The 60,948-nt window shown below is 46.6% G+C and overlaps 2 protein-coding genes across 2 annotated transcripts; both read left to right on the top strand.

Moving 5' to 3' along the window:
- The first annotated feature begins 54,660 nt into the window (after positions 1-54,660).
- LOC130884912 (ethanolamine-phosphate phospho-lyase-like) lies at positions 54,661-56,076 on the top strand. The gene has a single exon (XM_057786221.1). The coding sequence runs from the start codon at positions 54,697-54,699 to the stop codon at positions 56,074-56,076; it is 1,380 nt and encodes a 459-aa protein (XP_057642204.1). The 5' UTR covers positions 54,661-54,696.
- A 498-nt stretch (positions 56,077-56,574) lies between these two features.
- On the top strand, positions 56,575-57,853 carry LOC130877601 (60S ribosomal protein L3-like). The gene has a single exon (XM_057775042.1). The coding sequence runs from the start codon at positions 56,590-56,592 to the stop codon at positions 57,799-57,801; it is 1,212 nt and encodes a 403-aa protein (XP_057631025.1). The 5' UTR covers positions 56,575-56,589; the 3' UTR covers positions 57,802-57,853.
- Positions 57,854-60,948: the final 3,095 nt, after the last annotated feature.

The raw sequence follows: 60,948 nt of genomic DNA on the forward strand, positions 1-60,948 counted from the left end.
CTGAACACCCTTTGGATATATACCCAAAAGTGGTATTACTGGGTCTTGAGGAAGGTTGTTTCCTAATTTTCTGAGAAATCGCTACACTGATATCCAAAGGGGTACCAACTTGCATTTTCACCAGCAATGCAGAAGTGTTCCCTTTCCCCCACAACCTCTCCAGCATAAGTTGTCATCAGTGTTTTTGATCTTGGCCATTCTTACAGGTGTAAGATGGAATCTCAGAGTTCTTTTGATTTGCATTTATCTGATGACTAAGAATGTTGAACATTTCCTTAAGTGTCTTTCAGCCATTTTAGATTCCTCTGTTGAGAGTTCTCTGGCTAGGTCTGTACTCCATTTTTTTTATTGGATTATGTGATCTTTTGGTGTCCAATTTCTTGAGTTCTTTGTATATTTTGGAGATCAGATCTCTGTCTGATGTAGGGTTAGCGAAGATCTTTTCCCATTCTGTAGGCTGTCATTTGTCTTGTTGACCATGTCCTTTGCTTTACAGAAGCTTTTCAGTTTCAGGAGGTCCTATTTATTAATTGTTTCTTTCGGTGTCTGTGCTGCTGGGGTTATATTAAGAAGTGGTTCCCTGTGTCAATGTGTTCAAGTGCACTTCCCACTTTCTCTTCTATAAGGTTCAGTATGGCTGGCTTTATGTTGAGGTGTTTGATCCATTTGGACTTGAGTTTTGTGCATGGTGATAGATATGGGTCTATTTTCATTCTTCTACATGTTGATATCCACTTGTTAAATATGCTTTCTTTTTTCCATTTGATATTTTTTTGCCTCCTTGTCAAAAATCAGGTGTTCAAAGATGTGTGGATTGATATCGGGGTCTTCTATTAGGTTCCATTGGTCCTCCTGTCTGTTCTTATGCCAATACCAGGCTGTTTTCAGTACTGTAGCTCTGTAGTAGAGTTTGAAGTCAGGGATTGTGATGCCTCCAAAAGTTCTTTTATTGCACAGGATTGTTTTGGCTATCCTGGGTTTTTTGCTTTTCTGTATGAAGTTGAGTACTGTTCTTTCAAGATCTTTGAAGAATTTTGCTGGGACTTTTATGGGCATTGCGTTGAATCTGTAGATTGCTTTTGGTAAGATTACCATTTTTACTATGTTAATTCTGCCTACCCAAGAGCATGGGAGATCTTTCCACTTTCTGGTGTCTTCTTCAATTTCTTCAAAGATTTAAAGTTCTTGTCATACAAGTCTTCCACCTGTTTGGATAGAGTTACTCTGAGATATTTTATGCTATTTGTGGCTATTGTGAAGGGTATTGATTCTCTGATTTCTTCCCCAGCCCTTTTATCATCTGTGTACAGGAGGGCTACTGATTTTTTTTAGTTAATCTTGTATCCTGCTACATTGCTGAAAGTGTTTATGAGTTGTAGAAGTTTCCTGGTAAAATTTTTGGGATCACTTTTGTAAACAATCACATCATCAGCAAAGAATGAGAGTTTGACTTCTTCTTTTCCACTTTGTATCCCCTTGATCTTCTTTTGCTGTCTTATTGCCCTAGCTAGGACCTCAGGAACTATATTGAATAGATATGGAGAGAGTCAACAATCTTGTCTTGTTCCTAACCTTGTCTTGTTCCTAATTTCAGTGGAATCGCTTGGAGTTTCTCTCCATTTAGTTTGATTTTGGCTGTTGGCTTGCTGTATATTTCCTTAATTATGTTTAAGTATGTTCCTTGTATCCCTGCTCTCTCCAAGACCTTTATCATGAATGGATGTTGTATTTTGTCAAATGCTTTTTTGGCATCTAATGAGATGATCATGTGGTTTTTATTTTTCAGCTTGTTTATATGGTGGATTACGTTGACAGATTTTCATATGTTGAACCATCCCGGCATCTGTGGGATGAAGCTGACTTGGTCATGGTGGATGATGGTTCTGATGTGTTCTTGGATTAGATTTGCTAGTATTTTATTTAGTATTTTTGCATCAACGTGTTGGACTCCAGCGTCCAAACACCGAGGAGGAGTCGCCCCCAGAGACCACTTCATACACCACAGCCGATGCAAAAGCATGAGGATTTTATTAATTCTGTCATGACAGGGTCCCCCAGCATTCGGGAAGCCGAGGGACCCTGAATAGCTGATACAGTCTACTTTTAAAGGGGTCACAGAAGCAAAGGGGGTTGTTCTTTGACTATTTTGATTGGCTTATTCGAAAGGACTATTACCAATAATTGACTGGAGAGTTGTTGCCAGATCAGATGAGGTAAGAGGTCATTTTGACCCCGTTTCCCAGGGGACTGAATCAAAACATACGTATATGGGTAATTGTTCAGGAACTGAGTACGTGCGAGTGTAGCTGTTAGGTCCTTGGTTCCCAGGGGAGGAGGGAAGCACTATGGCACAGAGGCTGAGAGGATTCAGAGTTGTCAAAATGGCTTCAGAATTGTCTTAAAGTCTTACATTCCCTCCTCTTATTTGGTCAAATATCTCAATCTTGAGATATTAGTAAATTTGGGGGACTAATTGGATCTGTACACAGAAATTAGCAAACCAGTGTTGTAGGCCCATCATAGATCAATAGAGGGCACCAGGTCCTGTCATCCTGGGACTTGGAAGAGTTAGGTTTGTCCCCAATTACAGGACGTATAAGAGCTGATAAGGTTGAAACTGCCAGATGAGGCTATTTCCTCATACTAGGGAGGTCCTGCTGACAAGCATAGCCAGCAAGATTGTGTCAAACTGGGGTCAGTACTATTTAGCAAAGAAAAGGTTCTCACTATCAGATTAAACAGTTGCTGGCCTGTATTAGAGCTTGCCAGCAGTGAAGTAGGGATTGCAGAAGGGTTCTTAGCACTAGGAGTGGGGCCCAGGGCCCTGGCAAGGGGAGCTACCTCAGCAGGGGCTAGCTGGCCCTGTCAGGTAATACCGGGTTGGGCCCTAGTACTATGGCCATTGGAGGTGTTACAGCAACTCACAGGGTGAACAGGATCCCTATGTCTTTTTTTTTCTAGATCATACAACCATAAACCCCAAATATTGCCTGTTAACCGGTTAGGTTTTTTTTTTTTGAAAGTGATTGTGATTTTAGATTTTTTTTCTGGTGTGGTACGGGTGAAAGAGACTAAGTTCTTTTTGTTAACCCTCAACCAGGAGACATTGACATCGGTTTTACATTTCCAGGCAGCACAATAAAATACTTTAGGCCCCCCCATACTGCAGAGTTTCCTCCCCCCTGACAAATATATCATTCAGAATATTTGCATACAGGGTAAAAGTTTCCAGGGGTTTGCTCAGTATCCTCCCAAGAGGCTTTTGCTAAAACATACAGGTCAAAAGTTAGCTGGGGGAACCAGGTATTTAGGGGATGAACTCCTTAAGGCTCGCCCAGTATCAAAGTTAGTCAGGGTCCAGGTTAAGTCCTGAGGTATAAACATCAGGGCAAAGATCAGCAAGCCTGGCAGAATCAGGCCTCCTTGAGAGGATTTTGGGTACGCTGAAACTTTCATTTGAAAGGTCCTGGGTCATCCTGTGGAGGTGCAGGCTTGATGTGAGACGTATGGATCCAGGCTGCAATACCGTCCACTTTGAGGGCAGTAGGTGTAGGGTCCCTTTCAGCGAGGTTCAAGGTTCTGGGACCGGTGTTTCCGAACGTACACAGAATCACCAACCTGGAACAGGTGTGAGATCTCCGGGTGCCCGGGCTGGTGTTGAGAGGTGCCAGCAAAGAAGCAGGGAGAGTAGCTTAGTCCATCGGGCAGCAGCAGGGATAGCTAGGGCCCCTTTAGGGAGGGTCTAGTCCAGCCGGCAGCAGCAGGCTCTGGTCACATAAATACCATTTCATGCCCCAAGTCCTTCCCGACACCCATGGAGACAGTCCCGCTGCTCGCCCCTGGGAGACAAATGGGGGAGATGTCACAGGTCCCTGTGCTCCACATGGAGCATTGTTTTGGGGAAGTATTTTGGACCCCCATGTATAATATCTCCTCCAGGGGAAAATCTTCTGCCAGCCTCCAGGGGCAGTTATGGGGGATATGTATCTCGGATATCCCAGGAGGCTAGCCCTGCCACTAGTTGACAGAAAGCAGGGGTGAGGGCAGGGGTATCAAAGCAAGGGCTTGAGGAGGCGTGGATTGCAGGTATGAGCGGGCAGCTGCTGTTCTGGCTGTGGGGTGCTGTAGCTTTCCTCATGTCCCTCCGGATATACCCCAGACGTCAATTCTGGAACGAATGCGAGATTTCCAGGTGTCAGGGTGGCCAGGGGTCTCTCTGCCTGGGCTCGGAGATCTGGAGAGCCTTTAACCGCGCCTGCAGATTGGGTTTGTGAGCAAATGGGTCATGAGGGGCCTTAGGAAACCAAGCGGGGAGGTCCCCTATATTGGATCTCATAGGGGGTTAGTCCAAGCCGAGATGGGGTGTTTCACACACAGAACAGGGCTAGGGGAAGGAGCTGTACCCAGTCTCTAGTGCCAGACTCCAAAGGCTAATCTGGTTTTATTTATCCTTTTTACCTGTCCTGAACTCTGGGGTCTGTATGTACAATATAATTTTCCCAGTCTTACCTATGCCCTGACTTTTCTGAGCAACAAGGCAATTTTACCATCAACCTCGATTACCTTGAGCAGGCCAGACCTCGAGAAGATTTCTTCTTTGATCTTCTTAGTCCTGGTAAGAAAAAGCTTCTCTGCCATCCGGCCAATGTCCCTTTAAGTAGGCTGCTCAGCTCATTCATCATTGCTGCCCTGTCTTCTTACCAGCGTGCGCCACCAAAACCGGCTCTGCTTGGGCATTGCTGTACCCCAAGCTTCCCACAGCTGCAGTCTGGGAGCTGGGGGCAGTTGTTCTCTGTGAGACTTGCAAGCCGCTCGGAAAGGCTGTTTGGAATTGGGCTCCGGAACCTCCTGGGCCCCTCCTCGCTTCAGTCAGTCGCTACCTGCCGGGGCAGGTGGCTGTAAGAGGAGTTCCCAGGCTTGGGCTGTGACCAAGGCAGCTGGGAGGAGGATTGAGCTGGCAGTGGCTGCAAAGCCTTCCTCAGCGAGGTGGGCATGGCGAAGGCAGAAAGCAGCCTGCTTTTCTTTACAGCCCTGAAGAACAGTAGGGGAAGTCAAAGTCTCCAACAGGTCTTTTTCTAATAAAAGCGTGGGACACTCAGGAATAATCAGTCCTTGTGTCCATGGTCAAATGCTTTAGACATAGAGAGGAGGAACTCTTTCCCTTTTCCGCCCCTGTACACCCCAGAATCGGACACCTGGGTGCACAGCATAAGCAAGGCGGGGGGGGGGGGGGGGAGTTTCCGTACTGTCACTGTGGTTGCTTCTCAGGAGGGCAGAGCGCTGCTTCAGTAGCCAGATGTGCTCGGCGCCGTTCTCCGACCCTCTTCTGCTCAGCAGCTGCTTTGGGAAGTGTCTCCAGCCCAAAGGCCTGTAGAGCCATTCCTCCTCACTGAAGTCCACATTTGGCTACTCAGGGGCTGCTCTGTCTGAGGTGCGCAGTCTCTGCAGCTGTCGTCTTCTGTTGCCTCCCTATCTGTCTAATTTTTTTCCTTTACTAAGTCCTGGAGGGAGCATCTCTGCAGTCCCTCCATTCTCTGCAACTTGTTGTCTGATGCTGACTGGCCTATAAAAGACATCATTACATCGGCTTGGCGATCTGCTGCCGTGGGATCAAAATGGGTTTACATCCTGTACCCCTCCAATAGTCTTTCTAAGAATCCTGTAGGAGTACTATCAGACCTTTGTACTATTGCTCTTGCCTTAGCTGAATTAGCAAATTAGTGGGGTGCTTTGCAACCCCCCCTTTTTTTTAGATCCGCCAATTGGACTCTGGCAATAAAGACGGAGCTGCTCCCTACCAGCTGGAGTATTGAAGTCCAATTCTCTATCTTGTCCGGTGATTGGGTTGGCCTGCTGTCAGCTCCTGGGACATTCTTTTGAGCTTCAAAGAGAACTCACTGCTTTTCCTCTGTGGTTAGGAGCACCTGTAAGAGCTGCTGGCAATCACCCAAGTGGGCTGATGGGTAACCAGAACAGATTCTATAAGCTCGGTCACAGCCTGAGGGTCCCGAGAAAAGGAAGGGTTACAAGTAAAGATTAGAGGCAGAAAAAGGCAGTATTGTAATTGGCCTGCTACTGAGCGAAGGGGAAATGCTTGGGAAGTCACTCTCATCCTTCCCCTGTCCCAGCGTAGACGCTGAGTACTGAAGTTTTCAGGGCTAGGGCCCGACCAGCGGGGCTCCTCAGGAACGAAGTGCTTCCTCCCGGGGAGGAGGAGGGAGAAGTCTGCCATGCTCGGCTGGAAATCAGGAAGAACCAGAGGTACCTGGATTCTGGGTTTCTTTCACTCCTGTACAGGAAAGAGAGAAGACAAAAGGCTCGAGGATGGGCAGCCACCACCTCCTCCAGCAGAGGGGCTGCTTTCGGAATCAGGGGAACTGATGGTGGCCAGGGGGCCAGTGCCAGGTTCTGAATTCCTGCAGGTGGATTTTAACAAAGACAAACCAACATACAAAAACAAAAATACAAAGAGACAGACATAAACTCAAAACCAGAAGCTGATGCTCTCACCACCGCTCTGGTGTAGAACTGAAAATACACAAGAGCAAAAATACAGACATAGCAGAAGCCGCACGGTAGCTGATCCAAAAATACAGATGGAGGATCACGTCTCCCCTGGCGATTAGGGCAACCTGGTCGCCCCTCCCTCCCATAAATGCCCATGAAACGTCTTTCAGGGCTGGGGCAAGGGATCTCAGGACACGTCTGCCTCCTCCCTGAGTCCCGTTTCAATACAGACCCTTCGCAAGTATAATTCTCAGATTACTGATTCACAGTTACACAGAAACAGAAACACAATACACAACAGACGGACATAAAAATGAGCTCGTTTCTTTATACCTCCAACTGGGTCTAGAGCGTGTCTGGGAGCGACTCGATTCCCGGTCAGGGAACCAAATGTTGGACTCCAGCGTCCAAACACAGAGGAGGAGTTGCCCCCAGAGACCATCTCATACACCACAGCTGATGCAAAAGCATGAGGATCTTATTAATTCTGTCATGACGGGGTCCTCCAGCATTCGGGAAGCTGAGGGACCCCAAATAGCTGGTACAGTCTACTTTTAAAGGGGCCACAGAAGCAAGGTGGGGTTGTTCTTTGACTATTTTGATTGGCTTATTCGAAAGGGCTATTACCAATAATTGACTGGAGAGCTGTTGCCAGATCAGATGAGGTAAGAGGTCATTTTGACCCCGTTTCCCAGGGGACTGAACCAAAACATACGTATATGGGTAATTGTTCAGGAACTGAGTACGTGCGAGTGTAGCTGTTAGGTCCTTGGTTCCCAGGGGAGGAGGGGAAACACTATGGCACGGAGGCTGAGAGGATTCAGAATTGTCAAAATGGCTTCAGAATTGTCTTAAAGTCTTACTGTAATTCTCTTTCTTAGTAATGTCTTTCTGTTGTTTGGGTATCAGGGTAATTGTAGCCTCAAAAAAGAGTTTGGCAATGCTCCTGTTTCTATTGTGTGGAATAATCTGAGGAGTATTGGTATTAGTTCTTCTTTGAAAGTCTTGTAGAATCCTGGGCTATAACCATCTGGTCTTGGGCTTTTTTTGGTTGGGAGACTTTTGATTACTGTTTCTATTTCTTCAGCAGTTATAGGTATGTTTAATTTGCTTATCTGGTCTTGATTTAACTTTGGTAAGTGATATTTATCCAGAAAGTTGTCCATTTTCTTTAAGTTTTCGAATTTTGTGGAGTATAGGTTTTTGAAATATGACCTGATGATTCTTTGTATTTTTTTGTGTCTGTTGTTATGTCCCCCTTTTCATTTCTGATTATGTTAATTTGGATATTCTCTCTCTGCCTTTTGGTTAGTTTGGATAAAGGTTTGTCTATTTTGTTGATTTTCTCAGAAAACCAGCTCTTTGTCTCATTGATTCTTTGTATTGTATTCCTTTTTTTTTCTTTTTTTTTTTTTTTTGGTTTTTTTTTTTTTTTTTTTTTTTTTGGTTTTTCAAGACAGGGTTTTGCTGTAGTTTTAGAGCCTGCCCTGGAACTAGCTCTTGTAGATCAGGCTGGCCTCAAACTCACAGAGATCCATCTACCTCTGCCTCCCGAGTGCTGGGATTAAAGGCGTGTGCCACCACCTCCCGGCCTGCATTGTTTGCTTTGTTTCTATTTTGTTGATTTCAGCTCTCATTTTGATTATTTCCTGCCATCTAGTTCTCTTAGGTGAGTTTGCTTCTTTTTGTTCTAAAATTTTCAAGTGTTCTGTTAATTCACTAGAGTGGGATTTTTCCAGCTTCTTTTTGTAGGCGTTTAGTGCTATGAACTTGCCTCTTAACACTGCTTTCATTGTGTCCCATAAATTTGGGTAGGTTGCATGGTCATTTCATTGAATTTTAGGAAGTTTTTAATTTCCCCCCTTTATTTCTTCCTTGAGCCATTGATGATTCAGGTGAGCATTGTTTAATTTCCATGTGCTTTGGGGTTTTCTGGATTTAGTATTGCTGTTGACTTCTAGTTTTAAAGCATGGTGATCTGATAAGGTACATTGGGTTATTCCAATATTTTTGTATTTGTTGAGGTTTGTTTTGTTACTGAGTATGTGGTCAATTTTTGAGAAGGTTCCATGAGGTGCAGAGAAGAAGGTATATTCTTTTCTGTTTGTATGGAATATTCTATAGATGTTGTATGTTGAACCAACCCTGCATCTGTGGGATGAAGCCAACTTGGTCATGGTGGATGATGGTTCTGATGTGCTCTTGGATTCGATTTGCTAGTATTTTATTTAGTATTTTTGCATCAATGTTTATGAGTGAGATTGGTCTGTAATTCTCTTTCTTAGTAATGTCTTTCTGTGTTTGGCACCCACCCTTAGAACAGGAATGAAGCAGAAAGCACCATTTCAAGCCCCCTCCCCCTGGGAGTTGCCTTGGCCCAGACTCCAACTCCGGGAAGCCCACCAAGTACTGACCCTTCCCCAGGGAAGATCAGGACCACTCCCACAGGCTACTTAGGTTGCCACCAAGAAAAAGAACATGTTTTCTTCAGGTTTTGAGTGTCCCCTCCCCCATCTCTCTCTCTCTCTCTCTCTCTCTCTCTCTCTCTCTCTCTCTCTCTCCCCTCCATCATGCTTTCACAGCTACCCAGGAACACTGCAGTAAACATGGCATTGATTCATCTTATTTGGTTTGATTGGAATTATTTGTATTGGCGGAGAGGCTCACCTTAAGATTATTCCTAACAGTAGTACCCTCTTCTGGATAAATAAATCTTTTAAAAAATAAAAACAGGCCTTTTTCCCCTTTATTTGTATCAATTCGTTCATTCGCTTTGGTTTTCTTTTTAGCAACAGGGTCTCTTGCTAGACTGGAGCGTGTTGGTTTGGCAAGGCGGCCTGGCAAATGAACTCCATGATTCACCTGTCTTTGCGCCCGCCAGTGCTGGAATTACAGACACACATTCCTGTGCCTGGCTTTTGTATGGGTTTTGAAGACCCGAACAGAGGTCCTCATGTTTGTGCGGCAAGCACCTTACTCATTGGGCCATCTCCCCAGTCTTTATGACTACTTCTTCAATAGTTCCCAGAGAGATTGAAATTTGTAATCAGATGTCACTGCATTCAAGTGCCAAGGACCCAAAAAGTAAACATATTGACGAAGAAGAATTAATTATCCTCCATAAGATTTGAGACTGGGATTTGACTTCTTACTGCTAACGTTCTTTCAGAAAGGCTAAGGGTAAAGCAGCCTGCACAAATATGGGTCTTGGTGGCTGGTAACACCTTGTAAGTAAAGACGCTGCCCCTTTGAATACATGTGACTAGAAATAGGAATATAAGTGAATATATATATGAATATAAATGAAAACCCTCCCTTTTTGCATGAGTGTGGTGATTTGAATGAAATAGTCCCTCACACTCTCAAGCATTTGAATTATTAGTCTGCAGTGGGCAACACTGTTCCGGGAGGATTTGAAGGCGCAGCCTTGCAGGAGGAAGTGTGTCACTGGGCTTTGAAGCTTCAGTCCTCCTGCCGTCCCCAGATCATGGTCTCTGCTGCCTGTGGTTTGAGATGTGAATTCTCAACTACTCCAGTCACCATGCCTGCTGCCATGCTTCCCCATTGTGATGGTGATGAGTTCTTCTCCCTCTGCAGCCAAATGCCCCAAATAAACCCTTTGTTCTAAAAGCTTCCTTGGCCATACGGTTTCATGATTGCAGTAGGATGGTGAATTAATACAACAGGGATTCTCAGTTCTGACATTGGCAACATTTGGGTCAGGTGATTCTTTGTCATTGTTGAGTGTTTTGTTTTGTGAGACAGTCTTACTGTGTAGCTCAGGCTAGCCTTGAAGTCCAAACAATCCCCCGGTCTCAGCCTTCTGAGAGTGGAGGTGTCAGGTATGTGCCTCCACACCCAGCTTTGCTGTGGGAATGTGGATTGCATGTTGCAAGATGTTCAGTAGCACATGACAGGCTGCCAGCAATGCTTCCTCCACCCCTATCCAGACATGACAAATGTCCCTGGCAGGGCAGGGGGAGGGGGTGTGCCACAACACATCATTTTTCCTGGTACCCGACCGGTGTTCAGAAAAAATGAATTCTCTCTTGAAAAGGGTTTCTTTTTTTCTTTTTTTTTTTTTTTTTTTTTTTTTTGGTTTTTCAAGACAGGGTTTCTCTGTGGCTTTGGAGCCTGTCCTGGAACTAGCTCTTGTAGACCAGGCTGGTCTTGAACTCACAGAGATCCGCCTGTCTCTGCCTCCCGAGTGGGATTAAAGGCGTGCGCCACCACTGCCCGGCATGAAAAGGGTTTCTTATACCATTAGTTTGCCATGTTAGTTCATCAAATACTTAAGCTTAGTCTACATCACTAACTCTTCAGCAAAGAACATCTAAACTGTGATTAAAACTTATTATAGTACTCTGTATCTGATAACTAAGACACACTAAGAGGAAAGGCTCTCCCTGGAGTGGAATTAGGCTATGGAAATTACCTAAGTATTTGAAAATCTGGAATACAAGTGAAAACGAGAATGCCATCATGACATTCTGACATGCTGGTTAGATATTTCCCCGAGGAAGGGAATCTAGCACCCAGCATATTTATCAGCTCTGCCTCTACGGCGCTTGCCTTAGCTTCCGAGAAACTAGGGCTGAATCCATGAGGGGTTTGAGTGGGCAAAAGGCACCCCACGGAGGAATCCATGGCCAGAATGAGGAGGATTGGCTCTAAGACATAAACAGCTGCTACATCATCAAAGCTTCCTACTCAAGAAAAAGGCTTTCATGAGAACTCAGTTCATTGTGTGAAAATTCAGATGACTGAACTATAATTAGCTCGATTAGTCAACGTTTTAATTCATAGGAGTCTGGCTTTGATGTGTTCCTTTCTCACAGAATCAAAGCTAATAATTCTGGAATTGTAACTGGGGGCTGAGTGCCAACGAAACATGGGGAGTTCCTCGCCCCTTTGCCAAACCCTGCTTCTAAGACTGTTGCTTCCTGACCATACATGCCTGTGAACCTGGCCCAGGCACCTGGGTCATGCTCTCAGTTCCTAGCTTCAGAGGATGGTTCCAGGGTGTCTTTTCTCTATGAGTCAAGTATTCAGTTTCTCTATATGTAGTGTTTGACATGAAACCTCCTGGCCTTGAGCACAGGTGCTGACTGTGTGTTTTGGATGTTGTTAAAGAGTAGAGTGCTAACAATCCTCCCCGCTTCAGGAATCACACCTAATTGAAACAACAAATTTAAGTGATTACATTTCTTCTTCTTAGACACAGGCACATGGGGTAATTCTGGTAAGAACTGAGTCTGATGTGAGTTTCAAAAACCTTTTACTTATGAAGGCAAACCTGCAGGCTGGCCAGTTGTCTCAGCAGTTAAGAGCACTAGCTGCTCTTCCAACATCCACATGGCCAATCACAACCTTCTGTAATCCAGTTCCAGGGGATCTGACGCCCTTTTCTGACCTCCACAGGCACCAGACACACACGTGGTATACATACCTACATGCAGACCAAACATTTATACACAGACAGCAGTGATTTCTGTTTAAGAGAGGTTTGTGTGGAAATCTTCCCTAGTAGGAACCACAGTGTAACATTGCTTACGAAGCATCTATCATGTGTGCTAGGTCGCTAGAAACATTGACTTAAAACATTTAATAAAAGCTGAGCATTGGTGGTGCTTGCCTTTAATCCTAGCACTCAGGAGGCAGAGGCAGATGGATCTCTGAGAGCTCGAGGCCAGCCTAGTCTGTGGAGTGAGTTCCAGGACAGCCAGAGCTACACAGAAAAACCCTGTCTCAAAAATGAAACAAAAAACAGGCCAGGCGGTGGTAGCACATGCCTTTAATCTCAGCACTCGGGAGACAGAGGCAGGTGGATCTCTGTGAGTTTGAGACCAGCCTGGTCTAAAAGAGCTAGTTCCAGGACAGGCTCTAAAGCTACAGAGAAAACCTGTCTAAAATAAATAAATAAATAAACCCAAACATTTAATAAAATGATGCTTATTGCTTGTATTTTACAGCTGGGGAAACTAAGAGCACAGATACATTTGTATAAATTCCCTAGTTGTGTGCAACACAGTTCAAATACAGTTTCATTTTTCCGTAGGCTGATGATATGCGGTGGGATCCTCTCTCCCCGGCATGGGGCAGTGATCGTGAGCTCACATATAGCGACAGGCTTGGGAGTGGCAACAGAAACTTATTCTGCAGTGCACTGTGTTGCTAAGGAAGAACAATTGTTGGTTAGATAAATTGAGTGCATTCTTACTGTGTGATATTTTCAGCTTACAGTGAGCTGCTCAGTACCTAGCCCCTCAAGTTGCTTCTGTAGTTGGTTGATGGCACGGGATAGGAGGAATGAAGAAACAGAATTTCCACTTTTGGAAACTGCCTGGATGGGTAGCAAAGGCACCATCCCCCACCAAAGTGGTCTTCAGCAGAGGTCTTGGATGCTGCTTTAGGGGGCAGGAAGAAGGGATAGAAACATCTTCAAATGTTTCCACTTTGGGGCTCCTGAGAGTGGTGCCACGGAATGTCAGATTCATAAAGTCGGAACACCAATCTGAGGTACCCTCCCAGGAGCTCCACCGTGGGACATCCCGACTCTCACTTGAGTAGCAAAGCCTCTGTAGACAAGATCCAAACCAGCTTTGCTTCCTGTGTTTGCCTGACTCTTCCTCACCTCTACGCTACCCCTGCCATTTCTCCACCAAAGACAAAGAAGCATGGTGCCCGGTAGAAATGAGGACGGATAGTGGGACAAAGCTCAGGTCCCATTCTGACCCTGGGCTGCTCAAGAGAGGATTGATCCAGGTGAAGGCACTGGAAGGTGTTGGGGACTGAGCTTTCTTTTCTAGAGCCTCTTCAGTACACCGATGGGGAAGGTGTCCATCTGGCTATTGCCTCTCCTTGTGTGCCCCTGGCTGGGGAAATTAATAAATCCCACACCATAAAAACATGCAGGTGAATGTTACCATCTGGTAATGGTGAGAGCTTGAGGAGACCGCTGGAGATCAGCTCCAGTGACTCCCCGTCATATATGCCCATCTTTTCTTCCTCTTCCACCAGTCTCCTACAATGCCCAGTCACCTAATGACTGAATTTTCTTCACATTTTCTGAGGCACTGTGAAGAATGGATAAGTGAGATAATCTCTCAGTCAGAAAAACCCACAGTAGTGAGAGAAGATCCAAGGATGGAGATTCATGACAGTCCACAGATTTTTGGTCCAGGAGATCTACAGACGCCTCAGAAGGAAGATATGTCAATGTGAAGAGGGTCCCACTTTGCCAAAGGCAGCTGAGAAGCTGGGACAGATAGGATGGAGACCAGTAGATAATGCCATATGTGGAGCATTTCAGAGACGGTGAGCCGAGATTGGTAGAGTGGCCGGGACTGACACTAATGAATCATGTTGAAGCAGTAACAGAAGGAAGCATTATCTACTGATGATTCTGGAAAGAAGGCTAACTCTGAAGGGAACCACAGAAAGGAACAGCAGAAGTGGAAGAGGGATGGACAATGAAAGGAGAATTTAAAATACTGAAGCATCCTTAGATACTGATAATATTCCCATGAAAAATAAGCCAGGGTGTAATGCAGGAGGTAGACAGTATACCCACAAAGGGAAGCCTTGGGCAGGACAGATAGGAGAGTATTATCGTTGTTTTTGTTTTATGTGTGTTTACGTGCTTTCTTACTCATTTGGTGTGGGGGGGGAGGGTCCCATATAGAGCCACTGCATGCTAGGCAATGTGTTCTACCATTGGGTTACATCCCAGTCTTTAGTGTGAGCTCCTACACAGCTGGATTGCTCTGTTCCTCCGGCATACATCTAGTTCATGTGCCCTCAAGTAGCTGTCTCGTTCAAGACAAGGCCAAGCACTCTTGGAAGGATTCTTTCCTTCCATGCTTTGAGCCTTCCTCTTCTGGACCAGGAAGCTGTGATGATCTGCTCCAGATGCACTACCTGGCTTTTCTAAGACCCCTGCTTGTGTATGGTTCATTAGCAACAGTTAATTTTAAGTCTGATCTCCCTTAATAGAGCCCTCAACACAAGCTAGGAACTGTAGATGCTGGTGTCCTTCCTCCTTAGGTTTGAGAAGACTGAGGCAAAAATGCGTTTAAGTAGCCTGTCAGAGGCCAAGTAACTGTCCAGATTCGTGCCGCACAGGTAAGCCGTTCTTCTGAATGCTGCGTAAGTGGAAGCATTGGGGTTTGGATGCAGCAATATGATGGCAGAGCCCACCTCTTTAACCTCTGCACATTCTGCTTCTTTCTTCTTTCGGATAGTCCTTGGAGGAGACCAAGATGTGTTAAACAATAGACTCTCTAGTGGCTTGTCTTGACCCAGGACACCCCAGGTTTAAGGGATAACCTCATTCTGCAGTGACTCACACACACCGTGACTGTCCTGAAGTCCTCCAAATGAGAAGTCAGCTTGGTCCGCCTGTGGCTAGTATTGGATCCACACGGAATCTACCCTCCTGCTCTCCTGACTTCCTATTTGCTCCAAGCCAGAGCTGGGCAGGAAACAGATGTACACTCCAATTGGGTAATGTGAAGAGAGCTGAATAAAGTGACCATTTACAAAGGTGTGGGCAGGATGTGGGGGAAACCACAGCTACTTGACCACCCTTGGCCCTGCAGGGGTGAGGGGAGGTGCGGTCACCAGAACCTACGGAGTGTGTTCTGCAAGTTAGGCGCCACCTCACAACAGTTATGACCACAAGCCACAGAGGCAGCCCAAGGCAGTGACACCTCAGTTCTGCTTCTGAGCTTCACCCCGCCCTCCTCTGAGCTAGGATTCCCACTGAATACACCCAATTTGAAGCCAGAGTCACTGGACTCGGAGGCCTCAATTGGAGTGGAGGAGAGAGAGGGTGGATGTGGATCTAGAAGAGAAAAGAGAAGTAGCCAACAGACTACTCACTTTGCAACTTTTATTGATTTATTTTATTTTTAATTTCTGTTTGTTTGTAGCTAGAGTCTCTTGTAGCCCAGATGACCGGGCTAGCCTCAGATTTGCAATACAGTTGAAGATGATCTTAGTTCCCCTGCCTCCGCCTTCCAAGCCTTGGGATTACGGCTATTGTGTGCCACCATGCCTGGCTACCTAGACTCTGGAGCCTATCTCTTACGTGGCATGTTCCTCTGGGAAATTAATTAACCCCTCCATGAATTTATTTCCTTGAGTGTAAAGAGGGCTAATAAAAAGATTGAGTGTGTGACCCGGTTGTAGGAGAGCTTGCCTAGCGTGCACAGGGTTCTGGGTTCAACTCCTAGCTCTGTAAAATTAATTAATTAATTAACAAATAAATGAAAGTGGGGATGATATGAACCTTGAAGTAATAGTGCTTTTCACTTATTATTTATTTTGGATGAGTGTTTGCCTCCATATATGTATGTGCGCCCCATGCATGCCTGGGCCCTTGGAGGTCAGAAGAGGGTATCGGATTCCCCTAGAACTGGAGTTAGAGATGGTTGTGAACCACCACATGGCTGCTGGGAACTGAACCTGGGTCTCTTGCAAGAGCAACTAGTGCTCTTAACTGCTGAGCTAGTTCTCCAGCCCCGAGTGGAGCTGGAATTTTTTATCTTACAGTAAAAAACACGAACCATGTGGTAAATGTTAGATCCTTTCTTTCCTTCCTTTCCTATCTCTTTCAGGCAAATGTTGGGGATAGGACCCTACTATACTTTGTACATGACCGTCTATTGCTTGGCTGGGGGCTAAAATGCCTTTGCTTTCCTTGGAGGCCTCAAAACATCTTGTAAATGATTCCTAACTTATCACTGGAGACTGGGCCTGCTTCTGTGCCTTTAAAAGTTCTTGCTGAGTGGTGGCATTGCTCATGGCTGCTAACTAGCAACAGTATGAGAGCCTTTGCCTTATGCCTTATGACTGTGTGCATTTGGCTCGTGTTATTTGTATTCACTTTTTATTAAACAATTAAAAAGCTTTTCTTTCAAACTCAGGGCTTTGCACCAGTTAAGCATACACTTTACCACAGAGTGCAAACAAAAGTCTTTCAAACGTAATTTTAATTGTAGCCATTAAAAAAGAAAGAACAAAGAACCTGGTGGTGGTGGTGCATGCTTTTAATCCCAGCACTCGGGAGGCAGAGGCAGGAGGATCTTTGTGAGTTCGAGACCAGCCTGGTTGGTCTACAAGAGCTAGTTCCAGGACAGGCTCCAAAGCCACAGAGAAACCCTTTCTCGAAAAACCAAAAGAGAGAAATAGAGAGAGAAAGAATCATGCTATCAGTAATGAGTGGACCTGTGCCCTCCCACCCCATTTACCTGGGTGTAAGACACTCCAGTGGGGTCGAGATGCTTTTCTGCACCTAGGACGTGCAGAGGCTGCACCAGACTCCTACCATTTCTTGGCAGAGTTCCATGGCTCTTGCTGACCAGCTCCAAATCACACTTTGGCCCTTGAGCAAGAAGCTTCTCCTCCCAGCCTCTCTAAACCTCCTGGGAGCTCCAGAACATCAACCGACCGGGCTCTGCAATTGTTCCCAGGACCCCAATCCCAAAGCTGCTCTTAAGCAGAGCAGAGCAAAAGAGAGGAATGCTTTTCCAGGCGTGTGCCCACAGTCCGCCCTTCTATTTATGCTCCTCTCAATCTTTCTTTCATTCTATGCATAAGAAAAGGAGCCACAAAACGGCCCGTGTCTATGAATTCCTTTAGGCTCCAAGTTCCTCGGGGGCAAGAGAGCTGGGATTAAAGGTGTGTGCCACCACTGCCCGACTCCACCTCATTTTTTTAAACTTTTGATTTTGCGACAAAGTCTTGCTGAGTTGACCAGCCCAGTTTTGAGCTCCTCTTGTTATCCAGATAAGCCTTGATTTTGTGGTTGGACTTTAGCCTCTAACATAGGTTGCTGGCTGGCACCCCATACCCAGCATCTGAAGAATTTTTTTTTATTTTGCTTCTTGAACCGTCACAGGTGAACTCTCGGCTCCTTTGTCTCCCGCACACCAGTTGACACTGAAAGAGCAAGAGTCTTCTCTGCTTTTGCTATCTTTTCACTTTCGTTATGGCCACGCGAGACTGGAGGATGAGCCAGTGAGCTAGACCAGTTAGCTACTGTGGCTCACCTAGTCTCTGGCAGAGCTGACTAGTTGTAACAAGGAAGAGTCAGTGAGTGCTGGTGTTTGGATGAGAAGCTCCGCTGTAGGAAACGGATGGTTGGAGGCTCCTGGGTGCAGCATGTGAGGTAGGGGCCTCCCAGCCCCTAAACTCCAGGCTGTGTCTCCGGCAAGCAAGCCCCAGCTAGACGAAATTGGCTCGTTTTCTTTTCCCTACGAGCTCCAAAGTCCAGACGCTTTCTTGCTGAATGCTATATAAGTAAAGGGGGAAATGAAGCAAAAAGTTTTCCTTCTCTTCAGTTAAGGCCACTCACATTCTGGCCGCAAAATGAAAGTGACCCCAAGTGCTCGCAGCACCGACCCATACAGTTTTTCCATCTCCTAAAAATGAGATTCCAAGTGTTTGCAAATAAATACGCCCCGCAGCAAAATTTCTTTGTCAAAAAGGACACCAAACTTGTCCCGATGCCCATGAGAAGGGCCTTTGGCCAAACGAATGGGAAATCATTGGCCCGATTAACATCCTGTGATCTTAGATCTAAAAATGACCCGGAACCGGGTAAACAAGGTGACGTCAGTGAGCTGGGCAGGCAGTGGCTCTCTACTGCCACCTGGACGTCAGTGTAAGCAACGTCGCATGAACTTCGCTAGAAAACATTTAGGCAAAAATGTGTAGGGACAGGGTCTTTATGGTTGGGCAACCATGATAAAATAAATAAACGAATGAATAAATACAAATTAAAAATTCTGGGACTCTACAGGCAGTAGCAGCGGTCTGGCTTGTCTAATGACAAAGGCAACCCGATTTTTGGTGCAGCTTCTGGCTTCCCTGGGACTTCGGTGGGGGGAAGGAGTATCATGGTCCTAATTTACTTTCCTGTCAGGCGAATGTGAGAGAGAGGCTGCCCAGCTTTCTGCATTACACAGCTGGCATGCTGGGAGATGCCCCGGAAAAATGCTGGCGTGGGGGAAGGTCAGAGGCCCATTACTGTTTACCCGAGGAGACTCACCCGCGAAAAGAGGACGAAGGGTGCATTTGAACTTAACAAAACAAAAGCAAGACCTGCTTTACTTTCAAACTAATTCATTTGCTTGGAGTGTTACAAACCATCTCAAAAATCTCAGTAGCTGAGGACAGCAAATATCTGTGCTTTTCTTGCTAGTGGGCATGAAAGTCAGACCTCACCTGAGCAGCTAGGCAGGACTCCAGGCTCAAGGTCCTTCATGGTCTGACTTCAAGTTCTTCCATTCCTGCAAAGGAACCAGAAAGGAAGTCCGGCCCATCTCAGAGGCCCTTCTCCCTCCCTCCCTCCCTCCCTCCCTCCCTCCCTCCCTCCCTCCCTCCCTCCCTCCCTTCTTTCCTTCCTTCTTGTTTTAAGAGTTTTACTCTGTTGCTCAAGCTAATCTGGAACACACTATGCAGCCCAACTTGGCCTTAAACACTTACCCCAACCTCCTCTTCTAAGAAGGGGGGGAGGGGCTCCAGTCACTACACTCTGCTTTTTTCTTTTCTCTTTTTTCTTTCGTTTTTCAAAGAAAAACCTTAAGCCAGATATGACAGTACATGCCTTTAATTCCCAGCCATTTAGGCTAGCCTGAGCAACTTGGTAAGCTCTTCCAGAGCGAGATAAACAGAGCTGGAAATGTAAGTTAGTGGTAGGCTATGTGTGCAGTGTGTGCAAGTGCTCTCTCCAGCACCCCAAATAAGCAACTTTAATCCCTCGGTGTACAGTGTTTTCCTTCCAGGCTTGAATGGATCACATGATTATATAGTTACATCATTGTTTCATAGGACACACAAATATGCATTTATCAGGATCTAAATTACATTCCCTAGTCTCAGTGGCTGATCACAACAGTGGATAATTTGTATCCAAACCAAAGTCCAATATGCGTCACCATCAAGGGACTAACAGGACCAGAGTTAACCAAAGGAACCACCATCTTCTAACTGTTCCACCAGGAGCTCACATGTGCCACCAGAGTCCGGTGGTGTGGCTATAACAACCCAGAAGAGGGCCTGTGTCCTTTCTCATAGGCCCTCTTTCTGAGCTGGGAGATACAGGGAGACTAGAAGGAAGCACTAAGGGGCTTCTTATGTCAAATTCATATTACTAGAAAGGCATGGACCGTTGGCAGTCCATCTAACAGGGTGTGGGGGTGCACACCTGTTATCCCAGAACGCAGGAGGTTTATGAGGTGGAGGCTAGCCTGGGCTAAAAGAAAGTCTCTAAGGCAAACAAATAAAAGAAGATAATTGGCAATTTTTAGTGTATTTGCCAGTTTTTATGTTTTGGAGGTCCCCCCCCATTTCCTTCTGTGAAGGTCATATATAAAGATTGGAGGATCTGATAGCCAAATGCAGGTCATGGGGAAATTCGACTCGCAAAGCACAAGAATTCTAAAATGAAGCAAGTTTTTTTATTTTTATGTTTTTTTCGGAGACAAGGTTTCTCTGTGGCTTTGGAGACTGTCCTGGAAATAGCTCTTGTAGACCAGACTGACCTCGAACTCACAGAGATCCTCCTGCCTCTGCCTCCTGAGTGCTGAAATTAAAGGCGTGTGCCACCGCCACCCGGCGCAATTTCTTATTTTAAAAATGTACTTTTCCCTCCTTGAAACTCTTCAGTGACTTTTCATGGTCCTCAAAACAGTTTATCTTCTCTAAGAGGCTCTTCATTCCCTTCCTCAAAGCCCTACACCTCTTCCTCAGATAAATCCGGAATAAATTTAGATAGAATCCTTTTCCTTTGTTCACCGTTTGGCTACTGAACAGATATCTGTGTGCCAAGCCCTGCCGGTGCCAGGTGTGGAACACACCATGGAGAGCAAAGCCACCTCCACCTCCTGAAGCAGTGTTTGATGGAGGAGAATTCAGGTAGGAGGAGAGATGCCAATGAAAAAGTCCGAATTGGGGTAGAAAGGAGCCTCGAGTGTAATAGTGTTCATTTGCTCCTCCAGCACCCACAATCAGGCAGAAACTCTGATGCACACAAACTAACGCAAGCAAATAGATATGCACATAAGTGAAAATGAATCTTTAAAAAACCAAACAGACACACATAAAGACCTCTGAACAGGGCTGTGTCTGGAGCTCAGTGGGTGTAGTGCTGGCCCAGCATGCTTGACGTTCTGGGTTTGACTCATAAGCTAGGTGCGGTGGTGAGCATGTGCAATCCCCACACTTGAGAGATGGAGGCTGAGACTCAGAAATGTAAAGTCATCCTCAGCTACAAAGCGAGTTTGAGGACAGCCTGAACCACATGAGAACAGGTACATATTTAAAAGAACAGGAAACGGACCCAGCTATCTTGCTCACTGGTTTACCTCTGCATATCTGCAATTAATCTAGTGTCTAGCATATAAGATTGAAAGGTTCTGACACTCACCTTTGAACCAGAAATAGCCAGGGCCGGAGTGATCTCAGGAATCATCCCGTGTCCCTGGCAAGGGGATGTATCGCTCCTTACAGAAGGCTAAACTGGAGGTGACAGCTCAGACAGGAGCTGAACTGATGAGTCACCAGCTCCTCAGTACAGTCACCTGCTTCTTACAAGAGAGAAGCAAAGTGAAGACAGCGTAAGCCATGGCTACGTGGTATTGGTGCCTAATAAACACCATCGTTTTTTCTGTATTCCCTGGCTCAAGCTATGACCTCCAACATCGTGCGCCCAAGAACACAAGATCCTGATCCAGGTCTGATTTAACTGATGACATTCTGTGTCCTTGGGGTCACAGCCTGTGCTCCAACAAGTCAAGTTCAGTCACCCACCCTCCACAAGTCAGTTAAAATAGCCAAACTACTAGGAAAAAAGAGATTATTCTATTTGTCCATGTTGGAAAGTGGAACAAGGGGTCTAGTGAGCTCTCTCAAGTCATTCTTGGGGTCCTGGAGTGAGGTTAAGGTTTAAGTAGACGGTGCAGTTACAGGTATCTAACTAGTCCTAGTCACGGGGTGATTTCCCACTGTTGGCTCGCCATCTTCTTTTCTAAAATGCTGTAAATCCCTTTGTGTGGAAATGTCTTCTCCTGACGAGTGCAAGCCTCAGGTTTTCCTTCTCCCATCACGAGACTTCTGGGGGAATTCCAGTCTCTGGGGGTCTTTTGTTTCAACTGGCTGATTGTCAAACTGAGGCATGCAAATACCTCTAAAACCTCTTCCTCTATGCCAGGTCAGTTACACCCTAAGGTGGTTTATTCACACGCATGTGCCGGAGAGGTGGGAATTGGTTCTGCAGGCCCCATGTGTAGGCTGAAAACTCCTGTGCTGAGGCAGTAGGATGCATGAAGAAGACTCTGGGTTTGAGAACTAAGGACGCCCGCCTCCTGCCCCTGCCAGTGATTGAGTTTGGAACCTTTAGCATAGACTAGCTGCCAAACGCCTTTAGAGCCTTGTCGAGTGAGTGTCTTGGACTTTATCCTGTGTGCTGGGGCATGGCAGGGTCAGCCTGGGGTTTTTGGCAGCAGTGTGAGGGTGGATTGAAGGCAAAGACTTGGATTGGAAGTAAGAAGATGTATTAGGATTTGGTCCAGGTGAAAGGGGATAGGGGCAGAGGCCCTGGAGACGGTGGGAGGACAAATAAAGGACTTTGGACGCATAACTGACAGGAAGGCTCCAGAAGGAACTAAATAGGGGTAGGGGGAGAGAGGAGAAAGGGAGAGAGACAGGTACGTGGAGGCCCAGAGAGCCTCAAACAACTAGAGGAGTGTCCGTGTGGAAGGCGGGCGTAATAAAACAGCTCCTTCCAGGCCTGACAGGAAACACATACAAAATAGATTCTATCAGGATTTCCTAAATTTAGCTCATTGTATACTGAACAAGTGTCATTTGTAATTTTTTTTTCTTGATTGCTTCAGGGTTCAAACTCAAGACATAGTGAGGATGGCTTTGAACTCCTGATCTTCCTGCCTCCACCTCCCAAGTGTTGGGGTGGCAGGCAGGTTACTGCCATGTCCTGCAGGTCTTAATATTGTTTTGTGGGTTTTTTGTTTTGTTTTTTTATTTGTGGGTGGCACAGCATGCACTGGAGGTCAGAAGACAACTTCCAGGAGTCTGTTCTCTCCTACCTTCAGACTTGGCCGCAAGGGCCTTATCTGCTCAGCCATCTTGTTGGCCCCCTCAATACTATTTTTAAATGAAGTTGCTTTTTAAACCTAAATACTTTCGGCAGGTTTTCCCTCAAACAAAATGCTCTTTTCTGTGAAATGATGGCCTCGATGTGCCAGGTGTTGCGTGGCTAAACACTGAAACAGAGGCGAAGACTCCTAAGATGACCGCTCCAATGTTTTCAGTTGTGTGTAGGAACATTTGGGGAGCCCCGACCTGAGTGATCTCTAAGGCCATTAGAATTCTATTTATCTGACTTTCCTCTTGGTTTCCATTCAGATTCCATTAATATCCAGACCTGAAGGAAGGCCAGGTCTCTGCATCCATTGGAAACAAATTTTGCCCTGCAGATAATGACTTTTTGCAGAGGTGGCCTGGGGGTTGTTGTCCAAGCACAGCTCCTGGGAGCTCCTGAGCAGGCAGGCCTGGGACTGCCCTCTTTCTCGAGTTTCCCTCCCCAGTCTGAGGCTTACTCGGGTACTGGCAGGGAGGTCTGAGATCTCCTCTCTCCTGTTCACATCTGACATGCAAGGGTGACGGGGGCACATTACTGAACACTTCTGCACATAACTGTTCCCTCCTGTGATGGCACAGTGACTCCAGCTGGGCATGTCACTTTGCAGTAGAATGCTCACCTAGCTTCCATCCTCAGGACTGCCAGGAGAAAAGAAATTCTATATAAAGGAGAGAGGTGGAGATTCACATTTATTCTGTCAAATGGGTACCCCACTTAATGAGTGCGCTATCATTTCCATATAGATTTGAACTACATCCATCTTTATGAAAAAAAGTAAATTATGATTTTGATACTTGTAGTGTATTTGAGGGGGCACAGTGAAGAAACTGCCAACATGACCATTCCATTATTAGGGGGAAGGTTTTTATTGTGAATGAGAGAGCATCCAGATTGTAATGGTCTGTCCTGTCCCTTTAAGAGACAAGCACCACTGGCTCACTCCACCCCACCGTGAGGCAGAGACAGGCAGGTCTTCCTTCTCTCTGAGGGAGATTCTGCCTCTCTCCCTTCTCCCCACTTCTCCCTTTCCCCCCCTCTGTTTCTCTTTCTCTCTTTCTCTCTGTCTCTGTCTCTCTCTGTCTGTCTCTCTCTCCTCTGTTCTTCCCTTTCCCTTTCCCCTCCATAACCCCCTAAATAAATACCCACTTTCTTTACATGGCGGGCCTCCGCATGCGTGGCTCCCTGCCTGTAACCAGCTGCCTTCTGGGACCTGCGGCGTGGTCTCAAGACCCACTACCCGCTGCCCGCTGTAGCTACTCAGAGACCAGTACTGTATATCTTGGTCTCTCACCCACTCACCACCCGGCTCCCTGCCTGGGACCTTGCGCCTTGTGGCCCACCATGGGACCACTGCCCGCTGCAGCTACTCTGGTACCTGCGGCATTTTACTTTTACCATTATATGGATGGTTCTGGAAGGGCCCAGAGCAGAGAGGAAAGAGAGCAGACTTGGTATGGCCAAAGCCATCTGTGAGTAAAGGAAGAATACACAGGGTGGGGTGGGGAATGAAGGACAGATGAACTGGCAGAAAGAACCTTTAGAAAGAGAACCCATAGGTATCAGGAAGGAGGGAGCCTGGGGATGTGAGAAGGGCCAGGGTGCTAGGGTAGGGACTTTGAAATGTCTAAGAAGCACTGGTGAGTAGGGACCGAGGGAGCCTGGAGGCCTGCGTGGGCTTTGATATGCACCCATAGGTAGCCACGTGTCCCTTCAGCCCGAGGCGAGGGAAATGCCCTCCTTCTGGAAGATGGAAACTAGTTTCCCAAGTTTCTGAGCATGCTGGCTTTTATCTTCCAGAAATCCTCCCATAATCCAGATTGAGTTCATTTCTAGGTATCTGGACTGCCTGCGAGACCTAACGTATAGTAGTAAAAACTATTGACAATTGTCATTATATATATATATATATATATATATATATATATATATATATATATATATCGTGTGTGTGTGTGTGTGTGTGTGTGTGTGTGTGTGTTTAAGACAGGGCTTCCCTGTGTAGCCCTGGCTGTCCAAGAACTCGCTTTGCAGTCCAGGCTCTCCTTGAACTCACAGAGACCCACCTGCCCACCTCTGTCTCCCAGGTGCTGGGATTAAAGATGTGCACCACCATCTCCTGGCTTCTTATGGCGTATTTCAACTATCATCAAACATTCATTTCTGTAGATTCATTTTTTAAGACGATAACACACATTTGCTCCCAATTTCACTCCCACCGTTTTCAGGGTGACCGCAAAGACTGCCGTGTATGGATCTGGAAAGAAGCAACTTCTCTCCCCTGTCATGATAATTACTAGGGCTGACAAGGAAAATCTGAGTCACAACCGTTAAGAACTTGGCTTCTGGGATTTTTGAAGCAAGTGGAACTAGGACCTGTGGGACTCTCCTCCCTCCCTGAGAGAGGTGTCCTTGAGCAGAACTGGACCTCTAGAGACTTGTCTCCCTGGGATGCCCAGGCCTTGCTCCAAATGCCTGCTGCTCTGGCCTTCTCCCCACCTCCTTGCCTCTTAGAATCTCCCCCCAGCTCTCCACTCACACTGAGGTGTTGATGACTGGAGACCAGCCGGCATAGCCATTTTCATTAGAGTGCGGACTATGTGGAAATTAACTCGTTACTAATAATAACTGCCCAAGTTTGAAAGAATTGAGGCAGTCTGTGCTACTCGCTGCTTCTCTTGAAATTCGTTCACCCAGCCTTCCTTTCCAAGCTTCTTTTATTTAAAAGGTACATTTTCTTCCCTCCCTCTCTCCCTCCCCCCTTCCTCCCTCCCCCCTCCCCCCATCTCTCTTTCTTTCCTCAGGTGTGTGTGTGTGTGTGTGTGTGTGTGTGAGGTGTGCATGCCAGGACACACATGTGGAGGGCAGAGGGACAACTTTCACAGGAGTTGGTTCTCACCTTTTACCATGTGGGTCCCTGGGACCAAATTCAGGTGTGAGGTCACCTCACCTGCCTATTTCTTTTACAGGAGGAATCAAGTGCATGCTGGTAATTGTCCATAGGTCATAGGTCATGCCACTTTAAGTGGTAGCCTACATGGGTACTAAAGCATGGGTACCGTTAAAGCCAAGGCCATCTTGGATTGCCACAGACATGAGATCTTCCGATTGCTTTCATTTTCTCCTTCCTTCTGCTTTCTCCTCTTCATCCTCCTCCTTCTTCCTCCAGATGGGGTCTTACAATGTAGCCCTGGCTAGCCTAGACCTTGCTATGTAGGCCAGGTTGGCCTCCACTTCACAGAGCTCTGCCTGCCTCTGCCTCCTGAGTGCTGGGATTATAGGTGTGTGTCACCATACTCAGCCTTATTTTCTTTTAAATGTTGCCTAAAGAAAAAAATGTAGTGAAAATCTATATTGCAACTGAAGTAAAGTGATGATGGAAACATACTTTGATAAAACAACAAAAACTCTGATTAACTCATAATTTCTAGAGAATATACAAGTGTTCTCTGCACAAAAATATTTAAAGTAATGGATATGTTAGTTTGCTTAATTATCCCACACTGTATTTGTAAATTTAAATTTACCTTGTACCCTGTAAATACATATAATGAAAACTTGGCAAATTAAAGTAAAATATAAAAATGAACAACTAAGAATTATTTAATGAAATATAGTGATAACAAATGAAATGTACACTAATATTATTTACATTGAGCACTCAATAAATATTGAATGAATGAGTACATGAACATTTAAAACTTATAAATTCTGTATTTATGAAACTAATGAAATCAGGCTTGTGCTTTTCTGAATGGATCATTCTTATGTACTAATATACAGCTACTATAAAAGTAATGAAACCAGGTTTAAGATTTTCTGAGTCGTTTATTCATTCTTATGTACTCTTTGCTGTATAACAGCCATTTGAAAAATATCTTTGAAATAAGAGTCCCAAAATGGTATCAATGGAAATTCCTGGAAAGAGGCTTTTACAGTGAATGATTGACTGACAGAAGGACAGGGAGGTGGGAAGGTTGGAATGTTGCTGGTCCAGAGGCTAAGGACCTGACCCTGGGCTAGCTTTGGCCCTCTGAACAGCCATTCCTTCTCCCTCTGTGTGGCCAGCTAGCATTCTATGACTAAGATAAAAACCTTTGGAATCTACCTTAGCAGACTCACAGGCATCCACCAACCCCAAAGCTAAGAATGTCCTCAGATAGCATCTTATGCCCCCATCTTTCTGTGATTGCCTCTCTGCTGTACTCACCAATGTATTGTAAACTTGCTTTGATTTATAACTTCCTTTGTTCTGCAAAACTATAGAACTTCATGATACCGCTCTCAGGATAGAACATGGAATTTGGGGTAAATCCTAAACCTGTGTTCCCTGGCCGTGGGCACTCAACTGTGGCTCCAGTATAAACTCTCTTATTCCCTTTAGGATAAGCTGTGCTTTCTATAACACTGCTCTCAGACTTGCAATAGCCATGCATGACCTTGAACTTCTGACCATCCTGCTTCCTCCAAAGTACTGAGATTCCAAGCACTTACCACCAGCCAATTTTATATAGGTACAAGAGGGTTAAGGAAAGGGTTCTGTGCATGCCAGGGAAACACTTTACTGAGCTATATCCCTAACCTCTGATTTTCTGCCTAAATAAAATTCAATATCCCTTAAAAATGTATCTGTATCATAAATTATTATTAAGAGTAGAGCAAAGACAATCTCTAAGTGACAGAACGGGCTGTAGGAAAGCCCTGGAAGGACCAACAATGTTTTCACCAGGCCTCTCCAAAGTTTGCATCAAATTGCAGGCTTCAGAAATTTTGTCAGGTGAAATTACCTTTCATAGCGCTGCTGCCTTCTTTCGTTGGCCCTACCCCTGAAGTTATTGGTGAAGCAAGACAAAACGGGGTCCTCTGGTAAGAGCCAGTCATTCCTATGATCCAAATTGAGAAAAGCAAAGTTGGGATTTAAGACTGCAAATTGCAGTGGGGTATGGTTGGGGCACCCCTTCAACCCCAGTGCTCTGAAGGCAGAGGTGGGTTTGAAGTTAGCCTGTTTTACACAGTGAGTTCCAGACCAGGGCTATATAGTTGAGACACTGTCTCAAAACACTGGTGGGGGGGCAGGGGAAGAAACTTCAAATTGTTATTGTTAATACTTATCTACGCGCGCGCGCGCACACACACACACACCACTCTTCACTTTAAATAGACACCAAGACTCAGTCGACAAGACAGCTGTGGAACTTCTGAAGCCTTGTGAGCAGCACCCTCCGCCCCGGCCTTTGTCCAGTTGGGTTGTCTAACTGCCTGTCTCCTCTGTTTTTCGGGCCTGCCTGTCACTGCAGGTTGCTGGAAGAACAGAGTTGAATCCACAGTTGGGAACCACAGATATCTTGCTTTTCCTGGTTGAACAGGGACTATGTGTAGTAAGTCCCTCCCGAGTCTGCCTGCTCAGGACATCTCCCCCTTTACCCAAGAAGAAAATAATCAAGGTCTCCCTGGTGACAGAAGATGTCAAAGATTCACTTTAGGGTCCTCTCCAGGGGACTCTTGACTTAGGATTTCAGCTGTTACTCACCAAGGACAGCTTTTCTAGTAACAAGATTTTCAGTCCCCTTAAATGAATTTAAGGGGGCATACACCAAGTAAAGCAGTCAGGGCATCAGTCATGTGAGGCACAAAACAAAGCAGCGATTGCATGGTGCGGGTGTAGGGTTGCAGTGACTTCATGTTGGCTAAATATAGGGAACACTTGGTGTGCTGTTTGTGCCAGGGAGAATCATGATGCAACTTTGTCCATTCATGGCAGGGGAAGGACTAGGGGCAGATGGTGAGGATCGGATTGCTTAATAAATGGTCACTCATACTGGTCCCCAAGTCCACTCCAACCTAGAATTTGTGAGCATGTAGTTGTTGGGGGAGGAATAGCTAACACTAAGGATGTTTGGCTATAAATATATATTTATATTAATACATGAATATAAATATTTATATGCATATAGTTATATGATCATATGAATGTATACTAATATAATAGAACTTAATTGGAATTACTCTACATTGAGGATTATACCTCTCCCAGAAGCCATAGGTTGTCAAATAAAAAGTTCCTTATCAAGTGTGGGAAGTGTGGGATACCACTCACCCCTTGTGTTGTGAGTTAGAGTTATCTTGAAGACCCCCAAAACAAGGCAGGGTATTGCCATGGCTCTTGGTTGCCCACCAAAACTTTAGGGTAACTTTAGAGCCCCACCTCTATGAGGAGCTATGGACAGCTGATGGCTTCTGGAGAAGAGAGGGTCAATTTTCTTTAAGCATGTGACCCCCTGGTAGGTCAACGATGCTCTAATGGATGACCCCACATCCATGAGTACATGAGCAGAGCAAATTGAACTAGATGTGGTTTTCATTCTCTCTCTCTTTTCTTTTCTTTCTTATTTCTTTTTTTTTGTTGTTGTTGTTGTTCTTTTCTCAAGACCCAGTGCTGACGGCACCATACAAGCTTGTCACGGGACATAGAGAAAAGATGTTAGTACTCTCTCTGCCTCCAGCCCTGCCTATCCCTCTACTATCCTACTGGCAGTTCAGCTTTTTATTGGACCAATCAGGTGCCTTAGGCAGGCAAAGCAACACATCTTTACACTGTTAAACAAATGCAGCCTAAACAAATGTAACACACCTTGCCTAGTTAAAGTAATATTTCACAACAGGGAGTTATGGTTTCTTTGTGTATGATGTGTGTGTGTCTGTGTGTGGTGTGTGAGTCTGTGTACATGTGGTGTGTGTGTCTCTGTGTGTTTATATGTCTGTCTGTATGTCTGTGTGTGTACAGATCTGTATGTGTGTCTATGTATTTGTGTGTGTATGTATTTATGTGTGTGTATATCTGTGTGTGTATGTGTCTGTATGTGTGTGTATGTCTGTGTGTGTGTCTGTATGTGTGTCTCTGTATGTTTGTGTGTATACATATCTGTATGTGTGTATGTGTGTGTCTGTATGTGTGTGTATGTCTATATGTGTGTCTGTATATGTCTGTCTGTCTGTGTGTACATGGCAAAGAGTGCATGGAGGTCACAGAACAGTCTCGGTATCCGTCCTTACCTTCTTAAGGATGGTTCTCCCTTGTTTGCTTCTATGCTACCTGATCCAGGCTTCCTAACCTCTGAGCTTCTGGTTAATTCTGTCTCCACCTCCCATCTCACCATAAGAGTTCTGGGATTGTAGACAAATACTGCCTATTCTGGCCTTCAAAAAAAAAAAAAAGATTCTGGGGATTGAACTCGGGTCATCAATTGGTGCAGTGTTACCTGCTGAGCCATCCTGCTGGCCCACTACTGAGACTTTTTACCTTCTTCTTCTCATACCAAGTCTAAAAGTCCTACTGTGGGGCCTGAGGAGACGTCTCAGTCAGTACAGTGCTTGCCACACAAGCATGAGGACCTCAATTCAATTCCCAGTGCCAATGTAAACAGCTGGGGTGATGGACTGGAGAGAAGGCTAAGCAGTTAAGAGCACTGACTGCTCTTACAGAGGACCTGAGTTCAATCCCAGCAATCACATGGCAGGTTACAACTGTCTAACTCCAGTTCCAGAGAATCCAACACACGGACACACTTGAAGGTAAAACACCAATGCACATGCAATAAAAATAAATAAAATCTTTTAAAATGCTGGGATGACAAGCACTTGTTATCTCAACACTGGGGAAGAGGAGGAAAAGGGTCCCTGGGACTCACTACAGCCAGTCCAGTCTAATTGACGAGGCTGTTTTTGGTCTTATGAGATCCTGTCTCAGAAAATAAAAAAGAAATCTATGAAAATCTTTAAGTCCAGTGAAATGTTGTGTTAGAACACATTGTCTTGATCATTTGAGAAAGGGTCTTGCTGTATAGCTCAAGTTGGCCTTGAGCTCACTATGTAGCCCAGGCTAGACCTGTGTTAGTGCCCAACACCCAACACTGTGTCTGTCAGTCTCTGATTTTACAAGCAGACAAACTACTGCAGTATCAGAGGAAGATTCCCAGCAAAATAACTAAGTCAAATGCTGGTTTTGAGAAAATTCTGGGACAGTGGCTTGGTATCCCCCAGGTATAAAATGACCTGTCTTGTCATATTGTGTCCTCTGCCAAGCTTGGTACCTTTTTCTCTGAGCTCTGTTCTGCATGGGACATTATTCTCTGCATTCATGTCTAAGAGAAAGGACACAGCTCTTTCTCTCAAGGCCCCATTTCTATCTTGGCCCAGGCAAAGTGACAATCTAAACTTCCTAATTAAAAGTAATTAGGTCCCATCTGGCTTTGAAAAATTGGCAGGGCGAGGGGGTGGGAAGTTGATGACCCAGATTCAGCTGAAAATGCAAATTTCTCAGTCTTCCAAACAGTCCCTGGAAGATCTGTTTTCAGCTTGAGAGGGCTGGTCTCCCCATTTTGTCCCAGTGGGTCAGAGCCCCATGGCATGTGTGAGGGGTCCTTGCTGTTCACCCCGTCTTCCCACTGCAACGTCTCCTCCTGCTTATCTGGAGATGACCCTCACTGTACCCTTCAGCTCCCCTGCTGCTGCGCTGCGGCTGAAGTAAAGCAAGTTCTGTTCCCTGGGTCAGGGTCATCTGAAAGCCCGTACCCTGAAAGCTCCGCCCCTTCCTCCTAACTTGATTGTACCTCTGTAGGCACTGGTTCTGCAGACCTTCCAAGGTCAGGTTGCAACTTCCAACTGTTTCCCAACTTGCACTCCTACATATGATCCTATTATTATGCCCAGATCACGGGGACCCACTCCCCAAAACCCACCACGGGGACACTGAATCCTCACGCAGAAGCAAAGAGCCTTTGTTTCAAGGTCGAGCTCGGACCCTCCCTTTGTCCACGTGGTGGTGGAGAGCAGAGCATGCCCAGCTCAGGTGGATTTTCACGGTTCAAGAGGCTGACTGGCTGACATTTGCCTAGGGTTGCCAGGTGAAAGGGGGAAAGGTCAATGCAGAGCTCAAGGACACCTCTAATCTTTCTAATGGTTGGGGTGTTTGGAATGTCAGGTACTTTCCCTTAGATGTTGACCCTCCCTGGGTGGTACCAGTTTATGGCTTTCCCTGGAAGTCATTGCTGCCTGTCAGTAAAACTGAAACTCAGGCCTACGTTTTAGCTGGATTTTATTAAATGTCATGGCAGCAGTGTGGCCAAGTTGTTCTGGGCCCTACACTTATATCCCTTCCCTGGTGGCCCTCCTATAGACACTGCAGTGTACCTTCTAGATCCCCAGGAATGCTGGGTGTTGATGGTGTAATGGCCTGCTCTGTCCCTTTAAGAGACAAGCCACATTCCCCCCCCACACACACAGAGGGAAGCTGATCTTTAGCTTCTAGTCTGAGTCCTTTTCTTCTCCTTCTCCCTCTCCCTCTCAAAGAGGCAACTTCTGCCTCTTCCTTCTCCCCTCCCCGTTTCTCTCTCTCTCTCTCTCTCTCTCTCTCTCTCTCTCTCTCTCTCTCTTCCTCCTCTCTGCTCTTCTCCCTTTTCCTTTCCATAACCTACTAAATAAGTATCCAACCTCACTCTGCATGGTGTGCCTATCCATCTGTCTCTCACCTGCTGCAGGCTCCCTGCCCAGGACCAGCCACCTTCAGAAACCTGCAACATGGTCTCAATGGCGTGTCCATCCATCTCTCTCTCCTCGTGGGACTTACTGCCCTGTGGAGGTCTCTTACCCACCATGCAGCTCCCTGCCTGTGATTTGCTGCCCATTGTGGTCTACTGCAGTCACTTGGGGAATTGCACCATCTCTGCCTGGGACTGGCTGCTCTCAGGACCCACAATCTGCTGCCTGACGCCACTTTGGGGACCTGCAGCTTGGTCTCATGGCCCACTACTACCACTCGGGGATCGGCAGCATTTTGCTTAAACCATAACAGATGGCCCACAGCTTAGTTTTGTATTAGGTATAGCTGGTGGTCAAAGGGAAGTTACTAGGTCTGAAATTGTGGGGGTTTATTCAATAAGCAGTCAAAGGAGGGGTTCAAGGGTCCTGTGGTCTTACAAAAGAACTGAGAAAAACAGCACAGCTTCATAACTCCCTTTATTATGACAGGGACACAGCTCAAAACTTCCCCTCCCAGTTCCAGCTCTTTCTTTAAAAATGGTGTTGGTGACAGTGATCCCCAATAAACTAGGGTAGCTTCTGGATTCCATGCTGTAGGGTAGCTGGTGAGGCTTAGAAGGATTGATCCACGGGTATATTTCTCTGATGGAGCCACGTGTATGCACACACGCTCATTTGCAGAGGTCAGAAATTTACATTTAGGTGATGTCCTCCTCAATCACTTTTTTAAGTTTAAATTCCTGGCTAATGGAAATCCACCACCACTGATGTAAAAAGCCAATCAAACAGAATTAATAAATCCAGGTTTATTCTGAGCACAGCATTCATAGGTGGGCCCAGGGGAAGTTGAGGAAATCACAAGGGGAGACCACAAGGTGGGGGCTTCTAATACCCTTTGGGTAGAGTCATCTCTGGTGGGCTTTTTGATGAGCGGAGTAACGCCCCCTGGAGGTGGAGCCGCCGGGCTTTTTCAGAGGTGGAACGCCCACCCAAACATTCCAGATTCTTTGGTATCTGGATGCCATGGGCTGGAGTGAAGCCTTCACCCAAACAACTTTCTAGTTTATCTAGTTATTCTTTATCAATAAAAACTGAGGAGTCAGATATAGCAGTACGAACCTAAATGATAGCCAGGCGGTGGTGCATGCCTTTAATCCCAGCACTCAGAAAGCAGAGACAGGCAGATCTCTGTGAGTTCAAGGCCAGCCTGATCTACCAAAGCTACACAGAGAAAACCTGTCTCAAAAAAAAAAAAAACAAAAACAAACAAACAAAGAACCTGAATGATCAGAGCTGTGGCAGAGAAATGACCAATGACCTTCGATCTCTTCCATTCCTCATTTCTCCCTCTCTGTCCTCAGTGTAGTGATCTGTCATATCCCTTTAAGAGACAAACCCCGCCCACTCCCTCTTTATCTGGTCTGCCTAGGCAAGGATCTTCCTTCTGCTTCCAGCCTGAGCTCCTTTCTTTCCTGTCTCTCTCCAGAAGAGGTAGCTTTTCCTCTCCTCTCCCTCCCTCCTCTCTCTCAGTTTTTTCTCTCTCTCTTTCTGCCTCTCTCTGCTCTTCCCTCCCCTCCCCCTTTCCCCTCTATAACCCACTAAGTAAATATCCAACCTCCCTCTGCATGGCGTGCCTATCTGTCTCTGTATCTTACTTGGAACCCACTGCCCCTCATGGCCTGTGAGCCTCTAGGGGAATGGGTGCCGTTTTGTTTTTACCATTACATTCAGTCCTCCAAAACCTCTATGGTTAATATTGGCCAGCTAGTAGCTAGCTCCACCCTCTGATTCAAAGAAAACTTTATTGTCAGAGTGTGACTAAACTATCACACAACCACTTTCCACCTCAGTTTTTGAGACAGGGTCTGTTACTGATCCTGGAGATTGCAGATCAGGCGACAGCGGTTGACTAACTGCTTCCAAGGATCCCGCCTCCACAGTGCCCAGATTACAGATACACACTGCGGCACCCAGCTTTTATGTGGGTGCTAAGGATCCAAACATAAGTCCTCGTGCTTGTACAGCTTGTACTGAACCGTCCCCTGGAGCCTCAATACACTCCAGCACAGGTCAGTGGCATGTGCCGCCAAGCTCCTCCCATCATCCAAAATGGACAGTTGGCCTACGTGCCCCCTCTCCTTCATACCATCCTAGGTCTAGCAGGTGACAGAGGTCTGGTCCCTCAGCAGCCAGCCTAACATGCCAGTCTAGTGCAGGGTGTTCCACTTTCTGCTCTTCCCTCTTTCTGGTGGCGACTCTAGCTGGCAGTAAAGCCCTGCCATCGAAGCCAGCCAACCCCTAGGGTGTTGGTGAGTGCGTGACTGTCTCGAAAAAGATTCGAGCTCCTCTCTTCTTCAGGTCCTGCCAGGCTCGGGCTGGGGCGCCGCAAACTAGTTTCTTTTTTGTCAGCGGGCTTCCTATTAGAGTTTGCAGTGGGGAGCTCAGGGGGAGACAGGAGGAGGAAGACAGTGCTTCCTGTCTGCTTGTTGTTCTACACGAGGAGTCCTCCCGATGGGAGGCGGTGCTTTCCGCACCGCTGGGGGCAGCCTCTCGGTCCCCTTCAGCGCTCCAGTCCCAGCCTCCTGGTGCTCGCTGAGATGCCAGATGCTTTGGCTGCAGCGTGCCTCCTCGGAACTCGGCAGGAGCCCTTTGTTGAGCTCCAAGTTCAAGGAGCAAGAACACGTTCCTTTGTTTCTATAGTTGGTGGGGGGGGGGTAGTTGCCACCTACCGACTTACCTGGGTTACTTCAGTATTCTTTTGTTCCCTCTGTCCTTCCGAGCCCCGGGGAACAGTTCCCCGTGTGAGTTCTTCATGAAAGGATACATACAGTGTGCTATCTGTACTCCGCACAACTGGACTCCTGGATGAGAGTGAAGACAAACTTTTGCAACTTAGAAAAGTCTTTCTCCAACATGACCCCAAGGCTGTTCCCAGCTGTGTGCTAAAAACAAACCAAAAAAGAAAGGAAAAGAAAAAAGAAAAACGACAAAGCTCACGAAAGGTAGTTTGATGTTTTATCAGTTCTATGGCTGGCCCTGACTAGTTAGAGCGAATACTGTAGGAAATTCAGAAGTGACATGCATTTTCATGCACCCAGCATTCCTATCACTCTTGCTGGGGAATTACCGCATACAAGCTGGGCTCGGTCTGTGACAGCAGTGATGTGAACAGGATAAATAGAGAGGAAGGCACCCTCGGGAGCGGGAAGTCAACGCCACAGAGATGATGACTGAACAGAGAGGAGCAGATCTACCCAGAGCATCAGAGAGGCCAGTCATGGTCGGTTGAGAAAGGATAGTCCACATGCAGGAAGTCCAGGCTTCCTCTGCTAAGACTGTAGAGTCTGGGTGCTGGGAGGTTGGACCACTTAGCTGTGAGAAGTCCTTTGGCTTTTGTCCTTTGGGGAGGCTCCCGGTTCTTGCTAAGCACACACCCCATCAGGGAGCTCCACACCCAGTTTTATAGTTTTCACTTTAAAAATGAGGACCTGAGGGTCCTGGAGAGATGGCTCAGCGGTTAAGAGCACTGACTGCTCTTCCAGAGGTCCTGAGTTCAATTTTCAGCAGAGTAGAGTGGAGTACCCGGGCCTGCGGTGTACATGCAGGCAGAACATTGTATACATAATAAATAAATAAATCTAAGTATAAAAAAATAAGGACTTGAAGGAGGATGGCGCCAGACTCAATGGTTTTTCTCTGCATTCTCACGAGGCATTCATAAGTATTTATAATTATGTTTTATTTTACTTTATTTGAACTTTTGAAACAGTCTTTCTCTATAGACCAGGCTATCCTTGAACTTGTGGTCTTCATATCTCAGCTTCAGCCTCTGGAGTGTGGAAATTACAGCAGGTACCACTGTGCCCACCTGTGAAATACTGGTACTCCTTTCCTAGAACCTTTTAGATCTATTGCTGATCAATATGGAGTAGCAGGAAGCATTCTCTGTCTGTTTCTGTCTCTTTCTCTCTCTCTCGCTCTCTCTTGTGTGTGTGTGTGTGTGTGTGTGTGTGTGTGTGTGTGTGTGAGAGAGAGAGAGAGAGAGAGAGAGAGAGAGAGAGAGAGAGAGAGAGAGAGAATAGTTTTCAAGACACTGGCTATCACATAAACTAGAACAATGATTTTGTTTTTGTTTTTCCAAGACAGGGTTTCTCTGTGTAACCCTGGCTGTGCTGGAACTAGCTTGTAGACCAGGCTGGCCTTGAACTCACAGAGATCCAACTGCTTCTGCCTCTGGGATTAAAGGTGTGCACCACTACCGTCTGGCTAGAACAACGATTCTTGAGAGATAAAAACTCAAAGGCAGTTGGTCCCAGCTAATGGTTAGAAGACAGGAAGATGGTGGCTCACGCCTTTAAGCTCAGCATTCTGGAGTCAAGGCAAGTGGATATTTGTGAGTTCGAGACCAGTCCAGCATGGTCTATAGAGTGAGTTCCAGGACGGCCGGGGCTGTTACGCAGAGAAACCCTGTCTCAAAGAACCAAAAGGAAAAAAAAAAGATAAGAAACAGAAGAAGGGATTGGGCAAAGACAGCTTCACAGTCGTTGTATTCAGAATACGACATTTATAAAATTGTTTGACTGAGACTCCTGTAGTGTCATCAATTGTCTATTGTGAATACCCTCCTCCTAAGGTACCCCGGAAGCCTGAACAGGTAGTTAGCACTGTATTTAATTATGCTAACCCACGTCTGTCTCTGTTATCCACGTGGGAAGCACTCAACTTCTAGAAGAAAACAAGAGAAGGAAAACCCTTCCCCCAATGTCAGTTGCTCTCTGGGTTAGCAAGAAAGACTCTGTAGAGCAGTGGTTCCTAATGCGGGGACCCTTTAATACAGTTCCTCATGTTATGGTGACCCCCCCAGCCATAAAATTATTTTTGTTGCTACTTCCTAACTAGAATTTTGCTATGGTTATGAACCATAATGCAAATATCTGCTGTGTGCTTCCTGTGATGAGGTCATTCAGCTCCCAAGGAGGTCACGACCCACAGTTTGAGAACCCCAGCTCTAGAGACAACTGTTTTCACTGTGTCTCTCAACCCCATGCAGGTTCAATAGCCAGGTAGGTGGGAGCTCCTCCTCCCACGCAACAAGAGTAAGTTGCAGAAGGACCAAAACTTAATTTAAAATAAAATGCATAATTGAACCTGAGGTGTTTTCTGGCAGCCCTCTCCCCTGCCATGTATGTGGCCTCACTACAACTTTGGCTCTGAACACACAGCCTGCATATGCCACTGGCCCATACTATCATGCAATACTAGTAAACACTGTCTGAATCAAGTATACTCATGTGTTATGCGCTGCAGTGCCTCTACTGCGTGTACAATGTTCGCTATTATACAAGCACAATGGTTTAATTACAGAAAACACAGACTCACTATGTTTCTGCTTGTCATTCCTCAGCATGTAAATATCAAGTTGGTTTAACTTTGAAGTACAATGTGTTAGAATGTTTTATTTTTTTTTAAAGGTTTTTGTTTTGTTTATAGACAGGATCTCACTATATAGATCTGTCTGTCCCAGAACTTACTACACAAAAGAGGCTGGTCTCTGCCTGCTTCTGCATTCCTAGTGCTGGAATTAAAGGGGTGTGCCACCATGCCCAGCAGAATGTTTGCTTGGGGAGTGAATTGTTGTTTGGGTGAGGAAGGAAAAGATGGTTCAGAAGTTAGGGGCACTTGTTCTTGCAGGGACCTGGGGTTGGTTCCCAGCATCCACATGGTGGCTCACAGCCATCCCTAACTCAAGTTCCAGGGGACCTCTCTTCTGAATTCCCCGGCACCAGATATGGAGATGGTATGTACATACATTCATGCAGGCAAAACTCTCGTACATATAAAATAGACCTAAATACTATGTATCAAAATTAAATGAAGAAAAATGACTGTATGAGTTGTTGGCCTGAGTTTCGTAAGAAATTGTTACAGGAATTTTGGCTTGGTGTTAGCATAAGATTTCCAAAAACTTCCTAAAATGGCTTTAAACACCCTCCTGCCACTTTATACTACACGTATTTATGTGAAGTGGCATTCTCAGCACTGACAGTTATAAAATAAAAAATACTGATCGATCCTGAAAAACACTGAAGATACTCTATGTCCTGCAGGTTCAGATATTCAGCCAAGATTTATTTTTGTAAAGACAAATAAGCACACCCAATTCACTAATACAGTTTGCTTTTGTCTTTGACAAATGGTGAAATTATGTGTAAGGAACTCTTTTAAAATGAATTTCTCTCCAAAACCACAGAGAAACCCTGTCTCGAAAAACCAAAAAAAAAAAAAAAAAAGAATTTCTTCATGAATTAGTATCAGGAATGTTCGATGCATATACTATTTTATATACTTAAATAACTGAGGTCACTTGAGAGTTTCTTAGACACAAAGAGGCTGTGAGAGGAAAAGGCTTGAGAGATCCTGCTTAGGAGGACCAGAGCCAACAGAATGCATGTGGAACTCTACGAGGAGCTTGATAGGTCGGCTTATGCAATCTAGAACTGGATAGTCTCGCGTGGCTGTCCCTAGGCCACCAGAGAAACCAGTAGCCTCTGGAATTGGTTACCCAAGAGGCTGGAAGCTTTAGATCAGGAGAGACCAGTGATGCAGGCCAGGAGCAAGGCTGGAGGGTTGCTGGCACGAGTTCACAGTCAAGGACTGAAGAAGCTGGGGTTTGATGGCCACAGGGACTACTGCAGCAAACACATCTGTTTAGGAAGTGGAGCTGCATGCCCAGAAGGCCTTGCTCTTTTTTCTCAATCCCACCCAGGCCTATTAGATGGTACCAGCCACACTTAGGATGTACCCACATGCCATTCATCTCCACCAACACTGGTGCAAAAACTCAATACAGTTGACCAATCGAGTTGCTAACCACGATCTACCATCACACTGGTTTCTGTTGGGTCTTTGAGACTCTCTGTGGCTTGAGAGCTGTCGCCACGTTTTCTTAGCCCTTCTTCTCTGTGTGAGGGAACAGGTGTGTGCAGCAAGATTTGTGGATAATCAACTGAAACATCCAACCTAGAGTTTGTCACTGAACCCGGTGACACCATATCCCTCTTGAGGGGATAATTTCTCAGTGTTGACCCCACCCACCCCTGACCCCTTCTCTGTGTTGGACCTTTGCTTTGTCCACTTGTTGGCAGCAGAACAGAGAGGCAGTGGGTGTCGGCATTGAACTTCTGAACACACATCTCCAAACTCACTTCTCTGTTGAAAAAAAAAAAAAAACAACAATTACCGCGTCATAAACGTCGTTATGTGTCTGCCTTCCCCCAAGAGAGTGTGAAAACCGGACGAGACACTAGCCCATGAGAAGGCGCTCAACAATTTAAAATGTAAGGTCAATGTGAACAAGTATGTTAATGAAAGAGGTTTTCCTCAGGTAGGAGGGAGACTGCTAGGAGAAATAATAGGAGCTTGAATGGGTCCCCTCCCCCCCCAGCGGTGAAGAGGCAGGAAAAAGCCAAGTAGGGTCTGTCTTTCTCCTGGCTCTGTGCTGCTCGGCCATTTCCTGTATGACAGCCCCTCTCTAGCTTAGAGCCAGATCTGATGCAACGCCCCAGGCAACAGAGCTTGTTTCTGTTTTCAAATTTCCTTTTATAATCTTTGCCCCAGGAGGTCACACAAAATTCAAGCTAAGCCTACACATCAAAGGGCTGCCTAGTGATGAGAAACACCGGCCAATTCTTCTGCGCTTTGTTCCACAATCAAACTTTCCACGAGAGAACAATATTGATTTCTCATCCCCTCCAGGTCAACATGCCTTTATGAATCTGGATGAGAGGCCTTCTCTTTCTTCGTTCCTTTTATCAGACTCAACCTAGTCACATCTATGCGGTATGCACTCCAAATCCCCTCTCCATCCCGGTCACCACAGCAACCTCCTCCGTGGTGGCGTCACATGACAACCTGGGGGCTGAGTCATACTGTGATGTCAACATTCACAACAACAAAATACATAATAAAGTGCCTGTCTCACCTCTTAATGTTTTGTCCTGATCTCATATAGCTTCACAATTATAGATCAAATTCTTTATGTCTCTAAATAAAAGACTGGTCCCTCCCCACTACCCCTGTTTGTAGGTCAGGCTGGCCTCAAATTCAGAGATCCACCTGCCTCTGCCTCCAGTGCTGGGTTTAGAGGACTGTGCCACTACCTCTGGTACAATCGTGAGCTTCTAATATTGTGATCAGCCTCATGAAATCTTCAGTAGAGGCATCGCTCCCCCTGAACCTTACAGCAGTCTACCACTGAATTAAAAAAGAAAAAAGAATTCAATTTAGACCACTCCATAAACAAAACAAAATAAAACAATTCATGAAAGAGATTGGAGAGCTAGCTCAAAAAATAAAGTGCTTGGTTTACAAGCATGAGACCTGAGTTTGGGTGTCCAGAACCCACAGAAAAAGCTGGCTGTGGCTGCCCACACCTGTTGTAATAAGAGGCGGCAGGGCTGGGTCCCCGGCGCCCAGCCGCCCGCATGGCTAGCTTATGCCCCGAAATAATTACACGGAAACTGTATTCTTTTGAACACTGCCTAGCCCATTAGTTCCAGCCTCTTATTAGCTAGCTCTTACATAGTGATCTAACCCATTTCTAATATTCTGTGTAGCACCATGAGCTAGCTTACCAGGAAAGATCTTAACCTGCGTCTGTCTGGAGAGGGAGAATCATGGCGACTCCTGACTCGGCTTCTTTCTCCCAGCACTCTGTTCTGTTTACTCCACCCACCTAAGGGTTGGCCTATCAAATGGGCCTAGGCAGTTTCTTTATTAATTAACCAATGAAAGCAACAGATTAGTACAAGACCCACCTCCATCACACGCCTGAACCCCAGCGGTGAGATGGAAAAGGAGGAAGAGCAGCTCCCCTGAGCTTGCTACTTACTTGACAACATTTCAGGACCCTGAGAGATCCTGCCTCCAACAAAAGGTGGAAGTTGTCTGAAAAATGACACCCAAAGAGGCCATGCATACGTGAGTCATGCACAAATGCAGGCATATATACATGCTCATGTTCACGATACCCCGCAAAGAAAACAAAACAAAGGCTTAAGCATCTAATAAATAAATATTAGTTAAATATCAGGACTGGAGGGATGGCTCAGTGGTTAAGAGTGCTCACTGCTCTTCTAGGGACCTGAATTGGGTTCCCAGCACCCACATGGCAGCTCACAACTGAGTTTAACACCAGTTCCAGGTAATCTGATGCCCTCTTCTGACCTTCAAGGGCTCTGGCATGCACGTGTTGCACACGCACACACATGCGCACACATGCACACACACGAGCACACACACAGTATATATTTGGTTTTTTGAGACAGGATTTCTTTCTCTTTTTTTTCCTTTTTCCTTTTTTTTTTTTTTCCGAGACAGGGTTTTACTGTGTAGTTCTGGCTGTCCTAGAACTCACTCTGTAAACCAAGCTGGCCTCAAAGTCACAGAGATCTGCCTGCCTCTGCCTACCTGAGTGCTGGGATTAAAGGTGTGCACCACCACCACCTGGCTGACAGGGTTTCTTTGTGCAACAGCTCTGGCTGTCCTGGAACTTATTCTGTAGATCAGGCTGACCTCAAACTTACAGAGATCCACTTGCCTCTGCCTCCCAAGTACTAGGATCAAGGGATAAATAAATATTTTTAAAAAATACTAACTAAGGGGCTGAAGAGATGGCTCAGCAGTTAAGAGCACCGGCTGCTCTTCAGAGGACCTGGGCTGGATTCCCGGTACCCACTGGCAGCTCACAACCATCTGTGACTCCAGTTAACACCCTCTCTGGTCTCCTCAGGCATCAGGCACACACATACATACAAAAAAATAAAATTGAAAACTAAAAAAATTAGTTAAATAAACTGCAATGTGTCCATTCAGTGGGATATTTTGTATTCATATAGGAAATAAGAGATATCTGAGATTAGTAAGTGAAAAGAAGTAGTGAAAAGTAACTTATAGATACATATGAAGGTGTGATAGACAGAAACAACCAAGGGAAATTGCACAGCAACACATTCGGTGTTGGCTATTTCTAGGTTGTACCCTCACGGATGATTTTATTTTCTCTTCTAATTTGCACACAATGAACAATCAAGATGCAATCATGAAAGGCCTGTCTGGGTAAGCCCTCTGGAGGATTTGAAAGCAAGTGGCCTGACCCCGAGGCTTCACCACACCCTCCCTGCTTCGAGCATCACCTGAAAGGCCCAGAGGGGATCTGCAGCAGGCGCTGAAACTGCGCCAGGTCACAGGTGACTGATTGGTAGCTGGAGCGACAGCGAACGCTATCATCTGGGACTGTTTTTGGGTTACGGACTTAGCTGACATGGCCGATTTCCTCCATTTTGCTTGAGCATCCACAATCAGTGCTGTCCTGAGAGTGGGGTTAGCAGCTGTCTCCAGACAAGATGATCCGATCACTTTGTGACTTGAATTTGAACCCCCCCCCCCAACTCAAGTGTTATAGTTTTAATACCTAATACAGCCTTGTCCAAAGCCTTTGGGGGTAACCTCATAAATGGATTAATCCATCTGCAAATGGATGTCTAATGGGGCTTGGGGCAAGTTGTTAAAATGCAAGCTCGCTCCCCGGCTTTCAGGAGGTGAGCAACTGTACTCCCGCCCTCTTGATGTTCTACCTCACCATGGGTCCTGAATTATGGGCTCATGTGACTGTGTGCTGAAACCTCTGAGGTTGTGAGCCTATCTGTTTCTTCCTTTAAATAGATTTCCCCAGGCATTCGTTCTGTCAGAGAATAAGGGAGCGTGGAAAAGTCAACTCTGATAGCCTATCCCTGTTTCTCTCCTTCCTAGCTGGGTCTCCACCATGCAGGGGTGAGTCTGGGCTGGAAGCCCATCACCTCCCTTTCTCCCACTAGCTTCTCATTGCCTGCATTCGCCTCCTGCCCAAGAGTCCAGCTGACATTCCTCGTGTAAATTATTTATATTCAAAGGCGCAGGACAGGCCTGGAAAAGTGAATCAGTGAACTCAAGTTCAGTTCCCAGCAGCAGAGTCAGACAGCTCAGGACCTGTAACTCCAGCTCCAGGGACTCCGGCACCATCTGCTGGACTCGTCGGATGCTTGCATACACGCACAAATGCACACGCGCACACACACACACACACAGGATTAAAAACAAATCTTAACAGCTGGGCATAGTGGCATATACCCTTAATCCAGCACTTGGGAAGTAAAGTCAGGAGAATCTCTGTGAGTTCAAGGACAGAACCTGGTCTACATAGCAAATTTTAGGACAGCCTGATATACATAGTGAGACCCTGTCTCAAAATAACAAAAGAAAAAATCAAAATAAAATCAAAACAAAATCCAAAACCCTTAAAACTTAAAAAAAAAAAAAAACGTTAGGACAAAAGTCCCCTGTCTTATCCCGATTTCTCTGGATCTCACTTGTCACTCCTAGATGGCTCCCTAGCTCTGGGGTCTTCCTACGTGTGGGACTGGAGTTTGGAGAAGTGGTGAATGAATGAAGGGTGTCTGTCCTGGGAGGACCAGAATTTCAGACCGTTTAGCAAGATCAGGGTTTCTCCCTCTGGCCAGGGTCTCAGTAGCCAAGCTGAGAAGCTCCCTTGAAGAGGACAGGGGAGTTCTTTTCCACACCATTTCTTCCTACCCTTGCACACGTGTATAGACATGCAGTCTCACAAAGACATTCACACCTATCATGTATTGATACTTCCCACACGTATTAAACCACACAGCCTATGAACATGCGTAAGTCTGACAGCTGATAGGTCATCTGTCCCCAGCAGAGACTAATGCCACCCACGCTGATGCCACCAGCACGGCTTTGTTCTTCAGGAAGTTTTTGTAGAAAGTTGCCTGTGCCTTTGACAATGAGCGCATCCTCTTTTACTTCCTGCGCCCCAGACGGCTTTCTTCTTCCTGTCCCCTCCGCGCCCCATTCTTTCATCTGTGGCTGCGCCTGCCCAGGGAGAATGCTAATCGCCATGACAGGAGCTGTTTCCACCTGTTTACGTCCAGGCTCGCCTCCCCCTAATGCCATTTCAGACTCTGCCAAGCAGCAGCGGAGGCCTGCTGTGCTGGCCTTGTGAGAGAGGAAAAGGAATGAACGAGAGGACAGTTGAGGTGTGAAAAGGACCAGTCGCTAAGTGACTCCCTATTCCAACAGCCACACACAAGATGCACATAATTGCTTTTAGCACAGTGGGATGGATAGGGATACAAAAGGTCAAATCAGGGATTTGTCCCATAATATCTTTGCTAAGCAGCGGCGTCAGTCGTCGGAAAAGCATATTCATGAATTGAGCTGCCAGAGTGTGGGGCAGGCTTTTCAGAGGCGGCTGTGTGTTCCCTCTTTGAGGTGTGCCTGCCGTGGTGATTGGATTCACACGGAGCAAGTGACTTCTCAATGCTCAACAAAGCTCTGCCTGTGAATTGGACTAAATAGACTACTTGGCAGGCAGCTGAGATAACTATGCTAAGTGAATTGCAGACTTACTCCCACTCCCTGGACGTCCAAGTTTCCTGGAAAATGCCGGATAAAGGCCAAAGTCCTGAGCACGGCAGGCAAGATCCTCCACCATCTGACCCTCATCCATCTTTCCAAGTAGTGTCTACTATGAAAGTCCCCTTCCTCAATAGATTCAAACTATCCTGAGACTTACCACCTTGGAGATGGGCCCTACAGCATTTCCCATGATGCAGTGCTCTCTTTTGTCCATCACATCCTACCTGTTACTCCAGTCCTGATTCCACTGGCTGTTTTCTTGCTCTCGTTGGCTACTGCACTTAGAGCAGAGTGTGGCCTTCTTAGACGAATGGAGGCCACAGGACAGTGGAGAAAGAGACTAGAAATTTCCTGACACTGTGGATCAGGGTAACCAATAGGGGGCGATGTGAGTGAGAGTTATTGTAACTACTACATCGCTCACCTACGACCCTCCAGTCTGTGAGGAAGATGCATTGCAGTGTTAGGAAGCAGGGGGTTTGAAGTCTACCAGAAGTAGGTGGAAGAGCAGGCTCAGACCCCGATTGACAAAGCAACGGTTACCTTTCATGGAAGCAGGGTGCCTCTGGCTCCAGTCTCTACCGGTCCTCCTGTAAGTACAATGATCTCTCCCCCTCTCATCTTGGTGTGTTATCAGCACCCCATGTGGAGGCCGTCTGTGACGCCAAATGTAGACCTTCCTCCCGAGCCTGTGGACCTGCTTCTGGTGTGAAGCCACCCACGGGAGACCACGTGCCGGTGTACCCAGAGGAGAGGTCTCTTCCTATCAAATCTATGTTGTTTGTTTTGCTCACCAGGAGAGCATGGGCTGTGACTGTGTTCTTACAGGGTAACAAGGAGATTTCCTCCCCTTGCGTATCAGTGAGAATAGGCATGGGGAGGTGAAGTGGTACGAAAGAAAAGGCGGTTTTACTTTTTGTTGTTTGTGTTTTTTCTATTGTAAAATGTGGAAAATAAAGCACCTTCTCTTGCAGTTAACATTTTTTTTTGGAAATCAGGACCCCCCCAGTTTGAGTCCTATGACCTAACATGGGCTGTGACAGATACTCCCTTGCTCGACATGTTGCATAGCCTTTGAGGTAGGGCAGAGGGAGAAGCAGAAGGTGGTATGGGGCTGCTGTAGTCTTGCAGGGGAGACATGGATGATTCTGACCAGGAAGACATCAGTGGAAGTGCTGGGCAAAGGTTAGGTTCTGATACTAGATGGTATTATTTATTGTTGGGGAAGAATGCATGTCATGGTATAGATGTGGAAGTCAGAGGACACCTTCAGGAATCAGTTCTTTCCCTCCATCTGTGAGTTCCGGAGATAAAATTCTAGTCTCCAGACTTGTGCAGCAGGCATGTTTACCTGCATCTTTCTGGCCCCTGATACTCAGTTTTGAAAGTAGAATTGAAAGGACTTGATCGCTAATTGGCTATGAGGTTGGAGAGATGGACAGCGGGTAAGAACCATAGTGGCCCAGGTTTCTATCCTAACACTCACACCAACTCACAATTGCCTGTACCTCCAATTCCAAGGGATCCAACACCGTCTCTTGGCTTCCACAGGAACCGCACACATGTGCTACACATATAGAAATGCAGGTGCACACCTATAGAAATAAATAAGAATGATAGCCGGGCGGTGGTGGCACACGCCTTTAATCCCAGCACTCGGGAGGCAGAGGCAGGCGGATCTCTGTGAGTTCGAGACCAGCCTGGTCTACAGAGCTAGTTCCAGGACAGGCTCCAAAACCACAGAGAAACCCTGTTTCAAAAAACCAAAAAAAAAAAAAAAAAAAAGAATGATGATAATTTCCATAGTTAGTGTTTCTTTTCTTTTCTTTTTCTTTTTTTTGAGACAGGGTTTCTCTGTGTAGCTTTGGTGCCTGTCCTCGAACTCACAGAAATCTGCCTGCCTCTGCCTCCTGAGTGCTGGGATAAAAGGTGTGTGCCACCACCGCCCGGCATAGATTGGATTTCTATTGCTGTGAAGAGACACCATGCCCAAAGCAACTCTTGTAAAGGAAAACATTTAATTGGGGCTGGTTTACAGATTCAAAAGTTTAGTCCACCTATCGTCATGGCGAGACATGGTGCCCAGGCAGACATGGTGCTGGAGAAGGAGCTGAGAGTTCATCTTTTCATCTCCAGGCAGCAGGAGAGAGTGGGTACTGAGTGTAACTTGAGCGGACATGAGACCTCAAAATTGGTCCCAACAATGACACACTTCCTCCAACAAGGCCATACCTCTTAATAGTGCCACTCCCTATGGGCCAAGCATTCAAACACACGAGTCTATGGGGGCCATACAAACCACCATAGGGACTACCATCTTTTAAAAAGAATTTGTAGTAAACTAAAAAAAAATTAAAGATGAAAAGACCTTTGGCCTGAACATTCACTTGTATGCAGAGAACTCCAAATTGCATGGCAAATACTGAGTCTAGTTGGGGATGTATTAAAACGCTTGCCGGACATCTAAATAAAGAGGTCATGCAGAAGGACAAGGATGGGGCACAAGAAATCTAGGAAAGAGTGAGTGGCATTACAGAGGAACGCGAGCTGAGGGGAGTACAATGGGAAGGACCAGGAACCGTGCTGACCTGGGCAAGCGTGATTCCCGTGAAGCAGTGAAAGAAAATCCTGAACTGGCACGCCTCCAGGAGGAAGCACTGAAGGGCTTTTGGCTGCTGTGTTGTTTGGAGATGTGGTTTGTAGTCCAGGCTGGGTTCGGAGTCACTGAGGCAGTGCTTGAACCTCCTCTTCCCACCTCTCCAGTACTGGGATCATAGGCTGTACTCTGATGCCCACTTGGGCACTGCAGACTGAACTCAGGGTTTTCTGCCCACAGGGCTAGCCCTCTACAAACTGAGCCACACCCTCAGCCATGGAAATAGTGCACTTCTGAGGTTTTGTGACCAGGGGAAGTAGATCAATGAAGGGAATTGTAGACTCAAAGAATTCTTGTTTGTTTGGTTTTGGTTTTTTGAGACAGGGTTTTTCTGTGTAACAGTCTTGGCTGTCCCAGAACTCACTCTGTGGACCGGGCTGGCCTTGAACTCACAGAGTGCTGCCTTCAGGGTGCTGGGATTAAAGGCATGTGCCAGTCCCGCCCGGCAAAGTCTTGTTTTTAAATGCTGAGTCCAGAACACAAGATTCTGCACACACTGAATGCGCTGTCCTACCTGGGCTGAACACCTAACTCCTGGAAGGATTTCCTTTGTGAGGGGCAGGGGATGTTGTCTTCAAAACACATCTATCCACATTGACTAGTTCAACCCATTCCCCTTGCTCAACAGCAGAAAGAATGCCAGAACTGTCTGAAAATCGAGTCCACTGACGAGCTCTCATGGTCTAGCGCAGTGGTTCTCAGCCTTCCTAATGCTGCAACCCTTCAATACAATTCCTCACGTTGTGGTGACCCCAATCATACAATTATTTTCACTGTTACTTCATAACTGTAATTTTGCTGCTGGTATGAGTTGTAATGAAAATATATCTGATATGCAGGATGGTCTTAGGTGACCTCTGTGAAAGGGTCATTTGACCCTTAAGGGGTTGCAACCCATAGGTTGAGAACCAATGGTTTAGAGGCCTCTCCCGTGCAAGTGTCTCAGAAAACCAGGCCAGCTCGCCTTAATGTTAAGCCCAGCCAGCGGCCCCAACCACATTAACCCCCTCGTTGCCGATATCAAAGTCATGCTATTAGTCTTCATTCCAAACACCTTCCTAGCCTGGGAAGAAGACATCTGCTCTCAGGAGAACCACATATTCTTTACCAGGGAGCCCTGGTGCATTCTTTTCCTAGCAAGTTAAAAAGATATAACAAATACATTTTGAAAATTTACTGTTCTTCACCATAGGGGGAAATGCCTGGCATATCAACTGCAGAGATGTTAAGTGCATTTGCGGCTCGCAGAGAATACAGCGTGTTGCAGGGACATGATTTCATTAGCCTATTGAATGGCGGGAGCTATTGTGAGGGTCTGTGGTGTCTCCACTCTTCCCAAACCCCCGCCGGGGTTTAATCACACTCGTTTTCCCATCGTAAATCTTGTTAGACTAAAATTAGGCTGATGACTTAGACTTTAGGATACAGGCACTCAATATTTTCCAATCAGGGCATCGTACTGGTTAAGTTGTCTCTGAATAATGTCAAATAGAATGAAGTGTTATAGAACAGAAAAAAAGCAAGCATGCGAATTTGAGAGCTGAGGTGATTGTCCTGAAAACCTGTCTATTGCAGAACTCTCAGGGACAGGGGGCAGAGCAGTCTTCCTTCATCAGCTGGGCTGGTGGAGACGTGGCCTTTCCCACCCTGTGCGATGAGAAACTCACCGGCCCCTTTCAGAAGCCCTGCCTTCGTGAAAGGCTGGCTGGAGTTGCATGTGCTGGAACGATGCTTCTGAAAGTAGTGTAACATGCAGCCGTAGCCCACGCAGCAGCCCTCTCCAGAGAGTGTAACGTGTGAGTCAAGAGAGCATCCGTGGGCAACATCTGGACTTTTCCACTAACTACAGCACGCTTGTCACTGACGCCTTCCTCTCACGCTGTCCCATTGAAAATGGCTGAGACCACAAAGGGTGCCGGCACCAGCACCGTAGCCTGTTAAATGGGACTAGAGTGCGTCTCAGGGGTAGAGTGTTTGCCTAGCATGCATGAGGCCCTACATTTAATCCCTAGCCACACACGTGTGCCAAGTATCCTGTTCAAAAAATATCTCACGTGTGATAGCTACTGCCTTGCCGGAAACTCAGAAGCACAAAGGAAACCGCTCTGCAGCTGCGGACCTTCTTCTACGTGGCGTGCAGAAAGGTTCCCACATCCCGCACAGGACGTGACAGCATTGCGTATATACTCAGAGCGCCCACATCCTGCACGCCGACCGCTGAGGCTGAGCCACCAGCTCACAGTCCCTTAAGCACACATGCACTCACCCCCACTCCCGCCCCCATCTTTTTCTCTGCCCTCGCACAGAGCAATGGCCACTCCACGGCCAGCACTCAGCTCTCAAGGTTCCTCATAAGGACAAACTTCTGTAAGCCTTTCTCTTGTGTATCTTACCAATTTCGCTCCTTTCCCCCCAGAGGAAGAGAATCATCCTCTACCACTAGCTGGAAAGTGATTTCCCCTTTTGACCAGACTCTGGTAGGTTTGGGCCTTGTTTCCTCCTGATAATCAATATGTCTGCGACCCACGCTGTTGTCAACCTTCACTCACTAACCCTTCACTCACTAACCCACCATCACGTCATCTGCAGTGTTCTCTCTACATGCAAAATGTCCTCGGTTTCCCCTTTGTGCTGCCATGACCAAGGCTCTGGACCCCTCCCACCAACCAGCTGTCCTTCATCTTCCTTGCTGATGTCTGCTGTAAAACCCAGGTTCTGATTTGACTACACATCCGTACATGGTTTTATGGGAGCCCTCTTTCTCCCTGCATGCATGTACATATTAGAATTTCATTTGGCATAAATAGTTATTATAAATAATAAATAGGGTTATAAAGTGATCTGAAGACTTTTTTTAAAAAACAGACTGGATTTGAGCTGTTGCTGTAAAGGACATATTTTTGCTTATTTATTTTGGGGATGTGTTTGGGAGGGTTTTTTTTAAAGGTTTATTTATTATATTACAATTATTGTTGTTGTTGCTGCTGTTTTGAGACAGGGTTTCTCTATTGGCTTTGATGCCTGTCCTGTAACTTGCTCTGTAGACCAGGCTGGCCTCAAACTCAGAGCTGCCTACCTCTGCCTCCCGAGTGCTGGGATTAAAGGCGTGCGATACCACTGCCCGGCTTATTTTTATTTTATGTGTGTGGGTATATGCCTGCGTGTGTGTCTGTGCACCTCATGCATGCAGTGGCCACAGAGGCCAGAAGAGGGGGTCACGTCCCCTGAGACTGAAGTTACAGATAGTTGTTAGTGGATATGTGGATGTTGGGAACTGAACCCCGGTCCTCTACCAAGCAGGAAGTACTCTTAACTGCTGAGCCATCTCTTCAACCCCCCTGTTTTCACTTTTTATTTATTTAATTTTTTTTTTTGAGGTAGGGTCTTGTTCTGGAGTCCTGTCTGGTCTGGGACTTGCTTTGCAAACCCACCAAGAAGGCTGTCACAATCCTCCTGTCTCTACTTTCTGAATGCTGGGATTACAGGCGGGCATCACCACACCTGGCTGGGAAGTGTTTTGTTTTGAGACATGGTCTAAAATATCCCAGTATACAGACAAGGATGACTTTGAATTAGTTCTTCTGTATCTACCTCCTGAATCTCGGTGAGTGGCCTTATGCTAGTTTTTTGCAGTGTTAGGGATCAAACTCAGGGCTTCATGCATCTAGATAAGAACTTTACCAACTGAACAGTCTTGGGAAGTGTTTCAAAATGACCTTCATGGCTTTGACATACTTAATAAGGCCTACCAGAGAATTTAATTAGATCTTTATTAAGTTGTGGGATGTAGTTTCCCCATTTGGCTTCCAACATCCTCAACAGGAAAATGTGGTCTGAATGTGAGGCTCTCTGAGCTGTTCACGATTCGTCTTCTTTCTTAGGGGCACATGTATTGCCCGATACTAAAGGACAACCTCCCAGCTCCATTCCCCACAGACACATGTCTGGTGGCACAAGGCTAGGCTCTCATCCCCTGTACGCGGGTGAGGACTGGATGAGACAGTGGGGTAAAGTTTTGGGGTGGAGATAAGGGAAAATTCTCTGGGCCCTGACTACAAGGCATCAAAGATTGTAGAACCATTCTTTGTTTCCTCATCTGAGCCAAGCTAACTTGGAAATTAGAGACAGCAGGAAAAGGCCAGACAAAGGAAGGATTCTAAACCGTATTGTCTTTCCCTCACTTTATTTTTGGATATTTGTGCCAACATGAGAGACATTCCTTACGAATAGAGGACTCTTCTGCTTGTGCTGGTGTTGGAGAAAAGCTCTTCTACCTAATGGCATCACGGAAGATGAGAGAACTCTCTGGTCCTGTAAGGAAGCGGAGGGCCAGGCTGTGCCGTGGAAATGTCCTGTGGCCTCACACCCAGGAGAGCTGAGTCTGGTTTAGCCTCCTCCATTCTCCATGGTCCCTCTGCCTGCATTATGATCTAGAAAGTCCACCCTAAAGAAAATGCATTGGTTTTAGTCTGCTTTCAAAAGACCACTTCCTGCTACCATAGGCGACACAGGAAGCAGAAATTGCTTTGTTCCAACGTCCCCTCAAAAGTCCATTCCCTGAGGTGTTAATTTTTATTTTTTGCTTCAGCATTTCATCTTCTCTGTCACCTCCACAGCAACTCTGTCGCTGTCCCTTCCTTCCTTTCATCCGCTGCCTCCTCCCATCCTCAGCCACTGATCCCCGGGTCACACACCCTTAGCACAGGCGTCCTGGCTCTAATCTAATCTCTGAAGAGCGGGTCCTATTGTTGCCTTCTCTCTCAGACAAACTGGATTTATGTTGCTGGGATGACCTTTAGGCCGACAAGGGGAGGGTAGCTTTGGCAGCGCTCCGGGCCCTGTCTCCTGGGGCCTAGATCAGTCCATTGTCCCTCTCATTTGAGCTTGTTTTTCAGAAGGGGCATGGAAGGGCAGCTCACGCCATACCAACTGTGAGCATGTCTCTGTCCTAGAGGCTCTTCGTTTCCCTGTCCCTGCTATCCACATGGAAATAGCAGGGACCAGAGGCCTGTGTGCAAACCCTATGTCTACCCCATCAGTTAAAGAATATTCCTAGGGAAAAAAAAAAAAGAATATTCCTAGAGACCCTGAATGTGCTGACAAAAGGCCAAAACATTCCATGGCGTATATTCCATAGCATATCATATTTATTATATTGTAAGAATATGCCAGACCTACGCATATCATTATCATATCATATTCATAAACATTAGCAATGCCACAGACAGGGCGCCTTAAACATTTGTTTGCCTCAGTCTTGGAGGTTAGGAGTCCAGGATCACAACATCAGTAGGTTTGGTTTCTTCTGAGCCTCTTTCCCTGTTTGACCATTAATCTTGACTGTCAACTTGACTGGATCTGGAATCAACCAGAAGACACACCCCTGGGCAGGCCTGGGGCGGGTGGAAATGGAGGTGGTAAGCCCCAACCGTGGAGTGGGCAGCATCTTGTGTTAGCACCCCAGACAAAGGAATGGGTTCGAGGGAATGTATCTCCTCACTGCTGGTATCCCATCCTCCGCCATCATCAGAACACAGCTTTTTCAGCCTTCTGTTGCGGACTGAGGAAGCCCTCAGACCTTCAGGTCTAGACTGGAACTTCCGAGGCCTCCAGTCTGCGGGCTGAAGAGCTCCTGGATTCCCAGCCTCTCCAGCGTTCAGAACACCATGGTCAGACTATCCAGACCACATCACGTGAGCCGGTCTAATGAGTCTTCTGTAGTATATATCCATCCACAGGTCTGTCCTTCTGAAGAACCCTGACTATAACATCCTGCTTGGCAGATGGCCATCTTCTCGCTCTCGGCTCACACTGTCAGTGCACACCTCCCTGGTGGATATGGGGGTACATGTGTGTACGTGTTTACGTATGATGCACATGTGTGAGACCATCTATGTGTGTGTTTGTACGTGAGCACACATGTGGAGCCCCGAGGCTGATGTTTGGTATCTTCTCCAATCTCTACCATATATATGGAGGCAGGGTCTGTTGCTGTGCCGAGGGCTGATTGTTTAGGCTAGTCTGTCTGGCCAGCTTGAGGGGTTTAGCACAGGGGATGGAGACTCCTGTCTCTGCTTCCCATGCTGAGATTATGGTGGGCTGTTATGCCCTGTAGATTTTCCATGGGTTCTGCTGATCAGTCCTCACGCTTATACAGCAAGAGCTTTAGCCCCCGGGCCATGTCCACAGACCCCTGGTGTCTTTTTTTGGTGTCGGAATCTCCTCCTTGTACAAGTAGGTGGATCTGTGCACACTGATGAGGTCTTCAACTCCAAATTCTATCTTCAACTATAGTCCCATTCCAGAAAACGTCTGAGCACCTCAAATTCCCAGGGGTGAACTTCAGGAGAAACAGTTCCACTGAAGGCAGCAAAGGCGATCTGTCTGACTGCGGTGTGTGCACATTCGCCGGGGTTCATGAACTCCCAAACTGAGACCCTGACCCGGGAAAGAGCACAGGAGTGGGGAAGAAGGGTAATAATGAAAGCAGACATCCCACAAAATACAATCTCCGGCTTTCCAGAATTAGAACAAGACAAGTAATTTTGCAGTCTCGGCATTGATGTACTCTGACTCTCTCGTTTAGCAAGCATTCAGGGAACCCTCACAGGGCGCCAGCACTAGGAATGTAGAAGCTATTCAATGAAGGGTCTTATCCCTGGAGAAACTAAACAGAGTATCTACATCTGTGAGTTTGTAGCAGATGAACTTGGAAGCAGCAGGTGAGAATGTTTCCAGGAGGCTTGGATGCTCACAGACTCTCACATCTCTGCTGCAGTCCGCACAAGCTTGTCTAGTTCCTTCCTGACACCTAGCCACCCCCACCCTGCCTCCACTCCACCCGGGTCCGGATACAGGATCCTCCATTAGTTTACTGTATAAAGTCTAAACGTTCTAAATTGAGAGAAGTCTTTAAAGATCTTGCAACTAGAGCCAGCCCCAGGGAACCTGCAGGTATTTCAAGGCCTGCACTTGGGAAAGGCTGGACGGAAGAGTACCTGGCTCCAAATTAGAAACCGTAAAGTCCTGCCTGTCCAGGAGGTACTTCTAGAAGCCCCAACCTGAGCTTTCTGTGTCTCCCAGAGGCGGGGAAGCAGGTGGCTGGAGGTGCCGGCTGGTCCAACTCACACTCTCCTGAAGGCGGGTATCCAGCCTTGGGAAAAGAGCGCAGCGAGCGGGCTGGGGAGAACACGCCTCCATGCTCAACTCTACAACTGAACTCAGAAATCTTTTGAGTGATGGCTCCGAAAACAAACACATTCTGACAACCTCTGTTTAAAGTGAACTTTTCCCGTGTGTTTGGCCCTCTTGCAAAGTTTTCTTTGCTGCGGATCCCATCAAAATAATGCGAGCCCAGGGGCAGTACATGTTTGACGAGAAAGGCCAAAGGTACTTGGACTGCATCAACAACGTGGCTCACGTGGGACACTGCCACCCAGAAGTGGTCAAAGCCACGGCGAAACAGATGGAACTACTCAACATGAATTCTCGCTTCCTCCACGACAACATCGTGGAGTACGCCAAGCGCCTTTCAACCACCCTGCCGCAGACGCTCTCTGTTTGCTACTTTACAAATTCGGGATCCGAAGCCAATGACTTAGCCTTACGCCTGGCACGGCAGTTCCGAGGCCACCAGGATGTGATCACTCTTGACCGTGCTTACCATGGTCACCTGACATCGTTAATTGAGATCAGTCCCTATAAGTTTCAGAAGGGCAAAGATGTCAAGAAGGAATTTGTACATGTGGCACCAACGCCAGATACTTACAGAGAGGACCACGAAGACGCAGACACAGCCTATGCAGATGAAGTGAAGAAAATCATGGAAGAGGCTCAGAGCAGAGGAAGGAAGATTGCTGCCTTTATTGCTGAATCCATGCAGAGTTGCAGTGGACAAATTATTCCTCCAGCAGGCTCCTTCCAGAAAGTGGCTGAACATGTTCGCAGGGCAGGGGGCGTGTTTATCGCGGATGAAGTTCAAGTAGGCTTTGGCAGAGCTGGGAGGCATTTCTGGAGCTTCCAAACGCATGGCGAAGACTTCATTCCAGACATGGTCACCATGGGGAAACCTATGGGCAACGGTCACCCCATGGCCTGTGTGGTGACAACCAAAGAAATTGCAGAAACCTTCAGCAGCACCGGCGTAGAGTATTTCAATACATATGGAGGAAACCCAGTGTCTTGTGCTGTTGGGTTAGCTGTGCTGGACGTAATTGAGAGAGAAAACCTTCAGGGAAATGCTGTCCGAGTGGGGAATTACCTCACGGAGCTACTGGAAGCACAGAAAGCTAAGCACCCTTTGATAGGGGACATCAGAGGTGTTGGCCTTTTTATTGGCATTGATCTGGTGAAGGACCATGAGAAAAGGACGCCTGCAACAGCCGAAGCCCAGCACGTCATTTATAAAATGAAGGAGAAAGGGGTGCTTCTCAGTGCCTATGGCCCCCACAGGAATGTGCTCAAAATCAAGCCACCAATGTGCTTTACAGAAGAAGATGCAAAGTTCATGGTGGACCACCTGGATGGTATCTTAACAGTTTTAGAAGAAGTCACAGAAACCAAGAGTGACGGGGTGATCTCTGAGAATACAGTTTGCAGAACAAAGGAAGTCCACGCGGAACAGTCCAATCACGGCGCCACCGAGTCCAGGGAAAACCACAGCAGAAAGAGAAACGATGTATGCTCAGATCAGCGCACGCTGCTCAGCAAAAGACTCAAGACATGAAGGATGAACAGTAAACGGGAAATAAACATCCATGAATAAAGAGAGCGAGAGGATGCACTTCACCTCTTAGTCATCCTTAAACTAGAGTTTTCAGTCTGCCTAGTTTGTACATTAAAGGGTAGATTAGTAACAGCAATAAACAAAGTGCTAAACCATGTCAACATGAAAAACAAGAAAAAAAAAACCATAAAGTCGGGCTGCAATGGGCCCAAATCCTGATACTACTGTAGCTGCAAAGACAGGCAAAGGCTCCCAAGTCAGACCCCTCCAGAGTCCCGTCCTCTGGGGCCAATCGCACCTTTGGGAATCTGTTAGGATTTGGGGCTCCAAGGGAGGGGCTTCAAGCTCGAAAGGCTCGAGCACGCTCATCCAGAAGGCAAGGCTGCCATCTAGTGTTCAAATCTGGCCACACAGGCGCCAGCAAGCCGTCATGGCGCTGGACCCTCCCTGATTTCAGAATGGGCTTGTTTTTAAGAAATGACTAGCTCTATCGGCGGCGGCGTGTGACGAGAGATGTCTCACAGGAAATTCTCTGCTCCCAGACATGGGTCTTTGGGCTTCCTGCCTCGGAAGCGCAGCAGCAGGCATCGTGGGAAAGTGAAGAGCTTCCCCAAGGATGACCCATCCAAGCCTGTTCACCTCACAGCCTTTCTAGGCTACAAGGCTGGCATGACCCACATTGTCCGGGAGGTTGACAGACCAGGATCCAAGGTGAACAAGAAAGAAGTCGTGGAGGCTGTAACCATTGTGGAAACACCACCTATGGTAGTTGTGGGCATCGTGGGATATGTCGAAACCCCACGAGGTCTGCGCACCTTCAAGACAGTATTTGCTGAGCACATCAGTGATGAGTGTAAAAGGCGGTTCTACAAGAACTGGCACAAATCTAAGAAGAAAGCCTTCACCAAATACTGTAAGAAATGGCAGGATGACATGGGCAAGAAACAGCTGGAGAAGGACTTCAACAGCTTGAAGAAGTACTGCCAGGTCATCCGCATAATTGCCCACACTCAGATGTGTCTGCTTCCTCTGCGCCAGAAGAAGGCACACTTGATGGAGATCCAGCTAAATGGGGGCACTGTGGCTGAGAAGCTGGACTGGGCCCGGGAGAGACTGGAGCAGCAGGTTCCTGTGAACCAGGTGTTTGGGCAGGATGAGATGATTGATGTCATTGGAGTGACAAAAGGCAAAGGCTACAAAGGGGTGACCAGTCGTTGGCATACCAAGAAACTGCCTCGCAAGACCCATCGAGGGTTGCACAAGGTCGCCTGTATCGGCGCTTGGCACCCTGCCCGAGTGGCCTTCTCTGTGGCTCAGGCTGGGCAGAAGGGCTACCATCATCGGACAGAGATCAACAAGAAGATTTACAAGATTGGTCAGGGCTACCTTATCAAGGATGGCAAGCTGATCAAGAACAATGCATCTACCGGCTATGACCTTTCTGACAAGAGCATCAACCCACTGGGTGGCTTTGTCCATTACGGTGAGGTAACCAATGACTTCATCATGCTCAAAGGCTGTGTGGTGGGAACCAAGAAGCGAGTGCTCACACTCCGCAAGTCCTTGCTGGTGCAGACCAAACGGCAGGCTCTGGAGAAGATTGACCTGAAATTCATTGATACCACCTCCAAGTTTGGCCACGGTCGTTTCCAGACCATGGAGGAGAAGAAAGCATTCATGGGACCACTCAAGAAAGACCGCATTGCCAAGGAGGAAGGTGCTTAATGCCAGAATTTGCTTGACTGGTGTGGTTGGTCTCAATAAAAGCTTTTTCAGTGAAAAAAAAAAAAAAGAAATGACTAAAAGTCGTTCCAGACCTAACAGTTACTGATGGGAATACAAAGAAATAAAACCAATAAATATCCACAGATTCCTCCCCTAAGGCTTCTAACAATTTAAGATCAAATGATTACTTTGAGAGAAATAAACAAATCATAAACACATGCCCCATTTGTGTGTGTATGCCTCTTCACAGACATATAACTCTTGTTATTTTATTTTTAATGACGGATTCTATGGAATCTGACCGAAATGCATTGTTACACAGATTTGTACCTGTCTTCCCCTTAGAAATGAGCATTTCTGGTACCTTCCCTGTGCCTCCCCCATCTCTCTTCCGTTTTTTGAGATGGAGTTTCTCTGTGTGGACCCAGCTGTCCTGGAAGTCACCATGTGCAGACCAGGTTGGCCTCGAACTCACAGAAATCCGTTTGTCTCTGCCTCCAAGTGCTGGGACTAAAGGGGTTCGCACCCGGCACAAACCACACCTTGCTCCCACCCCCATACTGCCGTATGCCTGTCTTTTACGAGAAAGAATGGTTTGTTTGGTTAGCCAGCCAATTCATGGTCAGTTATTCACACAGTCCAGTATCCTCCCAAGATGTGTCTTTCAGAACCAAGTGGTAAGCCCAGAAAGTTGATGCTGGCTTCTGGGTCTCTTATGGAGCTTCTCCAGAGCTGCGGGGGGGGGGGGGGGGGGGGTTGGGTCATAGTAAGAGGGGCCCGGAGGCGCTTTCCCTGGTAGTCTTCCAAGAACACCTGCAGGCGGGAAGCAGGCCAGTGTTTATTCCTGAGCAACATATAGCATGAGGGCGCGCGGGGAGACAGGATAAAACACAGGGGCAGAGATACAGAAATCTGGTCCTTGGGCGAGCCTATAAGTGGTCTCTGCCTCAGGAAGAAAACCATGAGAGGTTTTGGCCAAGGCAGCCCCAGGCCAAGGCTGTCTTGAAGGTGGGGGGTGGTGAGAACAAGGAGACCCCCACTCCAAACTGGAGGCCGGACCTCAGTTCCCCAGCGTAAGGCCTCACTGGAGGCTTCTTTTTCCCAGAGGTAAAAGCAGATCACACTCTTAACATACCCACTGCCAGGGCTGGGGAGATGGCTCAGTGGTTAAGAGCCCTGTCCAAGACTGGGCAGTGGCGGTGCATGCCTTTAAACCTAGCACTCCAGAAGGAAGAGGAGGAGGAGGAGGAGGAGGAGGAGGAGGAGGAGGAGGAGGAGGAAGAAGAAGAAGAAGAAGAAGAAGAAGAAGAAGAAGAAGAAGAAGAAGAAGAAGAAGAAGAAGAAGAAGAAGAAGAAAGAAGAGAGAGCTGACTGCTCTTTCAGAGGATCCAGGTCCAATTCCTAGCTCTCATGGCAGCTCACAACTGTCTGTAACTCCAGTTCTGGGGGCCCAACACCCCTACAGACATACACACAGACAAAACACCAATACACATGAAATAAAAGTAAATAAATTGTTTTAAATATACCCACTGCCGGCGGCTGGAGAGATGGCTCAGAGGTTAAGAGCACTGCCTGCTCTTCCAAAGGTCCTGAGTTCAATTCCAAGCAACCACGTGGTGGCTTACAACCATCTGTAATGGGGTCTGGTGACCTCTTCTGGCCTGCAGGCATACACACAGACAAAATATTGTATGCATAATAAATAAATAAATAAATAAATAAATAAATAAATAAATAAATATTTTAAAAATATATATATATACCCACTGCCTTCCTCTTTGTCTGAGCACACAACTGCCTGTGCCTAGCTCCGGGAGATCAAATGCCATCTTCTGGCTTCCTTGGGCGCCAGCATGTATACATTCACATAAACACATACACACATGCATACACACAAACACACACACACACACATATATATATATAATTTTTTTACTCTCTTAAAAATACTTTGCAGGGGCTGTAGAGATGGCTCAGAAGTTAAGAGCACTGAGTGCTCTTCCAAAGGTCCTGAGTTCAATTCCCAGCAACCACATGGTGGTTCACAACCATCAGTAATGAGATCTGGTGTCATCTTCTGGCATGCAGATATATATGCCGGCAAAACACTGTATATATAATGAAAAAATACTTTGTAGTTTCCAAAATGAACCCAGAGATTTCTATGTGAGAATGTGAGAGACATTGAAAGGGCTGCTCCTTGACAACTCCAGTGACTGCCTATTATTTAAATTATTTTCATAATATCACATTTTGTTTATTTTTTAAGGATTTATTTAATTTCTGTCTTCAGGCCAGAAGAGGGCACCAGATCTCATTACAGATGGTTGTGAGCCACCATGTGGTTGCTGAGAATTAAACACAGCTCTTAACTGGTGAGCCATCTCTCCAGACCCATATTTTGTTTATTTTTTAAACACAATTTTTTTATTGATTCTTTGGGAGTCTCATATCATGCACCCCAATTCTGCTTACTCTCCAGTCCCCCATATCCTCCTCTCACCCCTGCAGCACCCCCAAACCAAGCCAAAACAAAGCAAAGCAAGCAAACAAACAAAAACAAGAACAAAACAACCCCCCCCCCAAAAAAACCTCTTCACTTTTCTGTCTTTCCCACCTCTCCAATACTTCATTCCTTCTGGCTGCACTGAGAGCCATGGTGTGTCACGCAGCACACCCTTTTGTCCAGTCAGCTTTACCAGCAAGATTCCAGGGCAGTGTGTCACTGATCTGGCTCGAGGCCTCTGGTTTCTGGTCCCCATCATCACCGGATCCTCACCGGAACTCCTCTGGAATATCCCACAGCCGCCCTGAGTCATGCAGCTCCTGCTACACAGGATCAGCCAGGGACTGCCTGTTAACTGGGTGAGATGCTTAGCATTGCCCATAAGATACATGCAAATACACACACCAACACAACTCCGAGGAGCAGATACACCTATGTGTTTGTAGACTAGTGGAAACACACTTTTTAAAAAGTCACACAAAAGGGTCAGAGATGCATGCATGAAGGCCTGGGTCCAGTTTCCAGTGTTCATAAACCAAGCTTGGTAGAGCATGCCTGTAATCTCAGTGTGGTGGAGACAGCAGGGTCAGAAGTTCAAGGTCATCCTCACAGAGCGTTGGAAGCAAGCCTGGCTACAT

Source organism: Chionomys nivalis, chromosome 1, assembly GCF_950005125.1.
Source record: "Chionomys nivalis chromosome 1, mChiNiv1.1, whole genome shotgun sequence".
Taxonomy (NCBI): domain Eukaryota; kingdom Metazoa; phylum Chordata; class Mammalia; order Rodentia; family Cricetidae; genus Chionomys; species Chionomys nivalis.

Excerpts from the sequence above, each read along its gene's own strand:
- LOC130877601 (XM_057775042.1), top strand. The coding sequence starts at position 56,590 with ATGTCTCACAGGAAATTCTCTGCTCCCAGACATGGGTCTTTGGGCTTC.
- LOC130884912 (XM_057786221.1), top strand. The coding sequence starts at position 54,697 with ATGCGAGCCCAGGGGCAGTACATGTTTGACGAGAAAGGCCAAAGGTAC.